Source organism: Zingiber officinale, chromosome 9B (assembly GCF_018446385.1).
Source record: "Zingiber officinale cultivar Zhangliang chromosome 9B, Zo_v1.1, whole genome shotgun sequence".
In the NCBI taxonomy this organism is placed as follows: domain Eukaryota; kingdom Viridiplantae; phylum Streptophyta; class Magnoliopsida; order Zingiberales; family Zingiberaceae; genus Zingiber; species Zingiber officinale.
Genome location: NC_056003.1, coordinates 48,663,945 through 48,736,033, shown reverse-complemented (window position 1 = coordinate 48,736,033; position 72,089 = coordinate 48,663,945). Strand labels below are relative to the sequence as shown.

General features: G+C 38.0%; 3 protein-coding genes and 1 pseudogene across 6 annotated transcripts; 1 reads left to right on the top strand and 3 right to left on the bottom strand.

Moving 5' to 3' along the window:
• Window positions 1–21,156: 21,156 nt before the first annotated feature.
• LOC122022996 lies at window positions 21,157–25,787 on the bottom strand (annotated as a pseudogene).
• A 13,629-nt stretch (window positions 25,788–39,416) lies between these two features.
• Window positions 39,417–44,050, top strand: LOC122024923 (uncharacterized CRM domain-containing protein At3g25440, chloroplastic-like). 4 transcript variants are annotated; one of them, XM_042583659.1, is made up of 5 exons: window positions 39,417–39,705; window positions 41,984–42,003; window positions 42,131–42,371; window positions 42,446–42,847; window positions 43,826–44,050. In XM_042583659.1, the coding sequence occupies exons 1-5, from the start codon at window positions 39,667–39,669 to the stop codon at window positions 43,997–43,999; spliced, it is 876 nt and encodes a 291-aa protein (XP_042439593.1). In that variant the 5' UTR covers window positions 39,417–39,666; the 3' UTR covers window positions 44,000–44,050. The 4 variants fall into 4 exon arrangements, with proteins under 4 accessions (XP_042439593.1, XP_042439595.1, XP_042439592.1 ...); XM_042583661.1 differs by having other exon boundaries at window positions 41,984–42,054; XM_042583658.1 differs by lacking the exon at window positions 41,984–42,003.
• Window positions 44,051–44,334: 284 nt separating this feature from the next.
• LOC122024922 (heat shock protein 81-1-like) lies at window positions 44,335–46,896 on the bottom strand. The gene is made up of 3 exons (XM_042583656.1): window positions 46,725–46,896; window positions 46,198–46,620; window positions 44,335–46,058 (listed from the first exon to the last, which is right to left on the bottom strand). Exons 1-3 carry the CDS (start codon window positions 46,848–46,850, stop codon window positions 44,508–44,510), a joined length of 2,100 nt encoding a protein of 699 aa, XP_042439590.1. The 5' UTR covers window positions 46,851–46,896; the 3' UTR covers window positions 44,335–44,507.
• Window positions 46,897–47,514: 618 nt separating this feature from the next.
• LOC122025029 (outer envelope pore protein 16-3, chloroplastic/mitochondrial-like) lies at window positions 47,515–54,616 on the bottom strand. Its single transcript, XM_042583786.1, has 3 exons — window positions 54,466–54,616; window positions 53,785–54,122; window positions 47,515–47,970 (listed from the first exon to the last, which is right to left on the bottom strand). Exons 2-3 carry the CDS (start codon window positions 54,113–54,115, stop codon window positions 47,825–47,827), a joined length of 477 nt encoding a protein of 158 aa, XP_042439720.1. The 5' UTR covers window positions 54,116–54,122; window positions 54,466–54,616; the 3' UTR covers window positions 47,515–47,824.
• Between the last annotated feature and the right edge of the window lie 17,473 nt (window positions 54,617–72,089).

Here is a 72,089-nt window from a genome sequence, read left to right as displayed (position 1 = left end):
TTATTTCAAAAATAAATGTTTACAAATGCTAGGCTTTTAGTATACACTCCAACACTGGGGTCCTATAAGGAGCCCCAAGCTTCATCGGAGGTATGGATAATCTACTGTAGCTACTGTTACTCCGCTACTTTCATTTCGCTAATTTGCTTTCTTGTTGCCATCACCGGATATCTGATGTAATCAATGTATTTTATATACTCCTACACCCTGTGAGTGCAGGGCTGAAATCGAAAGATTCTCGAAATTCGTGCAGAATGATGATCCTTCAACAAATCGTCGAGCGGCGACGTTAAACCCAGGTTTCCATCGACGGTCGAGCGGCGACCTTAAACCTGAGTCTTCAACAAATCGTCGAGCGGCGATGTTAAACCCATGTCTCCATCGACGGTCGAGCGGCAACCCTAAACCCGAGTTTGCATCAAATCGTCGAGCGACGACGTTAAACTCAGGTCTCCATCGATGGTCAAGTGGCAACCTTAAACTCGAGTCTTCAACAAATCGTCGAGCGATGACGTTAAATCCAGGTCTCCATCGACGGTTGAGTGATGACCTTAAACCCGAGTCTTCAACAAATCGTCGAGCGATGACGTTAAACCCAGGTCTCCATTGACGGTCGAACGACGACCTTAAACCCTAGTCTTCAACAAATCATCGAGTGGCGACGTTAAACCCAGGTCTCCACTGACGGTCGAGTGACGATTATAAACCCGAGAATCGAGCGGCAGTGTTAAACCCGAAAGCCCGCCTGACGAAAGGATCAAGAAAGCTCGACCTTCACTTATTATCGATCGGAAGTAGTTGATGCAAGCATACAAAACAAAGTTACCACAGGAAAGCTAATCCAAACGACAAGCATTCATCAAAGGATAAAGGGCACCGCTGATCGGCGGGCTTACATGCACACTTCAAAAATACTTTACATAACCCTCCGCTCACTCAATGAAGTCGAAAATGTCGTCAGGCATGGAGTCGTTCAGTTGACTCCTTTTGATGATGTCATCTGTTAGGGTGTCGGGAAGATGCCCGTTCGCCCTTAGCTGGTTGAACGTCCCAGTGGCAGCCAACACGAAAGTCCGGACGACCCGATGAATGACTTTGTCCATGAATTTTTCTGAGTGGAGGTATTCTTGTTTCATGGCTTCAAAATGATTCATCTCGTCCTCCTGGTAGGTCTTCATTGCAATGCGGGAAGCCTCTAGAGCATCTTCAAGGGTCTTCACTTACTCTCGAAGAGCGGCCTCCCCAGCCAAACGACCTTCCCGCTCGGTGACCTGTAGGTCTTTAGCCTCCTTCAGCTTCTGAACCAAATCCCGAGCCTCCTGGGTTTTCAGCTCCAAGTCAGCTATGGCTCGGTTCTTCCTAATGGTAGCCAGATTGATCTTCTTGTCATACGTTTTTACTTGAGTCTCGAGCTAGTCCAGCATTATGGCCTGGTCAGCGGATTTCTTCCGCTCGACCTACAGAAGTTTGTTGGCCTTGTCTAGATCAGCCTGCAGACTGGCGATTGAAGGCCCCTGAGAGGAGGATGCACCACCAGAGATTTTGAGCTTCTTCAGCTCGTCCTCCATGAAGGCAAGATGCTGACACATCGCCACGCTCTCCACCCAGTACTGCCGCAGAATCGAAGAATGTTAATGCCGAGCGGAGGTAAAATCATGAATGGATCATAGCATACATCCCTCGGTGGACATTTGCAAGTGGTCGTTGGCGAGCAGCCCTAGAGGCATGGTTGCGACACGTGCTCGGGCCTCCTCTCAAACCTTGGTGAGCGACCTGCGAATGAGTATTTGATGTTCCGGAGTTAGTGGTTGATCGCCGGTCGCCAAAAACTCCTTCGTTGGGAGGTGGAGGATGGCCATCACAGATCGACGCCCACTCGGAGCTGATTCGGAGGAAGCCGTTGTGCCAAAGGCTTGGGTAGTCGAGGCAGGAAGAATGCCAGATCGTAGAATCCTTTGCCGAGTCGGAGGAAGAGAGGCGAGTGGCGGGGTTGCGATGGGCTCGGGTGGCAGAGCAGACAAGGAAGGCGTCTGGTCGGAGGAAGTAGTCTCCACCGTCTTAGCGATGACCACGGGAGACACAGTGGCCCCTGCTCGGAGACGCGCACTATCGAAGAGGCAGAGCGGGAGGGGGTGGCCTTCCGGCGCCTCTTGCACCGGGAAATGGGAACATCACCTGAAGACCCTGAGCCTTCGGTTCGGGCGGCGTGATGCGCTTTGGAGGCCGGGAGGGGGTCGGTCGCCACATCTACGCTGGGCATCGGTTCGGCGGTGCCTTCGCCCACAGTCGGTGTTCCCCCGCTCTCCTCGAGGGTGCCTTCGTGAGAGTCGATCGGAGTCAAGTCGAGGCTCACCATTTCCTTGACTGCGGCCGCCTCGATCTTCATGTCCTTAAGCTTCATTAGACTGGCTGCCCGTGCACGCATCATGAGGCTAGCTGCAAAAGAAGGAAAGAATCAGTTAGACCCCAGAGAAAAGGGGCGGGAAGTTGTATACCTAAGCTGCTCGGGAGCCTCGTCCGGATCAGAATTAGCCCGAACATATACATGACATCCTTCGGCAGAAGTTTGTGGATGTCATATTTCTGGCTGGCTAGCATGTTCGCCACATGGAGGTAGTCCGGCTGGCTCTTGTATTTCTTCAGAACTAGTGGGGGTGGCAGTCCGACCTGCCACTTAGTGCGAAAGCTCGGCCGCTGGGGGAGGCGCAAGAAGAAGAAGTACTCCTTCCAATGCTTGTTTGAAGTGGACATTTTGTCAAAAAAGACAAGGCCGACCCGAGACTGAAAAAGATAAGTTCCCAGCTCAGATTGCTTGGGATAATAGAAGTAATGGAAAGCTTGCGGGGTCAGTGGGATGTCGTGCAGCCGGAACAGCACGACAACGCCGCATAGCAAACGAAAATAATTAGGGGCGAGCTACGGGAGAGGGATGCGGAAGTAATTGCAGACCTCAGTTATGAAAGAATGGATGGGGAATCGAAGACTGACCATGAATTGGTCTAAGAAAAAACAGACTGTGTCGGTCGGCGAGTCATTGGGTCGATCGGACAGGGTGGCCACAACGATTTCGTGGTCAGAAGGAAGGTCGAAGGCATTTACGAGGCTCGCAGCATCGCCTGCGTCGAACCTAGTCTCCATGGTGGTATACCAAAAGTCCGGGAGCAATGCCTGATAGCTGCGACGAACTAGCCATTGCCGGAGAAAGGGGAGGAAACGAGAAGTTTCACGGAAAGGTCGCCGGAGAAACACAAAATAGACGTCGGACGAGCATAGGACGAAAGGAACAAGATCGCTAAAGGTTAAACGACAGGGAAGGTCAAAGAGGCTTACAGAAAGAGAAGGTTGCCGAGGAAGAAGACGAACGGTCGTCGGAGCACTAGTCGCGCAAAGTCGTCGACAGTCGCTGGGAAGGAAGACACAAAGTGGAGACGAAGGCGATGCTGCAGCTTTATAAAGATCGACTCGGCCAACCAAAGCCGTCGGATCTAGGTCACGGGAACCGAAGCACAAATCCAGCCGTCGAATTCAAACCGCCAAACGTCACATCAGTAGCTGTCATCTCGGACGTGCGGCGACTGCGGCGGCGACACATGGCATACTCCTACAGGAACACTTAATGGGCGCTATTATTAGATGTGGGCACGTGCTCGGCCTTAATGGAGGGGATTTGCACGAATTTTGGGAAAATTCGGGCGACGTCAGCATTTGACCGTGCGGTCCGTGCCCATCCAAAGATGCCGAAGGAGAAACCTCCCAAGTACAAACCATTGGATCGCCGAGCGGCCTAGAAGATCAGTCCTGCACGGACCAGTTGGGGTCCAACTAGCATCATGGTCGATCGGTCAACCGATCTCCGGATTACTTGTCCAGTCAGTCGTACTAGTAGCCTCCTTCAACTAGACTTGAGGGGGAGGCACGTGATCTGGTGGTAGGGTGAGGCCCCGCCACGCAGGAGGTCAACGCCACGTGGAAGGTCAAAGTCAAGGCGATCAATGCCTCCAGGCTAGCGTCCGACCGGGCGACTCCATTAGCCGATCAGGCTATGAATGGTCGGTCCAACGTTATCACAGCTCAGTCTCGCGCCGAGCTTCCGACGCTCAAAGATCCCAGTATCACCAAAGTAGGCGTCGACTGACAGGTCATGTGCCGAGCGGCTGGGCATGCGCCAGGCAGACATCCGGATCAGCCAAAGATCAGATCACAGCCAGCGAAGCAAAAACACGATCCAACAAGCCTAGACAGTGGAAGTAGCTGAGCGACCACCCCGCTCGGCCCAGACAGCGGAAGTAGCTGAGCGGTCATCCACTCGACCCACTAGCAGATAAAAGCAGGATCGACTGATATCCTCCTCGAGACCCGGGCAGTCGATAGACAGCATGGTCGGCGGCATGATCAGACAGAGATCATGCAGAGAATCGTACGATAGAAGCTTTCACTGTCTTGTTAGGATATGCTCGGGTCATTGAGGTATGACGTCAAAGATACTTTTTCTGGCATGCCCTTTCAGGGAAGACTTTGAGAAGCGTGCACGCATCGAGAAACGTGCACACGCGCTCTCGAGGTCCTATATAATGAGCCCCAAGTTTCATCGGAGGTATGGATAATTTACTGTAGCTATTGTTAATCCGCTGCTTTCGTTTTGCTAATTTGCTTTCTTGTTGCTATCACTAGAGATCTGACTTGAGCGTCGGAGGGTCATCGCCGGGGAACCACTCCCTGGCTCGGCACTAACGCTTTGTGCTTACATACTTGTCTCGTTGGAGGTCCACGCATAGTCAACAGGAGCGTCACGTCCCCAGCATCCATCGCCTTGACTCTCAGACAGGATCATATATATATATATATATATATATATATATATATATATATATATATAATTTAAATTATAAGTTTTTAAATCATCTTAAAGTTCTTTTACCATTAAATTAAATTACATAGTGGTAATAAATAATTTATTTATTATTCTAATCTCAAGTAAATTGGAAATAGATTTTTGTTTCCCCAAGTATTTTTTTTATATTAAACGAGCACTTCTCGTCCCGGGTGAACAGTGCAATAGTTCAATAAATAATGAAGAAATTTAAGACTCAAATCTCACCTAGAATATATTAAAAGAGATTTTTCCTCTACTGAAAATCAGATCTAAAAATATTAATCATATAGATAAATCATTATAAGTATTTTTTAATTTATCTTAATGATAGATAGAAAGTTTTTATGGGATAAGACTGACCACTCCTAAGATTAATCAGTTCGATGTAAACTAAAATTTTTTGGAAAATGTACTTTTGTTAATTAAAAGAGTACCCTACCCATTATTAAATCATGTATAATTATACAATTATCCTCTAATGCATTGTTCCATTATTATCTATTGACACGTCCCCTCGGATGGGTCTAGTGGTTAGCGCATGAGTTGTTGTTACCATAAGGTCTAGGGTTCGAATCTCGGCAAAGTCAAGGTAAATGCCTCCCTTATGTGCTAGTCACTATTCCAAAGGCTAGTAGCCGTCCGTAATTTACCTCCTCCGTGTTGGTCCTAAGACGGGTTGGCGAGGACGCTGAGGACGAGCGTATTAACTTTTTGCCGCCATTATTATCTACTGACACATATATTATAACAGCTATGATTTCATAATTACTACACATGATTAATTACAATTTTATAAATACTACAATGTATATTTAACTTATTCAAAAATAATCATATTAGTAATTATGATTTTATAGTTATTATAATACTATTTAATCATATTCATCTATAATTCATATGGTAACAGATATGAAAATCATAATTACTAAAATAGTTGTAGCAGCTATTATTTTGTAACTACTATACAGTGCCCCGATCAAATTTAATGTAAGTGTCAGGGGCTTGAGTGTCATTTTGTCGGATCATCCTTTTCATAAAAAAATCAAAAAGGGGTATTTCTTTGTTAATTCCAAAAAATAGGAGTGATATTTTAATTTTCATCCAATAGTATTCATAAGCTTATAAATAAATTAAATATTCATGAGATTGTTTATTTTTTTTACCATCAATTAAATAAATAAACTTAAATAATTTATTAAATCAAATAACTAATTTTAAACATATATATACATACATGAGCAATATTAAAGCATTCAAATGTTGACCTGTGGTGGGATAGATCGATTCATCAAAATCTATCATCTTGAGAGTTAGGATGGGCTTGACAGCTTAGCGGGATAGGAAATTTCTAACCTAAGATGGGTTACGAATTAGGCGGGTCAAATTGAACCCACCAAAAAAAATATAAAAATATAAAAAATATTAGAATTTTTAAGTTTGAGTTGCATATTAGTCAGTCCATGTGCCCATTGAGTTTTCCACTTTAGTTCTATGTTTTGAATTTTTTTCTTCTTAACCCGTGAACCAACCCAAGCCTTATATGAGCCAGCTTGCCTGAATCTTCTCGCAACCTGTGTGGATTGGCTAGTTCAAGCCCACCAAATGATGGATTAATTAAAAATTAATTCAATCTGCTTAAATTATTTGAACCTAACACAAATTGACAGCTCTAAGAAATATTTATAAATTATGTTTATCACAAAATTCTTATTACAAATTAAGTCCAAGTTAAATCAAGTTGAAGTTAAGTTTGAATGAATGTTAAGTTTAAATAATAATAATAATAATAATAATAATAAAGCGCTCTTGATTATTTATACGACAAATTCCTAACTAGGTAGCTAAAATTTTCGAATGTCCAAAAGACACACCTAGGTTCCATATTTCATAAAAAAATACACTTAATTCTCATTTTACCCCTCCTGCCAACCACTAATTATTCTCTTTCCTCCTTTTTTTTTTAAATAGTAAAGAATGACATAATTAGACTCCGGAATACTACAAAAATTCACAGGAGTTGGAATGAGTTCAATCGGAGCTCTTTAGGCCCATCAATAAATTTTGACCGAAACTCATTGATGGACTTAGGAGATTTGAATTTCTAAAAAATTGACGTGTATTAGAAGATAGTAGTATAGTGAAGGTATTTATAATATTCATGTATGGTTTTGACATCCCTATAATAAGTTATATGTATGTGTTAATTGTCTTAAAGTTAGAAGCTTTGAAAACCTTATGATCACTATCGCTAATAACTTTAAGTTGATATCTTTGGCACATATAGACTCCAAGACACTTCAAAAACCTATAGCACTTGAATGGACCCGATTAGAGTTCGCTAGGTCTATCAATGCGTTTCAATCAAAATCAATTGATGAACCTAGAGGACTTAGATTTATGAAAAGTTGACATATAATGGAAGAGTGCAGTGCAATGAAGGTATTTATGATGTCCATTGATCCTGTCTGAAATCTGAGTTAGACGAAGGCCGGTGGAGATGACGTTGGTGTTGACGGAGAGACGACTTTGACTCACCCTGTGTATGTACGTCTCAAAAGCTAACTCCCATATGGAACTCCAAGGTCTATAGTGTGAGGACTGGTGGTACTTGAACTCTACACACACTCAGACAAGCACCCGGAGTGTTAGAGACCAGAAACCAAGGAAAATGTCCCTAGTGCGGGCCTTCCGACGCTCAAGGTTCTGACACTCAAGAATATGGACAAGAGACTATTGAGATCTTCAAAATCTCGGTCGACCAATGGGATAGGTTCTGATGCTTTTGACAAGAGAGGTAAGTGACCATCAACTGCGGGGCATACCTCTGTAAGGTGGGCCAAAAATACCCGACCAGTAATATTTTGCGAGCTAATGTCCTTCCTCCCACGTGATTACCACAACATCCATGGTGAATCTCTTGCAGAGCATACTCTGCTTCATCCTAGCCCAAGCATTTGAGTAATGGTCAAGAGAATGCCCGCTTGTACAATTATTCCCCGATCAGTGTGTAAGCATGAGCTCTCTTCTTAATTAGTCTTGTTGCTTCAGCATCAGCAGGTAGGACACCTTGCTGAAGATACAAGATCATTGGAGCTCTCCAGTCGATTGGTTCTTCTAAGTTATTCTGCAAGTCGATATGAGCTATAAGGAAACTCTGGGCTATCGATTTATCCAGGACCCAAGTGGTCAAAGATCTGACCATCTTGGCTAATTCATCTGCTCTCTGATTATCTGCCCTGGGAATTTTGGTTACTAGGACTTCCTCAAAGCCTTCCTTCATTTTTTTTCATATGCTTCTCTGTAAAGCTGTAGCTTCTTATTATTGATCTCAAGTTGTCGGCCACCAGCTGAGCCACAGTTGAGAATCTCAGTAGATGATTACCCGCGTGGCTCCTATGTGTCGAGCTGCCTGCAGTCCAACCAAGAGTACCTCATATTCTGCCTCGTTGTTGGTAGCTTTAAAGTTTAACCTAACAGCTAATTGCATGATATCTTCTCGAGGGGATATAAGAAGTATCCCCACTCCACTTCCTTGTTGAGTGGACGACCCATCTATGCATATCTTCCATGTCTCCTCGGAATCATGTTGATGGATCTCCATTAGAAAGTCGGCCAGGGCTTGTGCCTTAGTCGCTGCTCAAGGCTGGTACTGTATATCATACTCTCCCAGCTCGGTTTTCTTTTATCATTTTTCATAAAAAAAAATTTCGTTGTGATTACGTACTTTTTACAACGTTTTTAACCGTTGTCTTTAATATTCATGTTGCAACATGATAATAACAAACAACCAATCTTTTTTTAATATAAGCAAACCACCAATACAAAACTAAATATTTACTACATTCAATCCAAAATATGCCAGGTAAAATATACAAAATGAGTTGTACTCATCAAACTTAGTAGTACCAAACCATAAATCACATGTTTTCTATTACTATTCTTCATATGGCTTTTACACATTAGCAAGACAACTAGAACCTAACAAAGCTCACTCCTTGCATCAAAAATCTCAAGCCTCACGAATTGCTTGAGTTACGTACCTATAAGAGAAAAATTAAACAAAACTTGTTAATGAAAAATATAAAATATAAGAAAAAAGAGAATTGTAGTAAGTACTGCATGAACTGTAACCAGAGAATAAATATTTCGCATAGCTCTAATATCTGGACATGAGAGAAGGATTTCCAGAATTCCATGACAACACTCAATGTCTGCAAAACGGAAGAGAAAAAACTTATTCAACAGAAACTTATAGTCTCTAAGAAATAAAACTTATGCAATACAAGCAATTTAACCAACTTAGAGTTGTCTTGGTAACTTCCATTGGAAAACTTATGCACGTAGCTTTAAATTCACAGAATAAGTTTATATTCAATCAATGAATTTCATTGACATTGCCATTGAATTTATAAATAATCAGTCAAGAACATTCTTAAAAGATACTTGCGGCGACAATAAGAAATCATCAAAACCTACAAAAATACATCTAAACCTGGAGGCTGCATGAGGTTATAACAAACCAGCTATTCAAATATCGATTTAGGATGCGGACTTGCTGAGTTATAGGCAGGATTGACAAAATGACAAGAACTTGTCTAGACAAATGTTGAAAATAGACAAGGAAGTCGATATATGCTTTGTTCCTGGAAAAATGTCTTTATATACAAAACATGCTCATAATTCCAGTCAACATGCTACAGACTCCATCTACTAACTCAGCCGAATCACTATACGACGAACTTATTTCTCGGAGGCAAAGGTTAATAGACAAAACAAAAACAAAATTATAAGGACACCACAACTTTACTTATAACTAAATTTATAAAATGTTCAATCAGTAAGATAGCACATAGATGTATATTAGGTATTGACATATCAAAAGATGAGAACAAAGAGAGACAATAAATAAGGGAAATGTTAACCAATTCTGCTCATGATAGAAATGCAAGAATGAGGTATTGTGCAAAGGTATGTGTATAATTTATTTCATGGAACATCAAATGCAGAAACAAAGTTTTTTTTTCCTTCAACCAAACATTTAAAAAAAATAGAAATTTCCAAAGCATGAAATAACTGCCCCAATCTATGTTGGATATAGATACTTGGATAATGACACTCAAACAGTGACACTAAGAGTGAACAATCAGTAATCCTATTGAACACATGTACAATTTGTAAAAATAGTCATGTCAGAGATTGCGATCATACTCATGTTGGACACTATATCAAGTCCAACATAAACATGGAACAGTTGCAGCATTGACACCATATTCAACTACATAAGCATTATCATACTAGAGATTTGAATGAACATTAGTTATCAAATTTCGTAAACAATAAGCAGTAGAGTACTAGCCTTGTATGTTAAACTTGTTGAATGCACAATATCTCATAAGAAAGTTTACCTTTAATGCTATCACAATAATCACATCCAGAGAGAATACACAAATCAATGAACTGATCCATAGTGAGTCTTAGCTCTTCAAGAACCTGAAAAATAAGGATGAGAATAAATATAGTAATTCAATTAGCAATAAGAAGAATAAATATACCTTTGAAACTTCAAATTCCATCACAGAGAGCAGAAATAACATGTTACAATTTGTTGTAATATGTGAGACACATAAAGTTGGACATTTTGGAAAGCTTTGAAACAAAGTAACAATAATCGATAAGTAAGAGATGTCTCCAATCGAGCAATAAGTGGCGAGATGAGTTCTCACCGAAATTTAGGGGATTTGGCAAACAACAAGCTTTTTAGTAACACCATTATCCATTGGAGTGTGATCTCCTAACAAAGAGAAGGGGGCATGTTAGCTGAAGATGCTCTTTGGTTTAATTATCTTTCTTCTCCTTTTTTGCCTCCAATTTTTGGGATAAAACTATTTGGTTTAATATTGTGCCATTTATCACAATGTCGATGATCGAACCCATAATGACTTAGCATGAATTAAGGGCAACAAACTGAAGACGAGAAAATACTACAATGTGTCTGAGCTACAACTTAGTTGTTGCCCTTGTAATTTTTTTAACTACTCTTCTGATGTGGCTTGAGCCAAGAAGAAAAAAATGATCTAGAGTTTAAGAACTGGAGCTTCTCCACCTAAGTGACTAGTCACCAATGATAATTAGATTGTGCACAAAACAGAATTAATCCATATTAGAGTGTCATCGTGTTGATTGCAGGTATACCAGATAGATTGACTACTTAGGTAAGAAAACAAAAGGAGCATCTACATCCAAGCAACTAGCCACTAGGATTGATAATAAGCAGTAGTGAGAGACCACTAACTAGAGCATTTTCCTGAATGCTGGTGAAGACTCTCACTGCAAGATAAAGAAAAAGTATACTGTGTATAAAAGTTCCACAATAGAACATGAGCAATAGCACAAGAACTATCAAGATGTTGAGGATCTAGTAGTCCATGAGATTCTCAGTGAACATCATTTTCTAGACTGAACAAATATTTGTTGATCTTTAAATCTTCACACACACACTAGTTTGCAGTAAGATGCATTTGCCAAAAGGTTAACAAAATCACAGTTGCTAAGGAATTGCCCCATATGAATTAAATGAAAGATGACACAAAAGAATTAAATGGTTAAATCTCTTTTCAAGAATCACTTGGGAGAACATACCTATAGAGCTAGCAAAATTCATAAAACATGTCAAGAAGCTCAACTCTCCAGTACTTTTATTATGTACAAATTCACGTGAAATGTAATGGTCTTGAGAACTAAATGAAGCCCCATCAAATGTACATTAGACGTTATCATGAATTACTAAGTGAATTGCAACCTCAGTAGTTTTTCAGTCATTTTGTTATAAGCAATTGCATGCAGCTTTAGGAAATGTTTGCAAGAGAAAGCAAAATTGTGGCATGTTTACAATCATCATTATGTTGCTTGGTTACCTGTGAAAAAACTCTACAGTCAACTACTGGAATCAAATTCTTCAAGAAAGTAATTTGAAAGTTCAAAATATATTTAAAGAAACTCTATGTTACATATGAAGAAAACAGATAATCAGCATGCTAACTTCATGCTGATTGCATCATAATCAATAAGATCCTCATGGTAATTTCTAAAAAAAATAGCAATATCAAAGATTACCTTGACAGTCCTTTTGCTGTACTTTTCAATTCCCTCCAGATCACCAGTCTGCAAACAACAAATGTAACCAACTAAGACAGTAAAAGAAATTCTAGCACACTAAGGAGTCCCAATAAAGGTACTTGTTATGCACAAGCAATGACCTCAATTGCTATGTTCAGATCGTTAGTTGCATCTTCCCTCTTTGAATATCTAAAGAACAAAATAAGCTTAAAGGTTATCATTATCTTGCAACAAAAAAAAGGAGGGGGACAATGACAAAACTATAAAGATTAGCCTTTTGGCAAGTTCTTGTTTCTTCAGCTCTGGAGGTTGACCATCAAATACATATCTAGCATCAAAAAGATGATAATAAAATATGATGGCTGATAATCATGATTTTACTACATTATTTTGATTCATTTATGCATGGTTTTGATGTTGGTTTCATAGTTTAAATCATTGTTACATTACATTTTTGTGCATTGCATAGATTTTGGACTTAATTGCAAATTATATTATTTTTGGTGTTATTTGATGCTAATATTTGATTCTTATTTTGTAGGCATCAAAGGATCTTAGATTTGGATCTATTTGGACCGGAATTGGGCTCAAATCGGAGTTCAAAAGACAAGATCAAGCTTTGGGTCGATTTGGGCCGTTTATCAAGAATAGGACAGATCTGAACCATCCGTTGAAGATCTGGCCGATCCAACCTAATGGGGAGCAGATCTAAGCCATTGATGAAGAACCAGAAGTTTTGATCCAGATCTGAGTTCATCCAGCCATTGATCCAGCCGGATTAATCTGGGCCGTTCATTGAAGATCGGCAGATCTGGGCCATCCAGTGATGATCTGATCGATCTGACCTACGGGAGGGTAGATCCAGACCCTAGAGCAAGATCAATACCTTCAGATCGGATTTTGGGCAAACTCTCACCGTTGATTTAGCTCCAAATTGATCCCAGCCGTCCGTTCAGATCTGGAACAGATTCAAAACAGAAGCTACAGTGTTCTTTCTGCTTCGTCGATCTCCACAGCACCATTCTTCGCGTCCCGCGGTGTTCTCCGAGATTCCGACCACTATCTCCACTTCTAGATCAGTTTTCCGGCCAATTTCATCGGCGACGATGTCCTCAAATGCTTGCGACCAGCTTCCGGCGATCTGACCTCGCTCAAAGGTGGTCCTGCGGTGAGAATTGTATCCGCGAACTCTGCTTCTACTGCTGGCCATTTGGAGGTGTTCCTCCGATTGGTGGTTCCGTTTTCCATCCGAGAGCTTTGGCGGTGTTCCTCCACTGCTACTCAACCATTCCGACAACATTTCATCCATCATCGACTCTACATCATAACAGAGTTCGCAGATTTGCAGATTTCTGGAGTTGGCAGCTTCGATCTTCATTAGTTCCGTTTGGAGTGGTCTCCGATGGTGCTGGTGAATGCTGAGCTGAGTTCAGTTGCTGAGGTTGTCTTCCCCGATTACAATTGGAGTGTTCTCTGCTGTTTCCTTGTGTGACGGCAATGAGAAATTGCCGTGAGAAGAGATTTGGAGTTGAGATGGTTTAGGGTTTACTTTTTGCATTCTTTTTATTGTTGATTGATTTAGATTTCAGTTTTCGTTGTTGAATTCAGTAATCATAGTTCATTTTATGCTTAGTTGTTTTAATTCATGTGTTTTGAGTAATTTAGTTTCAATTGATTTTAAAGTTGTTGTTAATTTTGCTTTAGCTTAGGGTTAAGTATTAGTGAGTAATTTAGTTTTCTGTAGTTTAATTAGCATTTAATTTCAGCAGTAGTGTAGTTTCTTATTTGCTTGCATTTCATTTGCTTAATTTGGATTTAAAGCTTTAAAACCCCCAATTCCATTTTTATATCGAAAACCCCAAAAATAGAAAAAAAAAAAAGACAATCCTAAATTACATTCTACGTTGGTTCCTCGGATCGATCCTGGGCTCGTTACTACAACATTATTGTTTAATTAAGGGGTTCAGTGAAATATATATTTATATAATTTGATAAGCGGATGTGACAAGATTCTACGATTATCAAATTTTGGCGCCGTTGCCGGGGAAATTGTAATATGCAATGTTTAGTAATTTTAGGATTGTTGTTTTGATTGCTTTCATGATTATATATTCATGTGTTGATTTTATTTGTTCCTGAGTCTTATGATTTTATTTGCTAGTGTTTCAGTGTAAGAACAGGAAATTCATGTGACCATGGATCCATATCATCAGTATTTTGGAGATGGGATGGAGAATTATTATTTTCAGCCTCAGACTCAGTTTTATCAGCTTGGATATCAGTCCTACCTACCTATGGAGCAACGGAATAGGTATGAGGATGCACAAGAACAAATTGAAGAATCAATGTGGAAATGCAATGAAGTTATTCAACAAATGAGAGAGCATCAAGAGCAACAATTTGCAAGAATACAGAACATTCAGAGTCAATTAGATCAGATTGCATCATCCATTAATCAGTTACAAAAATAAAACGTCAGTGAAGAGGTGGATTGTGGAGATCTTGTCAGGCCTGACACTACTTCTATTTCTTCACAATAATTTTCTAATATTATTTGTGATGATGATGTAGTTGTTAAAATTTCTGATTCTACTGATAGTGTTGCTTTAGATGTTGTTGAAGATGCAAGTATTGTTTTTGAAGATAATTTAAGTGTAGGGGAATGCTTACCGGAAGCATTACCTCAAGAATCACCAAGAATGGAGGATGTAAGTGTAGGGACTTGTGCTATGGAGCCAAGCACCCAAGAATCACTACATGAAGTTGAACATTCACCAGAACTGGAGTCTGAGCATTTATTTGATGAGAAGGAGGTAATAATCACCACTCCAGATACCTCTCAAGATGACAAGGTGAGTATTTTGTGTAATTTTTCAGAAAATTTTATAGAGGTACCAATTATTGATTTTATTAGATGTGATGCATTTTTGGATATATCTTTTACCCACACTAATATTCTCCTATTTTCTTTTGACCCCACGTGTGTGTGGGAGGTATTTTCTTTGATTGATGTTGTAGGAGAAATTAAGCTTCCGGAGTGGGTGCTTAAACTGAACTGCCTCAGACCTCCAGAAAGAATTTTGAAAGGAAAAAGGATGAATAAAAAGAATTTAAGTAGAACCATGATTAATCCACTTCCGAGGTGGCTTCTTCTTTTGAACCTTCTTCAACCACCGGGAAATTAAAGGGGAGTTGGTTCTAATTTTGCTTTCTCTTGCATTTTGAGTCATGCTTTGTGTTTAGTTTTTCTTTAATAAATTCTTTATACGTTCTTTAGTTCCATACTTTGCAATTTGCATTTTATTTTCATACTTTGTATTTAGTTTGGTATACATAGCATGTCATTTGAATAAAAGTCTCCATGAATTGTTTAGTGATACTTTTAAGATGGTAAAAGTTGTTTTAAATTTGATCATCAATTTTAGGTCATTTAATATGATTGGATGCTTTTCTTGCATGATATTAGTTAATTTGGTAGTGGATTCCATTTTGATCAATTTAGCTTGATTGCATAAAAATACCTAGTGAGGTCCACTTTAAGCCTATACACTATTATATTTTCTTTTGTGTGGCATGTGCTCATAGCAATTGAACTCTAGAACTTGCTTAGTTTCTTTTCAAAGTCACAATAGCATTTGTGTGCATGGAAATTGAGGATTTTGTCAATTGTGTTTCCCTTCATACTTTCCAATTCCTTTCCTCACAATTTTCTTTATACATTCTCATCTAGCATTCTGATTCTTGATAAACTTTGCTTGTATTTCTTTTTCATTGAGGGTTTTGGTTACTATCTTGATGAGTTGGATTGACTTGATGAACAAAGATTTAAGTGTGGGGGAGGTGTTGAGTGTGAATTGAGCAAATGGATGAATTTTCAAATTTTGTCCTTGTTGAAGGAAACCTTTCAAGATCTAGACTTGCATTTTTGAATTCAATCATCTGTTTCAAGTTTTAGATTTGCAAAATCTGATTCGGCAGAATTTAATTTGATGTAAAGCTTAGCTTTTGTGTTAAAAGAATTCAAAGAATCAGAAATGGAATGCTGAATTGAGCCAAATCTTTGCGTGTTTCTGAAATTCTGAATTGGGCAGAGCTGAGTTCAATTAGATTCTGAAAATGAATCAGAGCAGTGTTTAGAAGATAATCCTTTGGGAGATTAAAAGGGAAGGCCGGAAGTTAAAAGAAAGATTTCAGCACATGCAAAGTCTTTACATAGTTTTGTTCACAAATGAAGTTTGATTTGGTTTTCTTTTAGTCCAATTGAGATGCATACCTTCAGTTGTGTGGTATTAAGTGCTAGTTACAATAACAAGAGAAGAAGAGGAGCTAAATTTTGAATTGCTTTTCTGGAATTCGAAGTTACTTTCTTAAAATGTGTTTCTGAATTCATTCTAATTGAAGGAGGCAGGGCTATCCAGAATTTATTAAAGGCAGTTTCACTCTAAGCTCTTTGGCTTGACAGCTGTGCCGAATCCTTGTGCCAAAAGGGTATCAAAAATTAGGAGTAAATTTAAACAAGTGAGAAGTTTAAGAGAATCTTTGGGATTTACAGTAACAAATGGTATTTCAGCCTTTGATGTCCTTTATATATTCTGTCCATTTTTTGCAGGGCTGAATTTGGCCCCTGAAATCAGTGATTTTAATCTGAAATGCACAGAAATTCAGAGATGCAATTTCATTTCATGGAGAAGTTTATTTCCGGAATGTTGCTACTGACATGGCACCCAACTTGTTCGGTTCTATATGTCCTTATCAGATTAGATCTGAAGTGAATAATACCATTTGAATAATACCTTTTAATTCTTCTTGTTTCAAGCAAAATTCCTTTAACTATGAGCATCAAATTTCCGGAACTGATATTCTAAATTGCATTTACTATGCTAAAGCTTTTCACTATGCTAATGGTTGCTTTTGTTCAAGTAAAGGAATTGATACAAATGCTGATTGTTAGAGCTGAAACTAATTGAGTTTAAGGCTTGGAGTGAGGAAGCAGTAGCATCATATCAAGTGTACAAATCTGAAATTAAGAATTCTGTGAGAATAGTGCAGAATTGAACAATCCTGAAAATTGAAGCTGATTTTTGCAAACGATCTGTTGGGTACAGAATCTACATGCTAGCTCTGTTTGGCCAATTTTCAGCATTCATAATCCAAGGAAATTTTGGCATTGAGTCATGAAGGATTCAGCTTCAAAAGGGCTTAGTAACACCAAATTTTGTTCTGGTGAAAATTCTTTCTGCTCTAACACAAAAGGGTTGAGGAAGGGCTGATTTTAGGAGGTGTTTAATCTGAAAAATTCTATTTTAAATGAATGTGTCTTAGTATTCTGTGCTAAACTTAACCATTATCTGAGCTTGATCATGTCAAGAGTAAGCTCCAATGACTTTGAATTTTGAGACTTGATACTTTGGTGATACACTCAAGCTATTTGAAGACATAGGGTGAAAAAGGTTTTGGAATGCTTGAATCTGAGCACTCGGTTGGCATTGTTACTCATGAGTTATGCTATAGCCTTTAAAAAATGTATATCAGAAATGCTCCATGACTTCTCATAACTCTGTATCAGAATTTGGAGCTAAGAATGACTGAAACAAGGCAGGGAAATCAGTAATAGAAATGATACAATGAGAATTTGTAGCTATTGGAATCTGATTATTGAGGCCAGAATTCGAAATTCAATTAGTGAGTATTATTCAATTCATGAAGCACTTCAGAATGTAACATAAACTCTGAAAATTTGAAGGAAATTGCAACTATTCGAAACTGGAAGCAGTAATGTTGATCTGCTGGAAATCTGAGCATTATGAATCCAGAATTTAGGAAGAGAATTGTGATGAGTAAAAGTTGCTGGGATATGGAAAGCTTTCAGATTTGCATTTTAAAGTGTTTGAAGAGGCAAGATAAAGAAGTATTGAAGTTTCTTGAGGCTAAGCAGTGGCAATTGGTACAAAGACCAGAATGTGCAGAAATAGGCTAAGCAGTGACTGTGCAGAATGGCAAAACTGAAGTTGAATCTGGATTCAGGAATTGTTCAGGTATGAAGGTTCATATTTAGAACCTATTGGAGATAAAGTGCTTTGTTTGAATTATACAAGTGTTGGTTATTGCTAATTGACCTTGCTGCTGGGAAAAGTTTCAAATAACAGGGGAGTTTCAGTGACTGTTGAAAACTGAAGAAGTTGCTGCATTCAAATCCTTATGAACAGAATTTCAAGGTTCTGAAAATTTTGTTTCTAATTTCATGATTTCAATGATATTCACATTATGGGCATGCTGATTTGGTTATAGTTAGTTAGATTAAGTGGTTGTAAACAGAATAGAAGTGCTGAATTGCAGAATTGTAGAAACATTCACCAAGTGCATGATTAGTGCAAAACCTATATGCTGTTAAATCCAGAATTCAATGCTAAATGGGATTTCTTAATCAGTGAAGAGCTTATTATGAATCTGAATGTTGTATCATGATATCTTTATAACTTGAGTTGGAAAATCTGAAGAATGAAGGAAGACGAAGAAAGTGACAAGGAAAGTATCAAATTTCTGAATGCAAGATTTGTTTTATTGTCCGAGACGGGCAATATTTTAAGTGTGGGGGAGGGAGCTATTTTCCATTAGCTAATGTGAGTTTGTTTTTGTTTCAAATTGCTGAAATTGAAGTGGAAAACAGTGTAAAGGAAAATTTTTGTTGGCAAATCAAGAGTATCAAGTGTGAAGGAAGAGTATCAAGATTTTCGGTTTGCTATCAAATTGAAGGGGAGGTTAGCTTGATACTTTGAATTGGTTAAAACAAATGGTATACAACTCTTTATACATCAAATTGGTCAACTCATCAAGTATATTCCTCCCATACTCTCATTCTCTCATTTTCTTCATTTAAGCCTTTTCCGTTGCCACTTCATTCACTTAAATTGTTCTTATTGCTCCATTTTCAATTATTCTTGTTGATAAAATCCTTTTGATTCATGTATGCTATGTTTATAGTGGTGGAGAATTAGAAAATAAGCAAGCTTATGGTAGTGAAATGTTGTGAGTTGCATTGAGTGAGCTCCACTTATACACATGTTTGAGTGTGAGAGTTAGAATAGGTAAATCCCTTGTGAGAGTGCAACTTGCTTAATTTGTCAATTGGATTGAAACTACCATACCTACTGATTATTGTTTGGATTGTATTCATGATTGTTTGTGATCTTTAGATGATCTTGCTTAAATTCCTTTTACTATCTTCTAGGTATTGCTAGAGAATTTTCTATGGAGATGATTTTTAGTTTTCTTTACTTGCACGGGACGTTCAAGGCTAAGTGTGGGGGATTTGATAACCATGATTTTACTGCATTATTTTGATTCATTTATGCATGGTTTTGATGTTGGTTTCATAGTTTAAATCATGGTTACATTACATTTTTGTGCATTGCATAGATTTTGGACTTAATTATAAATTATATTATTTTTGGTGTTATTTGATGCTAATATTTGATTCTTATTTTGTAGACATCAAAGGATCTTAGATTTGGATCTATTTGGACCGGAATTGGGCTCAAATCGGAGTTCAAAAGACAAGATCAAGCTTTGGGTCGATTTGGGCCGTTTATCAAGAATAGGACAGATCTGAACCATCCGTTGAAGATCTGGCCGATCCAACCTAATGGGGAGCAGATCTAAGCCATTGATGAAGATCCAGAAGTTTTGATCCAGATCTGAGTTCATCCAGCCATTGATCCAGACGGATTAATCTGGGCCGTTCATTGAAGATCGGCAGATCTAGGCCATCCAGTGATGATCTGATTGATCCGACCTACGGGAGGGTAGATCCAGACCCTAGAGCAAGATCAATACCTTCAGATCGGATTTTGGGCAAACTTTCACCGTTGATTTAGCTCCAAATTGATCCCAGCCGTCCGTTCAGATCTGGAACAGATTCAAAACAGAAGCTACAGTGTTCTTTCTGCTTCGTCGATCTCCACAGCGCCGTTCTTCGTGTCCCGCGGCGTTCTCCAAGATTTCGACCACTATCTCCACTTCTAGATCAGTTTTCCGACCAATTTCATCGGCGACGATGTCCTCAAATGCTTGCGACCAGCTTCCGGCGATCTGACCTCGCTCAAAGGTGGTCCTGCGGCGAGAATTGTATCCGCGAACTCTGCTTCTACTGCTGGCCATTTGGAGGTGTTCCTCCGATTGGTGGTTCCGTTTTCCATCCGAGAGCTTTGGCGGTGTTCCTCCACTGCTACTCAACCATTCCGACAACATTTCATCCATCATCGACTCTACATCAGAACAGAGTTCGCAGATTTGCAGATTTCTGGAGTTGGCAGCTTCGATCTTCATTAGTTCCGTTTGGAGTGGTCTCCGATGGTGCTGGTGAATGCTGAGCTGAGTTCAGTTGCTGAGGTTGTCTTCCCCGATTACAGTTGGAGTGTTCTCTGATGTTTCCTTGTGTGACGGCAATGAGAAATTGCCGTGAGAAGAGATTTGGAGTTGAGATGGTTTAGGGTTTACTTTTTGCATTCTTTTTATTGTTGATTGATTTAGATTTCAGTTTTCGTTGTTGAATTCAGTAATCATAGTTCATTTTATGCTTAGTTGTTTTAATTCATGTGTTTTGAGTAATTTAGTTTCAATTGATTTTAAAGTTGTTGTTAATTTTGCTTTAGCTTAGGGTTAAGTATTAGTGAGTAATTTAGTTTTCTGTAGTTTAATTAGCATTTAATTTCAGCAGTAGTGTAGTTTCTTATTTGCTTGCATTTCATTTGCTTAATTTGGATTTAAAGCTTTAAAACCCCCAATTCCATTTTTATATCGAAAACCCCAAAAATAGGAAAAAAAAGACAATCCTAAATTACATTCTACGTTGGTTCCTCGGATCGATCCTGGGCTCGTTACTACAACATTATTGTTTAATTAAGGGGTTCAGTGAAATATATATTTATATAATTTGATAAGCGGATGTGACAAGATTCTACGATTATCAATGGCTAAATGAGAAACAAAATAATATTTAGACATGCAAATGGACTTACATTGGCTCGATACCTACTTCTAATAATCTGATAGTTCAATTGAACATCCCTTCATGCCTTTTTTAAAAAAAACACTTGGATCTCAACTAAAATCTGACATCCCTATGTTAACAAAAAATTATCAATGAATAATGCACATTTAAATATTTTTTAATTAATCAAAGCATTCTGGTAATCCTTGTGCAGCGAATCGATCCACTTCCCCATTGATCTAATCGGGATGGCTACAGCTGCGACCACTGCTGCAGCAACAGGTGGGGCGGCTATGGCAGCGACAACTATCGAGCAGATCAAGAAGGTGGTCAATGTGGCCGCGAAGATGATGCTCGAGACTTTCCTCCAGGCCTTGATGGATTTGAGCTTTTTGTCAAGCTTGTTCTTTCTCATCTGCATTTTATCGAGCATCTGGAGCTGCTGGAGGTGGATGGACCGGAAAGCCTTGAAGAACTCTTCCGTGAAGGGATCGTCGACCGCCTTGAAGCGCCTCAGCTCCGTCAGAGTACGATAGTTCCTCGCATTGTCGCCTTTGTGGTCCTCCTCCTCCTCGACGAAGTGCTGCAGCGCAACTTAGAGGATGAGCTGGTTGTCGCGAGCTTTAGTGAGACACTTTTCGAGGGTAGTGCAGAAGTTGAGAGTTTGGAGGTTGTTCTGGAAGTAATCCTCGACGAGGTTGAAGAGCTCAGTGTTCTTCCACACATCACGCTTGCAGTCGAGGATGACCTTGACCACCTCCTGGTTCATCTCGAGGAGGCAGCCGATGATCTCCCTGAGGAAATCGAGGGAGAGGGAACAGACCTGGACACCGTCGGTGAGGGTGGAGATGGCGCGACCGATGCGCTGCTAGAGCGTGGAGTCGAAGGTCTCGAGCTCGGGATCGAGGCGGTAGGCCTCCTCGTAAGACATCAGCTCCGCCAGACACGGGAGGTGTGTGTGGCCATCTCCTCCACTAGGCTGTGCAGGCTCGTGCTGTGTTGAGCTCCCATCTAAGGATCTGGGAAAAAAAGATGTAAACAAGTTGAGATTTTTACCGCTGAAAATGATGAAAAATCCGAAGTCTAAAGGGGAAAAGCAAATAGATCGAAGAAATGAACAAGAACCAGATTAGCAACTTGACGAGAGGAGAGCACACCGTCGTGGAGGAAGATCCAACAAAGGCGGCACCCCTTACTGTCGTGCGGTCGACGGGATGGTGTGAAGAGATTGTATGAGGAGAGGGAAAGAAAAATGGCTAGGGTTCGAGAACACGAAGGGAAAAACATGGCACCGAAAAGACATTCGGAGAGAGGGAAAGCAAAACTACGAGGGAAAAATGACCAAAGTCAAATACAACGATTTTATCAAAACTGTTGTCGTAGCCCCTAAAAACGCGCTTAAAGACAACGGTTTTAGAAACCGTTATAAAAAGTGTTGCTGATTTTAAAAAAAAGTCGCTCAATGACAACAATTTTCACAAACCCATTGTCTTTTATATTTAATGGAGAGTTCAAAGACAACGGTTTTGTCAAAAACCGTTGTCTTTGAGAAAATTTGCAACGGTTTCTCTTAAAATCGTTGTCTTTAGGGTGTTATCTTTTAGCATTTTTGTTGTAGTGGAAGCAAGATCCTAGTGAATAAAGCTAGGTGGTGGAAGTTTTGGTAAGTGAAGCCAGATCCTAATAAATAAAGCTAGGTGGTGGAAATTCTAGTGAGTGAAATTAGACTCTAGTGAGTGAAGTTGCATGGTGCAAGTGTTAATGAGTGAAGTTAGGTAGTGAAAAATCCTAGAGGAAGGTAATCCTGGGTAATGAGAAGTCTTAGAGAAGTGAACTTCAAACATAATGGTTTCCGGTCAACTACGTGCGATTGACCGAACCAACGAATCTTGAAAATTGCTAACATTACTTTACTTGACTATTTCATATCTATTGTGCTAACTTAGTATTGTAGGAAAGTTTTAGTTGATCAGGTTCATCATACACTGAGCATGACCAAAGAAAGTCCAAGCATGTTTAGAGGACCAGATGTTTGGTAGGTAAGGTCGGATAAACAACTGGAGGAGAGAGATTCAGTGAGGATGAGTCCCAATGGGACTATAGGTATTGGTCCAATTTAAATCCATTTTAGAAGTCTAAGTTGGGACAAAAACTAGATTCTAGTCTTAGTAAGACAGGATCTAACTCATAAATCTTATTTTATTTTATGTTCTAAATCTATTTTGCAGGTTACTTGTTGCTATTTGGACTAACATGTTTTTTCAGGAGTTATGCGTAAAAAATTAATCTCGGATGAACAGTTCTCCAAATGCCTTGGAGCTAATAGGAGATGCCTTAGATGAGGCACTGGAGGTGCCCTCACACAAATAAATTTTGCAGATAGAGTTTCGGTCAATGGAGGCACCTTAGAGGTGATTGGAGGCGCCTCGAAACTGATGGAGGGACCTCGGAGCTATTAGAGGCAACTTCAAGCGGATAGAAGCCTAAGTTTACGAATCAGATCAGTGTCATTAGAGGCACCTCAGGGCACTGGAGGTGCCTCCAACAACTTATATAAGGCAGTCTCGGCCAAGAGCAAGTATACAAGTTTTCTACGTGCTTTATCGATCATCCTGCTGCTCCGCCTTGATGCTACTACTGTCTTGCAACACTACTACACTCGATTACTATAGACAGACCAACACCGACATCTGAGTTCAATCATTTCTCCATATTCGTGTTGGGTAACACTTTTTAAGTTAAGTTAACTATTACATAAGGAAGTGTAGGCTTGTTACACTTCCTTTCCTTTCTGTACTCGATTACTCTACCGAGAGTTTACCGGTAGAGAGTTTTATATATTACCCATCAGAAAAGATCCAAAAGGTCTAGTTCTTGAAGTAGGAATAGTCGAAAGCTCTGAACTAAGTAAATATCCATATGTTGTTTTCTTTCTTCTTTTTCTTACATAATTGTTTTTCCGTTATGCACTTGTTTAAAAAAAAAATTAAATACACGTGATTCACCTTCCCTCTCACATGCATCGATCGTATAGTGCTCACACATGAGAGAGAGTTTCTATCGATACATTTGTTCACATCATATATGCAAATTAAACAATATAAATCAACCAACTAGTTTGAAATTTTCAATGTGAGACTAAAGTTTTCATATACAATGGAGTTCTTTCCATCCACCCCTTAATTTTTCATTCACAATTTTAACATTTTATTGTTTTAAAAAATCAGTACCATAATAATACTAATGGTGTTGGTGTTTCTTCAAAAGAATATCTTTCTTTTAAAAATTATCGAGCAACTTTGATTAAAGTGGTCTTGAAACAACAACATTGAACTTCACTATCTTAGAATTTGATCAAAATCGCTCTAAGATGGAGTACATGGAGGTATTTTGAGCAACAAATTACGAGTGAATATTGTTTTGAGTCTTTTGACGATATAAATAATTAGAGGTGAAAAAATAAATTGATTTTGAATAATCCTTTGAATACTTTGAATAACCTCGTGAATAGTGAGTGGGTGTTATTTTGATTAACCCTTTGTCGAAAATCAAATGAGCGTCCATTATTTATGTTTTCATCATATAGACGTCACATTTCTAATTAAGGTCAAATGGACGTCTCGTTTAAATCGATCTACTCAAAGTACCTTTACATTATCTGATCATTTGACTGTGTAAAAACTAGCAACTAACTTCTATAATTGTAGAAGTTGACATCTAGTTTTTACAACGTGTATGAGCTAGCAACTAACTTTTACAATACATTATATGATCATTCAACCGTGTAGAAGCTAGCAATTGTAGAAGTTAGAAGCTTCTACAATGTGTAGAAGCTAGTTGTTACCTTCTATACGTTGTAGAAGCCAATTGTTAGCTTCTACAACAATAACTTTATATTATTTTGATTTTACTTATTTGAGTGATATTATGATTAAAATAACATTTCAACGAGCAAAATAAATGATTAGACTCCATGACACTTATTATATTTCAAATGAACATTATTTGATCAAGATCAAATGTGTAGAAACTAACATATAGCATCTATAAAATGCAAAAGCTAGTTGCTAGTTTTTATTATGGTAACTTTATTTCATTTTGATTTTACTTTCTTAAGTAATAACTGGATTAGAATAACATTTCAATTAATAAATTAAATGATGAGAACTTGATATTCATTACATTTTAAATAAATATAATTTGTTAGACACAAACAAACTAATGCCGGAGATTTATGGGTACTTAGTTGAATTTAAAACTTACACAGAATTTAAATTCAACTTACAGTCGAAATGACCTGAGCAGATAATCTCAGGCTGCCAGCAAGGGCTGGTTTCCGTAACGCAGTAGAGCTGAGCGACATGGCAGGTCTGCAGAGCGGTAGAGCAGGTCTACAGGGCGGCAGACCAGAGCGGAAGACTAAGTCTGCAGAGCGAAAGAGCAGGTCTGCAGAGCGGTAGACCAGAGTGGAAGACCAAGGCAGGTCTGCAGAGCAGCAGACCAGAGCGGCAGGGCAGGTATGCAAAGCGGTAGGGTAGAGCAGCAGACCAGCGCTGCAGTGCGGAAGACCAAAGTGGCAGAGTAGGTCTGTAGAGCAGCAGACCAGAGCAGTAGAATAGATCTGCAGAGCGGCAGACCAGAGCAGTAGAACAGATCTGCAGAGCGGCATACCAGAGCAGTAGAACAGATCTGCAGAGCGACAGACCAGAGCAGCAGATCTGCAGAAAGGAAGACCAGGTCTGTTTGAGCAGGTCTGTAGAAAAGGAAGACCAGGTCTGCAGAGCAGAATGACAAGGTCTGTTTGAGCATGTTAGTTAGAGCCCTAGAGCCAATCATTTGATGATTGTTGTATGGACTCATTGTATCATATTCTTGTATATAAATAAAGGTATTTGTTTTTGGTTATTATACTTACTTGTATTGGTGCCAAATAACTAAGTATAATAGTGTCCTTGAGTAGAAGGTTCTTACCTATATCAATCGATTGGTTGAATCGATAGTGAGATGATATAGGGAACACTACTCTTAATCATTCCTAGTCGAGTATTAACATTCAGGGACAATGTTAATACGACGAGACTAGCATGTAGGTCAACTCGATGACTTGCTCTCACAAGTCATGGATATAGAGATATCAAGTTGACACATGGGTATGCATTGGATAATGTATACTGAATGACCCGCCATGAGAAAGTATCATGGATCGTTATATGAGTGTCATATACTTTCTCATGTGGCTATTAGTATGACTACTAGTCCTTGGACCTGAAGTCACCATGGTTCCCTACATAAGGAGTTACATACTTTGGCTTCGTCAAACGTCACCCGTAACTGGGTGGACTATAAAGGCGATTACTGGGTATGTAAAAAATTATGCGGAGGGATGTGAGTGATGTAGATGGTGTTGGATCGTGAAACGTCGATAGAGGGAGGGGGTGAATATCGATTCGAAAAACAGTGTTAATAAGAGTTAAGCGCAGCGGAATAATAAAAAAACTTAGACAAACTGAACACGGTGTTTTTTACTTCGTTCGGAGCCTGTGACGACTCCTACTCGAAGGCTCATACTTCGTGAGTACTTTCGTTGGGCAATCACTAGCAGTTCGAAAATGATTACAATTTAAAGTACAGGAATGCTAGCAAAATAAAGAAAATACCGACAAGAATTAAAGAAAAGGAAAGGAGCGTATTGTCGGATCTTTGTTAGCGTCACTGGAGCGCAGAGCAGTAGAGCAAGCAGTAGAAGACTTTCTTTTCATTGTTGTTTTTAAGCTCCCCTCTGACCCTCCTTTTATATGAGGCTCGGGATGCCCTGAATCCCTTTCGGGCGCCCTGGTGGGACGTGGCAAGTCCAACCAGCAAGCTCCACGTGGAGACGCGCGAGTTTGGATAAAACTTACCTCCGGGCGCCCGGATCCCTTCCGGGCACCTGGACCTCCTATTTCCAGGAACTCCTTCTCCTGCAAAATAAAGTTAGTCTGAGGCAAATATATATCCTGTAAAACAGATTGTTAGCACAATTAAAGTTCAACAAAGTAATAGCAAAGAGTATGACTTAGATTCCGTCTTTCCGAGACCGGAATCTAGTCACGATCTCGACTTAGATATCCGAAATGGATCTAAGCCGGATCGACGCCTAATGTTCCCTTCCCAAGAACGCGTCCTCGCAGTCACTCCCCTCCAGTGACTTACCTCACTTACCTGCCAGACGTCCGGTCAGCCCGTCGACCCGTCTAAACTTCGTGCCAGCTATCTGGTCAGCCCGTCGACCTAGCTGGACTTCGTGCCTAAGCATCCGGTCAGCCCATCGACCCGCTTGGACTTCGTGCCAGCTATCCAGTCAGCCCGTCGACCTAGCTGGGCTTCGTGCCAGACATCCGGTCAGCCCGTCGACCTGTCTGGACTTCTCCTGCACACTTGATCAAAGTGTCAGACAACAACAAACTAACTTAACCTGATTTGTCATTCATCAAAACTCAGGTTAAATCGTTAGTGCTAACCGCACCAACAGATGGGATCTATCCCTCCTATATGACGGGAGAGACATCGATATTCTTGATAGAGTGAGACCACTAAGTGCATGGTCATGCCCAAATGAGTCAATATAAGATATTGAGCTCATTTGATCGAGTGAGTCTACTTGGAGTTCAAGATTTAGATTGATTAGAGAATGACACGGTCTATGCCTCATATTGATCAATCTAGATTGATCAATCTAGATGTCTAGGATAGAAGGACAATGTCATATATTGTGAGGAGTCACAATTAGTAGTCACAAGGTGATGTTGGATCTCAACATTCTTATAACTTGGGTAGTAATGATGTGTTGCTAGATACCGCTCATTACTTATGCTTCTAAATGGGTTTAGGAGCATTGCCAACGTTATAAGAACCTATAGGGTCACACACAAAGGGCAATTAGATGGAGATTAGGTTCATTTGATGAACCTAAAGAATTAAGTTCATGTGATGAACCAAATTGGATTAAGAGTAATCCAAATTAGGCTAATTGAGTTGGACTCAATTTGGTTCATGAGTTAAGTGAGTCTAATTTAGACTTAGACTCATTTAATTAATTTAATTCAATGAATATAGATTCATTAAATTAAAATTAACTTGAACCAATTGTTAGATTAGATCAACCAAGGGAGAGAAGTTGTCAAGTTTGACTTGACTTGAGAGGAAGATGAAGGGTCAAGTTTGACTTGACCATTTGCCACCTCATTGGTGAGTTGGCATTAAGTGGCTAATGGTGATGTGCCACATCATCAAGGCTAGCACATGTGTGTGCCACCTCATGAGGGAGATCAAGAGTTTTTGACTCTTGAAATTCCATGGAGTATATAAACCTTTTCCAAAGGTGGCCGGCCACTTAAGTGGAGTTACAACCTTGAATTGATTTTTCATTCAAGTCATCTTCTTCCTCAAGCTCTTCTCTTCTCTCCCTCTCCTCCCTTAGCCGAACCCTAAAAGGTGCTAGCACACCTTTTGTTTGGTCTCTCCATCTCTTGCTTGTGTGGATACACATAGAGGAGTATCTACTTTGATACTCTCGAGATCCGACGACGAACCTTGGATGAGCGGGATTGCGAAGGGCTTCGCATCAAGGGTAAAACTCTTATCTTGTAGATCTAAAGTAGATCTAGGCATAGAAAACTCGTACGTGAAAGTTTTACGTAATTTTATTTCTTCGCACGGATCCGTGGCATGGGGGTTTCGGGGTTTCTGCAATGCAAAAAGCGGTTTTTGCGGCCCGAAAAACCCAACAGAGCAGGTATACAGAAAAGGAAGACCAGGTATGCAGATCAGAATGAACAGGTTTGTTTGAGCAGGTCTGCAAAAAAGGTAGACCAGGTCTGCAGTAAGGGAGACCAGGTCAGACAGTAAGGTCGGGCGAAAATTCCGACCGGGCAAGCTGATCGAGGCCTGCGAGTAGCAGTTTCCTTGAAACAGATTCACCCACCTCCGGCTGTGCTTCGAGGTTTACTCGGGTCGTCTGTTTCCCAGGATACAACGATCGACCGTGAACTCCACCAAGCACTGGTGGTCACTGCGAATTGAGTGGCACCCGAATGCTACCACGGGCACTCTGACGAGCAAGAGTTACACGACAGAGGAGGGGAATGAGGAGGAGAGCTTCTTCCTTCTTCGCTGTGTTATCTGCGTAACCTTTTTCTTGTGGTCACAGCCTCCTTATATAGGAGCTCAAGACCAAAGGACAATAGTAATGATCAATTAATGATCATTACTCAACGCCAGCTTTTCACTTGGCCGTTTTGATTCTGCATTAATCTTTCTTTAATGCATCCGTTACACAAGCAACATTAGTGGTTCCACTTGGGCAAATTTTGCCCCGACCGGTCTGGCATTCGTGTGCGCAGGTCGCGCTCGCGAACGAGTCAATTTGGTTCAGTGCAATCCGGGCCCTGGATTTGCACCCCCCCTTGCGCACCCACGCGTGAGAGAGAGTCTCTCCCCATGCATTTGTTCACATCCTCAATGTATTTGAATCAATATAAACCAACAAAGATACCAAGAAACTCTCAATGTGGGACTAAAATCCCATGCACAATAGAGCTTCTTCTCTTCCTCCTCTTCTCCCTTCACACTTATTCAACAATCCCCCACATGAATGGAGATAGGGTATGTGATAGCATTCAACAGTCGAGTAAAGTATAGGATAGGTAGGTTTTACCCTTGTGAAGATCTGGTTGCTTACTGGCTGATAGTAGACATGATGTCCTTGAACTATACTGCCGTCTGTGTAAGCAATGACAAATCTCACCCAAGACTCTCCCTGATACAACTCAGTTCTCATGAGTGTGTTCGTTCTTGGCCATGAACACGTCTGGTTCTGTGAGAAGCTCTAAGAATTGTGCCTCCAATTCTCTTCGAAGCGGTCCCACTTCTTTCTCACATAGGTGATACCTCAATAGTTTCATCTACTCTTTTTTATCATTAAAAACTCATTGGCTTACCCTCGTCTAGTCACTATTTCATTGGGCTACCCCCCACAATGTGTCTAGTCAATGCAGATTAGTTGTCCCTTTGAACCTAGTTCTTGGGATCTCCAGTCAACATAGGTTGGGTGTCCTCTGCACTGATTGCTGATATCAGCATCAACCCCGGTCCTAACATTTAGGAGGCCCCGAGCAAAACGATAAAATAGGCCCTAATTTTTTTTAATAAAGTAAAATTTATTTACAATGTCTTCTAACTTTTATAAATGCAAAATCATCTATAATATTATTAATTTCAAGATTTTCTAAAATCTCTTTTTCAATAGATAAAATTGCTAATCCATTCAATCTCTCTTGCGACATCATTGATCTCATGTATGTTTTCAGTAATTTTAATTTTGAGAAACTTCTTTCAGCTGATCCTACGGTAATAAGCATAGTCAACAATATTCTATAAGCAATTACAACATTTGGATAACAATCTATATTTTTTATAAAATTAAGAATATCAATTGCCGACATTATCTCATTTGGTAAAGTTAATTGTAATATTACTAATTCTGTAAACAAATCATCTAACTCAACCTCTAATGAATTATCATGCGTAAAAGTGGATGTCAGATTAACATAACATTTTCTCAACTCATCATTATCCAATGATTTTAATGTTTTCGAATCAAACAAAAAACCAAATATATTTTCAAATGTTTTCATTTCATCAAATCTACTTTTCAAAGAAGAAATTGTCATGTCTACAATAATCACAAAATAATCAATTCTAAAAGATTCTTCAGGTGATAGTGAAATTTCATCAACTTCTTTCTCATCAAATTATTTTTTTCTAAAAATACTACGTTTCCTTGAAAATATTGGCTCTATATTCATATCAGATGTAAGACTTTTAGCAATAGACAAACTTGTTGCAAAACCATCATTCCTATATTTTTCAAAATATGATATTACACCATCTAATTGTTTCATAGCAGAATCAATGCACATAGATTTTGATTGTAACTTCTTACTTATCATGTTTATAGAAAATAAAATATCATACCAAGTAAAAATTCAAAACTTTCAATTGAGTTAATTATACTTTCAGCTTCACTCTTAGACTTTGCATCATCACAAATGTCATATAACTCTAATAAAGCACTTCACACTTCAAGAGCTTGAAACCTAATAGCTTGAACACTTTTAATACGACTTTCCCAACGTGTGTTTGAAAAAGATTTGACAGTTAATCCTTTCACATTATCAAGTAAAACTTTCCATCTTTTAGGAGAACTTGAAAACAATGTATATATGCGTTGAACTATTCTAAAAAAAGAAATGGCTTTAACACAAGAATGTGCCATATCACTAAGAGTCAAATTAAGACTATGACAAGCACATGACATGTATAACGCTCTTGGATTTATTTCAAGCAACCTCTTTTGAACTCCTTGGTGTTTTCCTTTCATATTAGAATCATTATCATAACCTTGACCTCTAATATTTTCAATACTAATATCAAGTGATTTTAATACATTTTTTAATTCATTAAAAAGTCCAAAACTAGATGTATCATTAACTTTTAGAAACTCTAAAAAATACTCTTCTATTTTCACATTGCTAGATGACATATTAATATATCGTACTATGAAAGTCATTTGTTCTTGTTGACTAATATCCGGAGTACAATCAAGAATTATTGAAAAATATTTTGCCTCCTTAATTTTCTTAATGATAATACTTCTAACATTATCGGCTAAAAGAGAAATCAACTCATTCTGAATTTTATGACCAAGATAATGATGATGAATTTCATTATTTTGAATGCGTCTAATATGATCTTGCATCACAACGTCAAATTCAGCAATCATTTCAATCAACCCTAAAAAGTTTCCATTACTTTCTTGATATAGTTTCTCATTAGATCCCCGAAAAGCCAAACAACGTTTAGAAATACATTTTACAACTACTAATATTCTGGTAAGAACTTGTCTCCAACGTTCTCTTTCTTTAGAGATTTCTCGTTGTAGATCTTTATCAATTGTTTCATTTTTATCTAATCTCGTTTTTAATTCCTTCCAAGAGTTCATATTAGTTATATGTTCCATAGAATTTTCATGTTCTTTAAGTCGTTCACTGATATGTTTCCAATCTCTAAACCCATCATTCGCTAAAGAACTTCTATTGTTTTCAGATTTAAATAACTTACAACAAAAGCAATAAACTTTATCTACATGTTTACTGTATACCAACCACTTTCGGTCTCTTTCCTCTCCATTGCTTAACTTTTTAAAATAATAAGTACTTGAAAAATGTCTAGAGTAGTGATCAAAAGGAAATATGAGATTTATTTCTCTTATAGGCCCCTTTTCAACTAAAATATCACGTGCATTGTTATCAAGATTATCCCAATTTCTTGGGTCATATATATCAAGTGGAGGAATAAATTGTTTATCAATATTAGTATTCTCATTATCTATTACATTAGTAATATTTTCATACTCTCTTAAATTATCTCTATCTTCATTAACATCATGAATTTCATTAGATTCATCATTAACATCATGAATTTCATTAGACTCCTCGCTAACATCATGTATTTCTTTAGACTCATCTATATTATCCCTATTTAAAATTTCTATTTTTCATTAGAACTTGTACTTTTAACAAAGAATTTATTAAGAGCACCTCTTTGTGATTCAGTTAATTGTTCTAGTCTTCTTTTTTTTTCCTTTTTTCACATCCAGAAATATGTTTTTTTAGGCAACATATTATAATTCATAAAATTACAATTAAAAAGCTATAATTTAAATCAACTTAGTCTGAGTATAAAAGGAATAATAGCACCTGGATTGAAATTATTTGTAGGCTTAGCACTTAGCAGCTTAAGCACCTCGCCTCAGATACGGTAGACTGTAGTAAAACACCAGTTTATTAATTTAACAATTAAGTCAACATTAAATTTCAAATTTACAATTAATTAATTAACAAAAAATTCCTATTCTATGAACAATTAACTAATTAACAATAAAAATCCTAGTACAACACCGTGTAGAGTCTGTAGACTTGCAATCTTGCACTTGCAGTTGCAGACAAAGAGTTGAAGATGAATAGATCAGTAGACAACAAAACTTATAAGACACTAAATCACTTACTTTCATTGTCAAGTCAATCTAGTAGTTAGCGAAAAGAAAAGAAATTTTCCTTTTGTATGCAATCCATAACAATCCAGAAACCTGACTCTAGAAACTCCTCATTAGGCTATTGATTGATCCCGAGCATAACAGAAAAATGCTCGAACCACATCCACTTGCATGATATTTAAATAAAGGTTATAAAAATAGGGTGAAAGAAAGTAAAACCCTTTCATCTTCTGAAGCTCAGATCTCAGATCTGCTTCTTGAACAAACTCAACATAGTTGAGAAAGAAAAAAAAACGAACTTTGGCAGGGATGCCTACCTCAGGAGCAAGCCTCTTACAGTGCCCACAGTCCACACCAGGGGGTATAAAAATCGACTAGGATATGGTCGATGGCGGTGCCAACCCTAGGGCCGCAGAGGTGAGAGAGGTGCAGAACGGGGCGATTTCGCTAAAGGTTCGTGGAGCAGCAGCCGGCGGATGAAAAGAAAGTAAAACTTAACCAAATTCCTAAATAAATTAATATATATACAAATACTTATCTATAAAATTTGGGCCCCCCAAAACATTGGGCCTTGGGCAGACGCCCAGGACCACCCGACCTCTGGGCCGGGCTTGATCGGCATCAAACTCATTCCTCTTGATGAGCTTGCAACTAACTCTCGATTTAACCCCTTGGTTAGCGAATTCGCTAGGTTATCCTTTGACTTCATATAGTCAACAGTGATAACTCCCATTGAGAGTAGTTGTCTAATGGTATTATGTCTATGACGTATATGCCTAGACTTACCATTATTCAGATGGCTTTGTTCCCGACCGATTGCTGATTGACTATCACAATGTATGCAAATCACCGGCACTGGTTTCGGCCATCGTGGAATATCTTCTAAGAATTACCGTAGTCATTCAACCTCTTCACCACATTTGTCAAGAGCTACAAACTCAGATTCCATCGTGGATCTGGTTATTACGGTTTGCTTAGAAGATTTTCAGGAAATGGCTGCACTTGCTAGAGTGAAGACATATCCACTCGTAGACTTAGAGTCTTTTATATCAGATATCCAACTCGCATCGATGTATCCTTCGATCACAGCAAGATATCTTATATAGTGCAGTCCATATTCACGAGTATACCTCAAGTACCTCAGTACTCTTGTTATCCCTTTCCAGTGCTCAACACCGGGATTACTTGTGTATCTACTCAGTTTGCTTACTGCGTAGGCCAAGTCTGGTCATGTACAACTCATCAAGTACATCAGACTTCCAATTACTCGAGAGTACTCTATCTAAGAGATACTTTCACCTCGATTTTTCGATAGATGTTGACTCGTATCTATCGGCGTTCGTGCCAATGCAGTATCGCCCTTGGTGATTTTCTCAAGAATCTTGTCCACGTAATGGGACTGACTAAGAACAAGTTCTTCTGTCGTTCTAAGAATTTTGATTCCTAGAATCATATTAGCTAGGCCCATGTCTTTCATGTCAAATCTTGAGTTCAACATATCTTTAGTGGATTTGATTATCTTATCATTGCTCCCAATGATAAGTATGTCATCTATATAGAGGCACAAGATGACATAGTCACTCTCTGTGGCTCTCATGTACACACATTTATCACATTAATTGATCTTGAATCCACATTCCTTCATGACATTATCGAATTTCTCATGTCACTGCTTTGGTGCTTGTTTCAAGCCATATAATGACTTCACAAATCTACAGACCTTGTTTTTCTATCCTGGCACAAAAAACCCCTCAGGTTGGTCCATCTAGATTTCCTCTTCTAAATCCCCGTTTAGAAATGTTGTCCTTACATCCATTTGATATATTTTGAGATTCCATAGAGTTGCAATAGCCAACAATACTCTAATGGAAGTTATTCTTAATACCGAAGAGTATGTATCGAAGTAATCAAGGCCTTCTCGTTGTCGGTATCCTTTGATTACCAATTTGACCTTGTATTTATCGATTGTGCCATCTGATTTCATTTCCTTCTTGAAGATCCACTTGCAACCTAGTGGTTTACTTCCCGGAGGAAGATCCACAGTTCCCAAGTGTGATTTTGCAAGATAGATTCTATCTCAGATGCAATTGCCTCTTTCCAGTGAGGTCCATCAGAAAAGCCTACAACTTCTGAGTAACTTCGGGGCTCACTTTCCAACATGAAAGTGATAAAATTCGATCCATAGGATTTTTCTACCCAAGCTCTTTTGCTCTGTCTAGGCTCAACCTCTACGGGTTCCTTGTCATCATCTTCTTCTTCGCCTTGTGTTTCGGTTGCCCGTTTTGAGGAGCTAGCATCCTCACGGGTCTTATACGGAAACACATGCTCGAAGAACGAGGCATTTCTCGATTCAATTATCGAGTTCTTGTGTATCTTCGGTATGTGTGACTCATACACACAAAATCGATAGGCACTGCTGTTATGTGCTTATCCAATAAATATGCAATCAACAGTCTTTGGTCCTATCTTAATCCTTTTCGGATCATGTACCAACACTTTGGCAAGACACCCCCACATTCGTAAGTATTTGTAGGACGGTTGTCTTCCATTCCACAACTCATAAGGGCTCTTATCTATTTTCTTTCGGGGTACCTTATTTAAAAGGTAATTAGCTATTAACACAGCTTCCCCCCACATGTACTCTGGCAATCCATAGCTCAATAGAAGAGCATTCATCATCTCCTTTAGAGTTCGATTCTTTCGCTCAGTAACTCCATTTTGCTGAGGAGTATAATGAGCTGTTGTTTCGTATCTGATCCCATGTTCAGCACACAACTCAGTGAATGGTGACACATATTCACCGCCTCGGTCACTTCAAACCACCTTAATTTTCCTATTAAGTTGGTTTTCAACCTCATTCTTATAGAGAGCAAATTTCTCTATAGCTTCATCCTTACTTTAGAGAAGATACACATAATAATATTTTGTGTTATCATCTACAAAAGTGATGAAGTATTTATTAACACCACGTGTTGGTGTACCTTTTAGGTCGCACACATCAGTGTGGATTAGGTCAAGTGGTTCATTACTTTTTTCAATATGTTGAAAGGATGACCTTGTCATTTTCACTTCAACACAAATCTCACACTTATGTTTTGGGTCAAGATGGAATGTAGGTATGCTTTGCATATTAATTAATCTATGCAATACATCGTAGTTAACATGTCCTAGTCTACTATGCCACAAACACGAAGACTCAAGCATATAAGTGGAAGAGCTTTCAGTTTTACTTATCTTAGGCCTAATCTCCATTACATTGAGCTTAAATAGCCCATCAGATACATAACCCCTTCCTACAAACACTTCATTCTTGGACAATACAACTCTGTTCGACTCAAAGACAATGCAAAAGTCATGCTTGCTTAACAGAGATCCGAACACTAGATTCTTTCGAATCTCCGGAACATACAACACATTGTTCAGATTGAGATCCTTGCCCGAGGTCATCTTCAGCACCACTTTTCCTTGGCCCACGATGCACGAGGTTGCTGAGTTCCCCATGAACAGTTTGTCTCTAGTGACTTCCTCGAAGTTGTGGAGTAGCTCCTTGTTGCAGCACACATGTCTGGTGGCTCCAGTATCGATCCACCATTGCCGTGGGTTTGAACCGATCAAGTTCAACTTAGAGACCACAGCGCAGAGGTCGTCCATTTCTGGTCCCTCGTTCAGGTTGGCCTCTTGCTTCTTCTTCGACTTTCTGCACTCCGAAGATTTGTGACCCACTTTGTCACAGTTGAAGCATTTCCCAGAGAACTTCTTCTTGCTGATGCCTCCTCTGGGTCCCATCTTGGAAGACTTGGGGTTCTTCCGTTTTGAGCTTTGACCGTGCTCGACCACGTTGGCTTTCACAGTAGCCGGAGAGAACAGTTTCCTCTCTGAACTCTTGTTGTCTTCTTCGATGCGAAGTCGAACAATGAGTTCCTCCACATTCATCTCCTTCCGCTTGTGCTTCAGGTAGTTATTGAAGTCCTTCCAGCCGGGAGGCAGTTTATAAATGATAGCAGCCACCTGGAAGGTTTCACTCAGAACCATCCCTTCTGAGTGGATCTCGTGCAAGATCACCTGAAGCTCCTGGACTTGGCTAATCACTGTCTTGGAGTCAACCATCTTGTAGTCCAGGAATCGACCCACGATAAACTTCTTTGCCCCTGCATCCTCCGTCTTGTATTTCTTGTCCAGGGACTCTCATAGCTCCTTAGTCGTTCTCTTCATGCTATACACAGTGTCCATCGAGTCGGCAAGGCAGTTGAGGATGTAGTTTCGGCAAAGGAACTTAGAATGAGTCCATGCCTCCACTGTACTGATGGTCTGCGCATCAGCATCCTCAGCTCTCTTGGGAGGGTTTTCGATCAAGAACCGAGCCAGATTGAGCGTGGTCAAATAGAAGAGCATCTTCTGCTGCCACCTCTTGAAGTTCAGTCCGCTGAACTTCTCTGGCTTTTCCCTATGACTGATTGACACATTTCTAATCGGAGCGGAGGGGGCCTGCACGTGTTGAGTCTATTGCACCTCAACATTTTGTTCCGTGGCCATCTCAACAGAAACGAGTCTATTTCAAGATTGTTAGACACAAACAATCTAATGCCGGAGATTTATGGGTACTTAGTTGAATTTAAAACTTATACAGAATTTAAATTCAACTTACAGTCGAAATGACCTGAGCAGATAATCTCAGGCTGCCAGCAGGGGTTGATTTCCGTAACGCAGCAGAGCTGAGCGATAGGGCAGGTCTACGGAGCGGTAGAGCAGATCTGCAGGGCGATAGACCATAGCAGAAGACTAAGTCTGCAGAGCGGAAGAGCAGGTCTGCAGAGCGGCAGACCAGAGCGAAAGACCAAGGTAGGTCTGCAGAGCAGCAGACCAGAGCGGCAAGGCAGAGCGGCAGACCAGAGCAGTAGAACAGATCTGCAGAGCGGCAGACCAAAGCAGCATGTCTGCAGAAAGGAAGACCAGGTCTGCAGAGCAGAATGACCAGGTCTGTTTGAGCAGGTCTGTAGAAAAGGAAGACTAGATCTGTAGAGCAGAATGACCATGTCTGTTTGAGCAGGTCTGCAGAAAAGGAAGACCAGGTCTGTAGAGCAGAATGACCATGTCTGTTTGAGCAGGTCTACAGAAAAGGAAGACCAGGTCTGTTTGAGCAGGTCTGCAGAAAAGGAAGACCAGGTCTGTAGAGCAGAATGACCATGTCTGTTTGAGCATGTCTGCAGAAAAGGAAGACCAGGTCTGTTTGAGCAGGTCTGCAGAAAAGGAAGACCAGGTTTGCAGAGCAGAATGACCATGTCTGTTTGAGCAGGTCTGCAAAAAGGGAGACCAGGTCAGATAGTAAGGTCGGGCGAAAATTCCGATCGGGCAAGCTGATCGAGGCCTGCGAGTAACAGTTTCCTTGAAACAGATTCGCCCACCTCCGGCTGTGCTTCGAGGTTTACTCGGGTCGTCCGTTTCCCAGGATACAACGATCGACCGACGAATTGAGTGGCACCTGAATGCTACCACGGGCACTCTAGCGGGCAAGAGTTGCACGACAGAGGAGGGGAATGAGGAGGAGAGCTTCTGCCTTCTTCGCTGTATTATCTGCGTAACCTTTTGCCTGTGGTCGCAGCCTCCTTATATAGGAGCTCAAGACCAAAGAACAGCAGTAATGATCAATACTCAACGCCAACTTTTCACTTGGCCGTTTTGATTCAGCATTAATCTTTCTTTAATGCATCCGTTACACAAGCAACGTTGGTTGTTTCGCTTGGGCAAATTTTGCCCCGACCAGTCCGACATTCGTGTGCGTAGGTCGCGCTCGCGCATAAGTCAACTTGGTTCAGTGCAATCCGGGTCCTGGATTTGCACCTCTTGCGTATCCATACGTGAGAAAGAATCTCTCCCCATGTATTTATTCACATCCTCAATGTATGTGAATCAATATAAATCAATAAAGATGCTAAGAAACTCTAATGTGAGACTAAAATCACATACACAATAGAGCTTTTTCTCTTCTTCCTCTTCTCCATTCACACTTATTCAATATAATTTAATCATAATCAAGCATGTAGCAGTTATCTGTTTACTTTTATATGTTGTAGAAATTAATTGGTAGTTGTAACATATTATATTATAGATGTTATATGCTAATTTTTATAATAGTACTAAATTTAGGAGTATTTTTAAGATAAAATCATAATATGGGCGCCCATTTATTTATTTTTTTAATAAAATAGTAATTTAATATTTTTATTAATTTGGAACGATTTTTGTCCGGATTGACTTAATTCGATTACTTACCGAATAATTTATAGTTATAGTTTTGACTAAAAGACGCCAATTAATATGAAACTAACCCAAAATTGTATCTCATCTGTGATCGGTTCGGTCAATGGGCGCACTGTGTAAGTCGCGTGCGGGTGCACGACTAACTCGACCAGCAAACCCTAACAAACCTGCTTTGGTTGTCGCCGGAGACGGTGGCTGTGTACGTTCTCCACCGCCGCTCTGCTCTTTCGTCGGCCGCGATCGCTAGGCGACGTGGCGACGTCTTCCCATGATTTCCGCGTTTCGTCGTCTCGCAAAGAGCGAGAGGATCGGGTGCTTCCATGGGCTGATTTCTCCATGCGGGCGTTCAAGGATTCCTCTTTTCGATCGGACAAGGTGTCGACTTTCTGCCTTTGCTTTGCATGCTCTATCTTTTCTACAAGGCGATCGATTTCCTACTCGAAGCGTCTTTACTGAATTCCTCATGTGATATGTTCTCTGCCCTCAAGTTGTGCTTTGCCATTAATTTCTACTTAGAAATGTAGAATTTTTCGAGCACATATCTGGTGTTTCTCGAAATTCTTGTATAATGCTTGCATTATAGTTGAATTTTTTTATAGGAATTCAAGTCTTTATGTACTGGAGAAAAGGGAAGATGAAGGGAGATGTCAGAACTCCATAATACCATAATTTTGATAGATTCAAGAGAGTTTTTAGGCTATTCATTTATAGGCATTCAAAAGATGTCGCCATGACCGCCTCTTGCAAAGTAGGGTAAGGTTGTGTACAATAGACTTTTCCCTAGGATCTCGCATCGGCGGTAGTTTCGTGTACCGGGCAACCCCTTTTTATTTATAGGCATTCAAAAGATGTTTGTCTATTGATTTGGTTGAGATCGGGGGATGAACTGACTCCTTAGTGTGTCGAAGAAGAGCACATCTGATAGGTCGGCTATGAGTCGGGTTGACTCCCGTCATATTGGCTCCTATCGGGTCGGTTTTTTCAGGCCGCGCAACGAAAGGGCTTCGGGTAAGAACACGTCTGTTTCTGACAAAGGTCTCAGGCGAGGAGGAACACACTAGAAAAGCTGAGAACAATGAAAATTGTTAGAACTTAGAAGGGAGGTTAAGGTGGACTTTGACGAAACCCCTTTGACAAAACCCCTTTGACGCTCAAGTCAGGCCCCGTCAAAAAAAAGAGAAGAAAATGAAAGAGAAGGTGGTAGAATAATATTGTGTGTGTCTACCTGTACTCACCTCTACAAGCATCTTTTTATATCAGTTTGGGAGAGTGAGGGTAATCCTCACCGGGCACACTGCATACTTCCTGCACATCAGCCCACTTTCTTGGAACGTGTCCATGCCACATTTTGCACATCCGCTCACATCCTTAGAACATGTCTGCACCAGATCTCCCACTCTCCTGCCCATTTGTCTGAGTCCCATTGAGCTCAGTTCAAGTGGGACTGTGATTGCACGGTTCTATTTTTAGGTCGGCCGGTTGGACCCGAACTCAATCTTGGGTTGGGTTGATCTGACTCTGTGTTGACCGAGTCCTGGGGCTGCCATCTCTGCCACATCATCTACAATAAAATGACTAATTCTAAAAATAAATTCAAGATGAAACAAAGGGTATAGCTAATAATTCTAGTTTGAAGTTTTTTTTTCCTTCTATTAGTCGCCTTTTCGAGGATCCTGTCGAATTGTTGTTCACATTAGAGTTTCATTTTTCAACACTAGGTGCTTATTTCCTTGAAGGAATAAGTTGAAGAATGGAATTTAAGCATCTACTCTTCATAACTCATCCATCTGAAATTGGAAAAGTGCAATCCATCTTCTTCGTTTATGTTCATTCAATGGTAAGTTCTTTGTCATCCTCCCATCGACCTTTGTCCCTCCCATCGACCTTCTATCTTTTCTATATATCCATCCTTTCAGTAATCATTTATCTGCAGGAATCAGTGTGCAATTTTGTGAACTTCTCACTCTTTCTTCCCCTGTCGTGCCTATCTTTCCACCCAAGTAGACGCAACCTTGCTGCTGAGATTACCATCTTTGCATTCGAGGAGATAGTACTAGGGGCAAATGTTTAAAGTTTAATTGTTGTGAAGTTATATGCCATAATTGCCTAAGCTCTATATTGGTTGTTACTCTAGGAGTCCTTGAAGATTGACGCTTCCTTCGTTCATCACTAATGAAACCTCATTACCATCTTCATATTGTTGCCTGTTGTCTAGATATGTGTTTATGAACTACTATGCTCAAAAGAAGAAATTAATAAAAAAACATTCAGATCAGTCTGGAGACTCTTCTGGTCAGCTTTTGTCACTCCGCTACTTGATTAACACATTGAAAGTTGGAGGCTACTATTAACTGATTTATTTCAAGGAATGACTTGACAAATGTAAGTGTGAATATATTGTGAAAATTTGGTTGGATGCATCTACCGAATTAGCAAATGTAAAACAATAGAAGTGGAGGTTCTCACTATTTAGATACATTAGCAGTCTATTTTTGACATTTCTATATTCAACTTGTAAGTTTGCTCGAGCATCTATTTCTATCGATTTACATCTGAAAATTGAAACACATTAGTGTGCAATCTCTATTATGTTCTAGCATGATGATTCTTAGGAAGGCATTCGGAACTGTTATATATTTCTTTTTTCTTGCAGTTATTCGTTGAAGAGATTTGGTAATGGAAATTACTTGAAAGATGGGACATCGTATATATGGAAGGACATATGTATTTCACATTTTTCTTCGTGTGCATTTTCGTCTCAGTGGTCAGTAACTTCTTTGGTTTATCATAACACAATTAGGTGGCAATCAGTCAGATTTAGGAGCGATTCGCTGGTGACTCTTAATACTGAGGACCATGTGGCTAGATTTTCCATTGGCAGACCAAATGCCAACCATGGAGCTAACTCAAAGGCAATGAAAAAGCCATTGAAGAAGTCGAGAAAAGCAAAATTGAATGAGCTAAAGTGGTTCCGCTTGAAGGCAAAAAAGAAGATGAAATCACCAAATCCTGAAGTTAGGATTCGGTACAAACTTGAGAAGGTTTGAATGCTCGATGCTCGTTTTTTTGTTTCCTCTTGTTTTTCGTTGTGTAAACTGATTTGTGTTATGTCCAGGCAAAGAGAAAAGAGGTGTGGCTGATTGAGAAGCTGAGGAAATATGAGATTCCAAAAGGTCCACTGCCAGTTCATGATCCTGAAATCCTCACCAAAGAAGAAAAATTCTATCTAAAACGCACAGGCGAAAAGAAGAACAATTATGTGCCCGTCGGGCGGCGAGGTTTATTCGGTGGCGTGGTTCTAAATATGCATATGCATTGGAAGAAACATGAAACAGTAAAAGTAGTCTGCAAGCCTTGTAGACCTGGCCAGATTCATGAATATGCCGAAGAACTAGCAAGGCTCAGCAAAGGGATGGTGATCGATATAAAGGCAAAGAACACTATCATCTTTTACAGGGGGAAGAACTATGTCCAGCCTGACATAATGTCGCCTCCCGATACACTTTCAAAACAGAAGGTACCGATCTCATATTCAATTTATTACTGCAAGTGATCCTCTTCTTTCATTTACATCGATTATCCCATATAAGTGAGAAAACCTCAAAGCTCTTCTTTCTTGCTAGTAGAAGATTAAAAGAGTAAAACCATGTGGATCGAGAACTAGTAGTTGTTGCTGAAATTTGGGACTGTGTTGCTTCTTATACCCTACATGCTCCAATATAGAATTCCTCACACACAGATTGTTTAATTAGTTATTCCTCACACATGATGTTTTTTGGGTAATAATTAAAATGGCGCCCTTTTTTTTTTATTGAAATCATCAAAAGGGGTCCCTTTTTTATTTTTTTATCAAAAGGGTGCCTCGCCACACCAACCCTCCTTGTAAAATGACACTACCTTCAAAATATTACTATCGTCTATCATACGTATGAAATCCTGAATCAATTGAATGAGTTGTAGCAGCTATGAATGTTGTTGTAATTTCAGTTTTGTAATTTATATAACTGAATTCAACCTGTTCACATAGCATTCACGTTACAGCAGTTACGAAATCGTAGTTATTACAACTTAGACTTGTTCTGTTCAATAATATTCACGTTATAGTAATTACGATTTTATAATTGTTACAACGCGCTCAACCAGTTTAGAATTTAATACTTGTGACAACCCATAATAATGTCAAATAATGTATGTGAGGACAGCTGGATCATTTTACAAGGGAGACCGATGGGTGAGGTGTCATAGAGAGTGAGGAGTGCTTATATGATGATTTTTGCCCCTTGTTTTTGATAGACAAATGTAAGTATTAATCTTAAAAAACAAGGATGTGCAACTTTTTGGGGCATGCCCAGTCACAACTACAAGTATTCGATACCCTAAACACCAATTTGGATTTTGATGAACATCCCCTAGGTGTCTACTCTATCGTTATCAAAAATACATCTATTCCTCACACATGCTTTTTTGTTCGTTCGTTTGTTTTAATGTTGCGCAGGCATTGGAGAAGTATAAGTTTGAGCAATCTCTTGAGCACACTAGTCAGTTTATTGAAAAGCTAGAGAGGCAGCTAGAAGAGTACCACAAGCATGTTGAATTGTACCAGAAGAATAAAGATATCGCTACTGAAAGAGCAACAGCCAACGGAGATTGTAGCGTGGACAGACAGTAAACAGACTCTAAATTATTTCTTCTTAATAAAATTTAAATTCTCATCCTCTTATTCACTCATTCCAATCAATCCTTTATTCCTGGGATAAATAGCATTTTTGTGAGTATTTCAAGTGCTTTCGTTTAATTAATTGATAAATGACCTTCTCCCTTTTTTTATCTATTGAATAAATTTGAAATACAATATAAACATAATCCCGATTTATCCTAATGATGATAAAATTTTCTTATAATTCTACAAATTATCAAACATATTCAAAATCAACCCGAATTTGATGATTTTAAATACTAACAAAATAGTTTTCATATGAACCTGAAAAACTCACAGACTCGAGATAAGTAATATTTTCGATACTTAATAGAGATTGTCAATCTGATAAGAATAACATCAAAGTTTTAACAGCATTTTAAACGAAAATTACTTTTAACTCGACCTCTTGGAGTTTAAATCTAGTTCGACGATTCCAAAAGTTGTCAGGCAACCCAAAAAACCCATCACAGAGCAAAGCTTAGTCGACTTCCTCCATCTTGCTCTCCTCATCGCCACCTTCCTCGAGCGCAGGCATGTCGGAGTCTTCTCCCCCCTTGTCATCCTCGTCGATGCTCAGGCCCAACTTGAGCATGCGGTGGATCCGGCTGCCGAACGTGTTGGGGTCGTCGAGGCTGAAGCCCGAGGTGAGCAGCGCCGTCTCGTACAGCAACAGCGTCAGATCTTTCACCGACTTGTCGTTCTTGTCGGCGTCCGCCCTCTTCCTCAGCTCCTCCATGATCGGATTCTCCGGGTTGATCTCCATCGTCTTCTTGCTCGACATGTACCCCGACATGCTCGAATCTTTGAGGGCCTGCGCCTTCATGATCCTCTCCATGTTCGCCGTCCACCCGTACTCGCCGGTGACTAAGCAGCAGGGCGAGTCGACCACACGCTCCGACACGACCACCTTCTCCACCTTGTCGCCCAGCACCTCCTTGATGACCTTGCACAGCCCCTCGAACTTCTCCTTCAGGGTTTCCTTCTTCTTCTTCTCCTCCTCGCTCTCCTCCAGCTTCAGCCCTTCCTTGGTGGCGGACACCAGCTTCTTCCCCTCGAATTCCTTCAGCTGACCGACGGCGTATTCGTCGATCGCATCCACCATGAAGAGCACCTCGTAGCCCTTCTTCTTTAGCTTCTCGAGGAAGGGAGAGTTCTCCACTGCCTTTTTGCTCTCGCCGGTGATGTAGTAGATGTCGTTCTGGCCTTCTTTCATTCTCGTAACGTAGTCCTTGAGGCTCGTCATCTCGTCCCCGCTCTTGGTGGAGTGGAACCTCAGTAGTTCGGCGATCTTAGACCTATTTTGCGAGTCCTCATGGATTCCGAGCTTGAGGTTCTTCGAGAATGCCTCGTAGAACTTGTCGTAGTCCTCCTTGTTATCGGCGATCTCGAAGAAGAGCTCGATGCATTTCTTGACCAGGTTCTTGCGGATGACCTTGAGGATCTTGTTCTGCTGGAGCGTCTCTCTGGAGATGTTGAGTGGGAGGTCTTCGGAATCCACGATCCCCTTGACGAAGCTCAGGTAGTCGGGGATCAGTTCTTCGCAGTTATCCATGATGAAGACGCGGCGAACGTAGAGCTTGATGTTGTTGTGCTTCTTCTTCGTGTCGAATAGATCGAAAGGAGCCTTCTTTGGCAGGAACAGGACGGCCTTGAACTCAAGCTGGCCTTCCACGGAGAAGTGTTTCACGGCGAGATGCTCTTCCCAGTCGTTGGTGAGACTCTTGTAGAAGGCAGCGTACTCTTCCTTTGTGATCTCTTCGGGCTTCCTCATCCAAATCGGCTTCTGCTTGTTGACCAAGGACCATTCATGGGACACCTCCTTGATCTTCTTTTTCTTCTTCTCTTGCTCTTCCTTCTCGTCGACTTCCTCCACCTTACCTTCCTCGGTGTCTTTCTTGTCTTCTTCATCCTCGTCGTCTGAGATTTCCTTCTCTGTGGTCTTCTCGGTCCACAGGGAGATGGGATAGCTGATGAACTCGGAGTGCTTCTTGACCAAATCTTTCAGGCGCCGTTCCTCGAGATACTCCAACTGCAAACACAAATTCAAAAGGAATCATGAAGCACTCAATTATACATCAGAAAGCTTTGACATTCAGAAGTATCATTCAACAGTCTCATGATTTTAAGCAAACTAATTCATTAAGAATATGAAAAGTAATTGTGTTTACCTGGTCCTCCTTGAGGAAAAGAGTCATCTTTGTGCCTCTTCCGAGGCTCTCCCCTGAGGTATCCCGTCTAACCGTAAACGAACCACCAGCCTGCGACTCCCAAACGTACTGCTCGTCGTCGTTGTGCTTGGTGGTGACCACCACGCGCTCAGCCACCAGATACGCCGAATAGAACCCAACACCGAATTGGCCTATCATGCTGACGTCAGCCCCAGCAGTGAGAGCCTCCATGAACTCCTTGGTGCCAGACCGAGCAATGGTACCGAGATTGTTGACGAGATCAGACTTCGTCATGCCGATACCGCTGTCGATGATGGACAAGGTGTTCGTGGCCTTGTCGGGCACGATATGGATGAAGAGCTCCGGCTGAGCGTCGAGCTTGCTCTTATCCGTCAGGCTCTCGAACCGGATCTTGTCCAGTGCCTGTATTGCGATCCATCACACCAACAAAAAACCATGCTTAAAGGTGAGAAAATTCACAAAAAAAAAAAAAGGGATAAACATGAACACCGGGATCGAGATCTCACATCAGAGGAGTTGCTGATGAGCTCGCGAAGAAAGATCTCCTTGTTGGAGTAGAAAGTGTTGATGATGAGGCTGAGAAGCTGGTTGATCTCCGCCTGGAAAGAGAAGGTCTCCGTCTCGGCCGCCATGGTTGAATCCGATGAGATGAGAAAGAGATCAGCGAGCAAATGTGAGAAAAGCATCAAGAGAGGCGAAATATATAGAACAGGGGAAGCCACGACAGGTTCTAGATCCTTCCTTAGGTCAACGAAAATGGTTGGAACGGGCCAGTGGATAGAGGCAGGATCCGGATCCGATAAGGGTTCTAGAACTTTCTTTGGTCGAGGGTTCGTGGAAGTCTCGCACGTTTAATTTGAAAATTTATGCATTTTGGTCCTTTATTTTTATTTTTACTTAAATGGAAGATCAAAATGATGATTTATTTAAATACTCACATTAATAAACTAAAAAATTTATTAATCCATATGCACATTAATAAAAAAAATTGAGAATTAATTAAAAATAATGAAATTTATTTAATAATAAAATATCAAATTTAATAAAGGAAAGTTTGGTCTTACCCTATATGACAAATTATTTCTATGACTCTGAACTGATGATTATAAAGTGTGTTATGATTGTCCTGAGACTCTCAAAAACTCAAATTTAATAATATATATATAAAAATCTATACAATCCATATCACAATAGGATAAAATCTTAATTTTTGCTATTGTTTTAGTATATAGTTTGATCTATTCGCAAAGGCAAAACAAAGTGTTTGACAGTGCAATTCGTGAACAATTTTTAACATATGGCAAAGCCAAGCAAAGGGTTGATCTTTCATACGGTGAACTACATAACATGTAGATTCACAAAGTTTTTCAAAATGTTTTTATTCGATCCATAATTTGGACACTCAATAAGGTAAAGATGGACTACAAAATGACTGAGCCAACGGCGGCCGGAAGAAAGAAACATGTGCAAATGGAAGTCATATGAGATCATAACAAACTTTGATCTTATTTAGCACTTTCATCTACTTTGATGTCTCGTGCACATTTGAAATGCATATTCTTACTGAGTTGAGGTGGTTATAAGTCGCCGAGATCCTTAAAAGAAGCTATCTAACATTAGGCCTTTTGATGGTAGTCACCGGATCATACACCTTTCCGGTGTCCTGTCTCATTGTCCGGCCGCCAAGGTCCAGTATGGCTGAAGTGAATCCAAGAATCGATCCTGCAGAGACTCCACTTTGAATGCTCCGACCTGACACCAGTACACAAGAAAGAAGAGTTAGTTGACAATAAGATCTCAGGCAAAGTAGCATAAAAGAGAACCCAATTTATCGAAGTTGACCTAGTAAATTCTTTGACAAGAAAGAAATCAATATGCATGGTTATGATCAAATTTTTTACCATGAACACATAATATACACTGAATGTGGCTAGGCCATCGTCCACTTTTATCGGTTTATTTTCTCATTAGTCCCTGAATTTTGAACTAAATAGATCCTCTCAATCAGAAGGAGAAACCCCTTCAGATATATTTTAGAGTCTACCTACCAGGGAGAAGCAATTGTTTTATGATTAGAACATCGGAGCCAACTTGGAAACCTCTGAAGGAAAGGCGAAAAACACTCTGGTATTTGAACATTGGTCGATCATATAACTTGAACAAGGTGTAGGTGACATTTCACATGCAATAGCTGCTTGCTTGGTAATGCAAAAATAAACTTGTCTAACGGTTTAATAGAGACTTTCAGAGTGTTATGAAATGAAAATCGAGAAGTTCAATCACGTTGAAATTGAACAAAGAATTAAGGCATTGATAGACACAGTGTATAAAAAAACCCCGAGGTTGGAACTCAAGCAAAAACCTGATCCTGCCAAGAAAGTCACCGAAATGAAGTTTTAGTAAATGCACTCTAAAAGGAAATATAGTCCTATTTCCATTCGTCCGTGAATTCACCGTAACATATGACAGCGATCTATTTTTCAAGGGTGTATTTGTCATTATGCAAGCTATATAGTTTTTTAGTACACATTCATCAAATCCATATTGTATTTGATTTTTCAACATCTTTTGCAAATTATGTTCCCAACTTATTCCGGCAACAACTTCATCCACTTTGCTTTCAAAGCTATTTTATTCTGGTCCATGGTACAATGCACTTCATGTTTAATAAAGGCAGGTGTGTGATATTTTATAGGTAATATTCCACCTAATACCTGTAGTTTTTTTGTAATCTAGGTGTGCCTACTAGGTAAATCCAGAGTGCAACTTATGTACACTCACAAGCCGATATCCAGGATATTAATATCATTTGGGATTCGAATCCTGGTCCCCTTATTATTCCTCCGAGTGTTTTACCACTGCACCACATTGGTGAGGGCATTTCTGTAGCTTTTTTATAAGGTGTTGAGATGGTTTAAGCTTACTAGTTGCTTCTTGGTGCAAACTTTACTATGGAATTGTTCTTACACTTATGACTAACTGGTCGTGTGCAAAATATATTACCAAATATTTTATATTGTAATGGTTATAATGTCATAGCCAATCCCTTTCATCCTGGTAGTGTTTTTATCCATCTCTGATTTTACTTATTTTTTTATCTTCAACAATTACGAGAAAATTCATAAAGAGGACAAGAAACTATGAATCAACTTTCAGCTTAGCTACATAGTTCTTACCCTCCAATGTTCTCTCTATGTAGAGATCACATTGTTTTCTTTGATTAAATTAAGTACTTTTGTCTGTCCCCCTTTATCACTCGCAGTTGTACCCCATGTATAAAACTTGTGCAGTTATAAATCTGGATCATTCTAGAAAATAAAATAAAATAAAATAAACTTTGCGGTTCATTTCAACTAGTTATGCTCCATATCCTAGTCCATTTTTTAGAGGTTTAGACTGAAGATGACAAAGCACTGGAAAAATCAATTAATGAATATCAATGCTTAATTTGCTAGTTATTCCTATAAATAAAAGATAAGTAACTCTAAATGTTATTAGAGCCCTAAATTCGTACAACATGAGAAAGTTGTTCTTAGATTACTCAGAGAACAAAACAGACTTTACCAAATTTTCATAACTGAAATCGTGCGAACAATGTTGGCATTGACTACGAAGCAAAATATTATATACATTTAAAAACGTGTCCATACATACACTAGTGTTTGGACATGTATGATGGGAAAAACTAGAACATCCATGAACTACAAAAGATCAGTATTTTTCTGTCTAACAAATAGAAAATGTAGTACAATTTTTCTCTAATTACTTTCCACTACAAAGGAGGAGAGTTACGTTAGATTGTCCGTCAGCATTAAAACTATGATAAATTTTCAATAAATAAATCCATTAAACTATTGTGTTAATGCTAGGTTGTTCCCCGGAAGAAATGTGTTGCAAGATCCGCCTGTAATGTCTCATCCGACTGTAACGTATCGGTAAAGACCGCTACATCTCCATGATAATTTGGATATAGTGTTAAATAGAGTTTTCATACCATAAATTAGATAATAACAAATATCATAGGAAAACAAATAGTCTAAAATTTGGAACATGGAATATAGGAACCTTTACTAGTAAATCAATGGAGCTAATAGATACGATAATTAGGAGAACAATTAGTATTTTGTGTGTACAAGAGACACAATGGGTAAGCGAGAAGGCAAAGATAATAGAGAACTCATGTTTTAAGTTATGGTATACAAGAAAGAGTAAAGTAAAAAATGGAGTGGGTATTATTGTAGATAGTTTATTAAAAGATGAAATTGTTGGAATAATTAGAAAAGGGGATCGAATTATAGCTCTTAAGATAATAGTGGCGAAAGAATCTATGAATATACTTAGTATTTATGCACCGCAAGTAGGATTAGATGAAGCTACCAAATCAAGATTTTAGAATGACTTAAACAAAGTATTACAAAACATTCCACCAAATAAAATAATTTTAATAAGAGGTGACTTAAATGGACATGCCAAAGTGAAAAATGAGGAATATGAGAGGGTATACATAGGGGTTATGGGTTTGGAACAAGAAATGAAGAAGAAAAAACTATATTTTGTGATAGCATATGATTTTATATTAGCTAATATATTTTTTAAGGTCACATTCAAAAGTAGGAATAATAAGTCGCAAATTCACTTTCTTATGGTTAGGAAGAAGGATAAAAAGATTTGTAAAGATTGCAAGGTCATCCAGCTTAACCACTCAACATAGGTTAAGAGTGTTGGATATACGCCTCAAGCATAATATCAATAAAAAGAAAATATATATAACTCCTATAATTAAGTCATGGAAATTAAAGGATGGGAAGCAAAATATATCTAAGGAAAAGGTAGGAGTACAAGTATTAGGTGAAATATATGGTGACTCAATACGATATGGGATAAGATGATATCAAAGTTGAAAATAATAACTCGGTGAGTCAAAAGGACATACACCACTGAATAAAAAATCTTAGTGGTTTAATGAGAAAGTACAAGAGAAAGTGAAGAAAAACGAATAGTTTATAAGAAATTATATATTAGTAAGAACGAGAAATTTAATAAAGTAGTGAATGAAGTAAAGAATGAAACTTTTGAACGATTATATCAAAAATTGAATACAAAAGAAGAAGAAAGAGACATTTATAGAATAGTTAAAGTGAGAGAAAGGATGACAAAAGATTTTATCTAAATAAAATGCATTAAAAATGAATGTAATAGAGTACTAGTAAACGATAGAGAAATAAAAGGGTGATGGAAGAGGTATTTTTATCAACTTTTTAATAAAAGTTTAGTTGACCTTAAATTTTTATTGTAGAATTCAAGCTTGTAGAACAAGTTTTAAATGAGATGCACAATGGAAAAGTCGTTGGACTAGATGATATTCCGATAGAGACATGAAAGTGCCTAAAGAAATAAGGTATTGAACGACTTACAAAATTATTTAATATATGATATTGAAAATGAAAAAAATATCTGATCAATGGAGGGTAAGTACACGAGTTCCCTCATATAAGAATAAAGAAGACGTATAAAATTATGCAAACTATAAGAGTATTAAACTAATGAGTCATACAATGAAACTTTAAGGAAAAGTAATAGAAAAAAGATTAAAAAAGAGACCATAGTGATCGAAAATCAATTTGGGTTAATGCCTAGAAGGTCGACAATAAAAGCTATACATCTTCTTAGACAACTAATTGAAAAATATCGGGGGCAAAAACAAGATCTACACATAGTGTTCATTAGTTTAGAAAAAGCTTATGATAGAATCTTAAAAGAAATTATATGAAGAATTCTAGAAAAGAGAAGTGTTAACGTAACATATATTGAAATAAATAAGGATATATACGAGGATGTAACAATCAGGGTAAAGATTCCAGGCAGAATAACTGAAACATTTCCAATAAAGATAAGGTTACATCAAGGATCAACTCTAAATCCCTATCTTTTTACAACTACACACATTCAAGACACAATACCATAGTGCATGTTGTTTGCGGATAATATTGTTTTGATAGATGAAACACGTGAAGGAGTAAATGTTAAACTAAAATCTTGGCGGGAAACACTAGAAGGGAATGATTTTAGGCTTACTAGAATAAAGACAGAATATATAAAATTTAAGTTTAGCAATATTAGACATAATGAGATAATTGTTAAAAGATAGGAGATGATGAGTTGCCCAGAACCGAGAGCTTTAAATATTTAGGATCATTTTTACAAAAAGATGGAGGGATTGAGAGAGATATCTTATATAGAATACAAATAGGATGGTTGAAATGGAGGAGAGGTTGGGTGTTTTATTATGTGACTGTAAAATACTTCTACAATTTAAAAGAAAGTTCTACAAAACTACATTTAGACCTGCTATATTATATGAAGCTAAATTTAGGCTATGACTCGAGCACATGAGCAGAAGATGAGAGTTGCAAAGATGAGGATGTTAAGATGGATGTGTAGATAAACGAAGACGGGCAGAATAAGAAATAAGAGCATTAGAGAGAAAATCGGAGTTACATTTATTGAGGGAAAACTCCGAGAGGCACGTTTAAGATGGTACGTGCATGCATTTAGATGACCAATATATGCTCCAATTAAGCGATATGAAACTATGACAAACACAAATATCAAACGAGAAAGAGAAAAAACAAAAAAACCTTGGTTAACAACAATAAAACAAGATAAAATTTATTTAAATATAAATGATGATATAGTAGGAGATGAGCTCAATGGTGTAAAAGGATTCATATAGCCGACCTCATCTAGTGGGATAAGGTTTGGTGGTTGTTGTTATTGTACTTTCAGCTATAAGTTAAATTGAAAAAAAAAAGACTCAATTATTCAAAGATTTATATTGAAGCAAGTGGAGTTTGCAAGTTGAGAGAAGATTATTCAAAGGGTTATGTTGAATTCTTACATGGTCCAAGCTACCGAAAAAGACATTGTAATTTTGAAAAATAAAATAAAAGATTAAAAAGGTGATCAAGGAACCAAATCATCCACATGGCAAGATGTTCATCTCAAGTTAAAGCTTTTTAATATAAAAACTAAAAAAAAAGTGATCAAGGAATCAGAAAACATCCACATGATAAGATGTTCAGCTCCAGTCTGACTAGAGAACAATATAGTATTTGAGTGAAATGCATACAGTCCCAATTAGATTAAAAAAAATTGGCAAGAACTTTGGAAGACAGATCAGTAAATGACCACTTTCTCACAATAAAAGATGAAATAATGCAACCTTTAAGTTTATGTTATAGTGGCAAATAACACATATAGACCCAATTAGATAAAAAAAATGAATTTAATTGGCAAGAATTTTTGAAGACAGAACAGTGAATGACCACTTTCTCACAATAAAAGATGAAATAATACAAACTTGAAGTTTATGTTATAGTGGCTAATAACACACATTGACCCAATTAGATCAAAGGAAAAAAATTGAATTTAATTGGCAAGAACTTTTGAAGACAGAGCAGTAAATGACCACTTTCTCACAATAAAAGATGAAATAATGCAAACTTGAACTTCATGATATAGTGGCAATTAACACATATGATGTATATTTAGAGAGGGGGAGAATACCTTTGAAACCATAAACAGCTGCTCCGGCAACAAAGGCACCCACAGCGCCATTAACGAAATCCATCTTTTTCCTCTGATGCTGCACCAACTGTTCCACACCAATGTACAGTCCTCCAACTGCAGCAAAAGTAAGCCCATGACTCCCACACATCTTCAATGTTCTAATCAGCCCGGGGAGAGCAACGTGCCTCTCAACGCGAGGGACATCGTGCCAAGTAGCAAGAACGGTGCCCCAGATGATCCCTGCTGCTAAACCCGTTGTCGCGCCCTTGATTGTCTTCAGGATTGGGGAATCTTCGTCATCCAGGTATAGCTTGTTAGTCAGATCCATCCTTCTCCTTCAGGCAAAACAGGAGATCGAAGGTAAACACACGAAAGAACAAAGGAAGATTCTTGCGCTTCACAAAGAAGAATAAGATCATAGTAAAGGATGATCGAGATCAAGATTCAAGTTTGAGCAAAAATTTAGAAGCGATATCGGCGGATCAACAAGGAGATACTAAATAGGTTGAGATATGAAGAAAATTTATGCCCTAAAAAACTCTGAAACGTGGACATGGCGATTACTGGATCGGATTGAAGACCACAAAACCGTGACTGATTAATGGGGACGCGCGGTGGGAAAAAACCGAGATCAACAGGGAAATAAGAATCACTTCACGGAAAAATCAAAGGAACTACCTTGGATTTGGAGTTCACCGGCGCTGCGCGAGGGTGAGAGATCGAGAACCCTAGAAATCGCTCTGCCGAGTGCTATAGCGAGAAATATCAAATATAAGCCATGTGTAATTACCAAAACGCCCCTCGATCTATAACATCTCAATCTGACGGCTGTCTTTCGATCGAGAAATCACGATACATCACCGTGACCGCCTAAATCCTAATGTGAGTCATTTCGCACTCCCTCGTAGGTTCCTGAAAACCTGCGTAGCCGTGTTGGCCTGGGATAAATTGGTGGGAACGTTAGGTTGGAGATGGTTGCCCAGCTACATCTCAAATTGAAGGAGTTTATCATTCGACTCATAAATCTCAGAGAAATGATAATGAATAGAGACTCCTTAAGGTATGCTCTTAATGTTTTCCGAGGATCTCAGATTGGACATCGATAATTGACTCCTACTACATCTCTAACCCTCTATTTGGGAGGAGGTGAGTAAAGGGGAGGGAAAGGTAAACATGGGTAAAATGAATTTTTACCCTTGTTTGGGAGAGAGTGAGCTATGAAGGGGAAGGGAAGAGAAGGGTAAAGCATCCCCTTGCATGCTCGGGAATAAGCGAAATTCCTTACACCCCAAATTGGGGTGTAAGTAAGGGTAAGGAGAAATTATTACAATTATATCCTTATTTATTTTTTCACATGCAGATTTATTAAAAAAATAAGAGGATATTTTTGTAAATTTGTATATTTAACCTTCATTCCATCACTTTCCTCTCACATAAACTTTCCCTCCCTTCCAAACAAGGGTAAGATAAATATATTACTTTCCTTTCCCTCCCTTCCCCTTCCATCCCCTTCCATTAATGAACTTTACCTCACCCCATCCAAACAGAGGCTAAGGATCTAGAGGTAAGTATGTTAAAAAGTTTATTTTCCAGCCCAGATCCTCTGGACCGCTTTTTGCGGTCTAGGGGATGGTCCCTTGACATGGATTGGTGAAATGAATGATCCCCATTCATAAAATAGGTGGGGCCCATTCATCCCTACCAATCCATATCAAATGACCATCCCCTGGACCGTAAAAAGCGATCCAGAGGATCTGCCCTCTTTATTTTCTACATTAGAACTTCACAAATCTAAATGTGCATGACTAAGAAAGGAGCCAAATTAGAACATCACCCTAAAGATAAAAAAGGGGCAACCCAAACTCTGATACTTCTCTAGACGAAAATGAAGAAGCTTTTCCAGTGAAAAAGTTTTCAAAAATTTCAAATCTAACAATTTTGACAAGATATAGGTAACAAAATCCTTTCGGAGCAAGAGGAAGGTGCGGTGCTACAACTTTCAAGAAGAAGAACGTATCAAAGATAACTGCCTAAAGTTGAAAAGTAAAGAAAAGGGCAAAGGGTCAACCAGATCGAAGTACAAGAACCTAAAAGTAACATGGGAGGAGTCCTCATCTTAGTCTGAGCTAGAAGAATACATTGGATTAGGACTAATGGTGGATCACCAAGAAGACATTAAAAGCTCGTCTGAAATGAGTATCGATGAAAGGAGAGATACATCGGAAGAAAGTAGCAATAAAGGGGAAAGCAACGGACTATAAGAACAATACGATAAGTAAGGTACATTCCTTACCTTCTGAAAAGTTGTACGAATTAATTTTTATTCTTTCTAGAAGTATGTATAAATTAAAAACAAAGCATGAACTATTAAAAATAGAAAATAAAGAATTAAAAGTTACCTTAGCAAAATCATATTTATTAGGAGATTATGATAAACTGAAAATTAAAAATGATGAATTAAAAGTGTTAGAATGTATATTAAAAGTCTAGCTTTTGTATAAACATTTATTTAGAAATAAAAGAATCACATTGGTCAATATCTACATTTATTTGTAGTTGTTCAATTAATTTATATTGTAGATAACATGGTGTGTGGTGTCACACACAGAAGATCGTGTTATCAGTTCTTTATAAATTAAAAATAGTTGCTCACGACTAAGATGGAAAGGAACAAACCGTTGGAATAGTCGTAGTGTAATTAGGTATTAGTTTATCTTGACTGATAAATTACACTAGTACACTCTGAGTGTATTGAGCAGGACCATTTAAGGTAAGTTCTTTTTATACTGACTTAATAAAAGAACAAGACCTTAGTTATTATGGAAGTGTGTGCTCTTAATCCTAATATAAAAACAAGCACATATATTTAGTATTTATTTCTTTGATTTATCAAAGGGTGAGATTTAGTTCAATAAATCAATATGCCCGATAAGTTGGGAAATGATTTTACTTATAGTGTGTGTTGTTGATTATAGAAGTTTAGTAATCTAAGTTGATAATATCCCCAAGAGGAGCTCATAAGGATTGTCATGTTAAACCCTGCAGGTGGACTTAGTCCGACACGACAATGAGGTTGAGTGGTACTATTCTTGGACTAAGATATTAATTAAAGTGAGTTGTCAGTAACTCAATTAATTAGTGGACATCCGATATCTTAAACACAAGGAGATTAACACACTCATGATAAGAAGGAGCCCAAAATGTAATTTGGGATTGATACGGTAATTCAATAATAATTCTTTAGTGGAATGAATTATTATTGATGAAATTAAGTTGGGTGTTCGAGGCGAACACGGGAAGCTTAATTTCATCGGGAGGCCAAAATCAATTCCTCCTCTCGGTCCCTATCGTAGCCTCTTGTATATAGAGAATTATACCCACCTATACCCATCCTAAAGGGGTCGGCCAAGCTAGCTTGGAACCCAAGCTAGGGGCCGGCCAAAACCAATATGATGAGCCAAGTAGGTGGTCGGCCAATGCTTGGAGCCCAAGCATGGTGTGGCCGACCCTAAGAAAATTAAAAGAATTTTTATTTTTAAAAATTTTCTTATGTGGATTCCATGGTTTTAAAAGAGAGTTTAAAATTTAAATCTTTCCTTTTATAACTTTCTATAAAAGATTGAGAAAAGATTTGATATCATTTCTTATTTGTAGATTGAAAGAAAGAATTTAATTTTGATAAAACTTTCTTTTTTTGTAACCATGTTCATGATTTAAAAAGAGAGTTTAAAATTAAATATTTTCTTTTATAAGTTTCTGATAGATCAGATAAGTACGATAGAAGGGGGATGAATATTGTACTCTTTTAAAACTTTTCTTTTACTTTGTAAATCAGAATCGTGCAACAGAAAATAAGAAAAGAGACAAGTTCTTTTACTTCGTTCGGAGCTTAGCTCGACTCCTACTCGAAGGCCCGCGATCCTTGATCGCACCGATGGGCAATCCACTATAACCCTTCTTTCCGAGATCCTCGGAAAGAAGCAGATCGTATAAATGAGTAAGATAGTAACAACCCTACTATCTTACTAAAGCAATAATACAATGCAAGTTTAATAAATAATATACCGACAAGATGTAGAAATGGACGCTCGGTCGGTACTTCAGAAGTAGCTTGAAGAGTTGTAGTGAATCTTGCAGTACGAGCAGCTTGTGCGGAGAAGAGCCTTTTGATAATCAGTAGTGTTTTGTTAAGCCTCAAATCTCGAGCTCCTTTTTATAAGTGCCACTGTCGTTCGGTCGACCGATCCCTTTGTTCGGTCGACCAAACCCGCTCCCTTCCTTCCTGGCTGGAGTCTGACGCTGGCTCGATCTTCTGCATTTACTGTTCTTTAAGGGTTCGGTCGACCGAACCTCTTTTTCGGTCGACCAAACAGCTTCCTTCCCTGTTCGTCGAAATCTGCTGAGATCTTCATTTAATTCTCCATTAATACTGATTGGATCGATCGACCGATCCCTGGTTCGGTCGACCGATCAAGCTTCAATCGAATTGTGCTTCGCTGTGGTCTGAACTGATCTCTGGTCTGAGTCAAGCTGGTTCGGTCGACCGATCCTCCTGTTCGGTCGACCGATCAGGCCGAATATGTAAAACAGAGTTAAACAATATTCCTGCAAAACAAAGGTTAGCACAGTAATATAATGCATGAGTAATATAGACAGTAGAACTATCTTGATCTCAACTTGGAAACCTTCCCGGTTTCTTCAGTTGGATCAGCGACCTAAGGTTGTTCCCTTTAGGAACCCGACCTCACTGTTACTCTTCCAGTTGCATACCTCAACTTACCTGCCAAACATTGGTCCTCCAGACCTACTTGGACTTTTGTCAGCTCAGTGTCTGATCGCCTGATCCACTAAGACTTTTCCTGCAATACTACATTAGCCAACAACAATAATAGTAATATGTTAGTGCAGCGAAGGCCGCCAAGAGGGGGGGTGAATTGCCTGAAAAATAAAAATAGCCCTCCTCGGATCTTTCAACTCAAAAGTGCAATAGAAAAATAATAACAATTAAATCAATAGAAATGAAAAGAGACCCAGCAGTTAACCTGGTTACAACCAAGGAGGTTGTTAATCCAGGGCGATGAAAAGCACACTAGAAAAGATCTCCTTCACTGAAGGCGGAGAAGTCTTTTACACTCTAACAGCTTAGAACTATTGCTAGGAATTGCTTACAGAGTTGAATACTCAATTGATGTTGAATTCCTAGTTCCAGGGGCCTTTAAATAGCCTCTAGAAATCTGATCTCGAGGGTCCGAGGCGCCTCCAACAGGGGTCCAAGGTGCCTCCATCGAGTGGGCGGATAAAACTTTATCTGCAGCGCAAACAATCACTTTTGGCCAGTTGAAGGTGCCTTCATCAAGACTGAAGGCGTCTTCAAGCTTGAGGCACCTCCAAGGTAGATGGAGGCGCCTCCAAGGTGGAGGCGCCTCCCGTACTGGCTTGAGGCGCCTTAAGCTCTATTTCCAGCATCCTTTCGCCTTGCTTTGACTTCCGTAGCTCCATGCGATTGGGTGATTTCGGCCAACCAAAATAGGGCTCACCCGAACCCAATTTCCGGCCTTCCTCGAGCAGCCTTCCTCCCCGGCTTAACGTCCCTCGAACGCCGCGCATGTTCTTCTCGCCCACCGGTGTACTCTTCCGCAATTCTCTCGTCCTTCAGACGCACCGAGTCCGTTGGCTCCTTTCCCGTGCCGTCCTTCTCGCTAGCTGCGTCTTCCGCTCGACTTCCTGTGCTCCTAAGCTCCTGCACACTCAGACACATGGATCAAACACAAAACAGGACCTAACCAACTTGGTTGATCACATCAAAACTACCACGGGGTTCAACAATCTCCCCATTTTTGATGTGCATCAACCAATGTTCAAGTTAGGGTAAAAATAGACAAATAATAATTTTAAAGAAAATTGCTAAACTAACATATTTTAGCATAAATTTATAATAAATAAAATTACAACTACTTAATAAAGATTTAACCAGAATTTTTCAAAAAAATATTTTTTTTAAAAAAATTCTCTCTCCCCCTAAATTTGTACTTCTCTCTCCCCCTTTAATCACAGCAAAAACGGGGTAAGAATAAGAGAATATGTTTTTTTAAAAAAATATTAAGTAAAAAAAAATTATAAGTAAACTGAATTTTAAGTCAAACTTAATTGTTAGAATTTTCCAACAAAATTTCTAAGTAAACTGAATTTTTAGAATTTTTCAAAATAATTTCTAAGTCAAAATTAATTTTTAGAATTTTTTAAAATAATTTCTAAGTCAAAATTAATTTTTATAATTTTTTTAAAAAATTCTAAGTAAAACTTTCGAGAGATATTTTTCTAGATAATTAATATATATATATATATATTTTGTTCTTAAATTTTTTTTTTAAGGAATTTCTAAGGAAATGTTTAAAAAATTTTCAAAGCATTATTTAATTCTATTTTTAATGCTTTTATCAGAAAGTTAATTAAACATTTTTATTTCGATATTTCGGCTTCCAGGTCGTGACGAGGCACTAGGCCTTCTTGGTTATTGGAGCAACAACCACTTCCTTAGACAAAGCTTCCATAAAGAAACTCAATGTTTAATTTTCTCACTGTAAGCTTTTAACTAAAAGAGAAGTTTAGACTAGGAAGGATTTTGGAACCCAATAAAGGTTCCTTCCTACAGGGTTGGTCAAAAACTTAGGGGGGTACATATTCTTTAGGTATTCTTCTAAGTTGGCCATGATGTTTTCTTATATACCAGTTCAATTTTCCATAAATTCTTATTTTTGATCTTGGAAATTTATTTAAACATGCATTATTTTTTAATTTTTCAATTTCAACTTTTAATTTTTCATTTTCTAATTTTAGCTGATCATACATCTCAAGTGGACATGCTTTTGCTAATTTTATTTTCAATTCAATATTTTCTTTCTCTAATTTAAACAGATCTTTAGAAAGAGATTTGATAAACTTAAACGACTGAGTAGGGGTTAGAGCACGTACCTTACTTACCTGACTTGGTGATGCTCCCCCTTCACTGCAGCTTTCCTCTTCCGATGTTCCTCCCCCTTCATCTATACTCATTTTTGAGGTTGACTCTTCTTCTAGCTGATGGCTTGCCATTAGCGCTAATCCCGAGAATTCTTTGAGGTCTGACTCGAAGGATGACGAATCTGACCAAGTGGCCTTCAGGTTCTTGTGCTTGGAGGATTCTGGTTTCTTGTACTTTGTCTTTACCTTCTCTTTCTCCTTTTTCTTTAACTTTGGGTAGTCATCCTTGATGTGCCCTTCTTCGTTGCAATTGTAGCAACGGACTGTCCTTGTCTTTTGATGACGTTTACTCGATTGCAATCTAAATTTGTTAGATTTGAAAAACTTATTAAAACGTCTTACTATTAACGCAGCTTCATTTTCGTCAATCGATGCGTCAGAGTCAGAAGCATTTGTTTTTGCCTTTAAGGCAATCTTCTGACTAGTCTTCTCTACTCCATTGGGCTCTGCAACTCGAGATTCGTGAAGTTTAAAAGTAGAAAATAGATTTTATAAAGTAATTACCTCGAAGTCCTTAGAGATGTAAAATGCATCTACTAAGGACGCCCATTCTGGAGTTCTGGGGAAGGCGTTGAGCGCGTACCGGATCGAGTCCCGGTTCGTTACTTCTTCTCCAAGATTGGTTAGTTGCGTGATCAGCTCTTTGATTCTTGCTTGGAGTTGCGTTACCTTCTCGCCTTAGTTCATCCAGAGGTTCGTAAGTTGAGTCTGGAGGATGTCGCGTCTCGCTAGCTTTGCTTCCGAGGTACCTTCGTGAAGCTCCAGGAGTTTTTCCTAGAGGTCTTTCACGGAGTCGTAGCTTCCGATTCGACTTACCTCTTGTGGTGGCAGTACGCTAAGCAGGTGGAACTCTGCCTTTCCATTGGCGACAAATTCGGCTTGCTCTTTCTTGCTCCACTGATGCTCTTCTTTGTCTTTCGAAACTTCAAAACCATATTTCATAGTTAGTAAAATATCGAAGTTGGTTTTAAAGAATACCTCCATCTGGCGTTTCCACGTCGTGAAGTCTCCGTCAAACTTCGGGGGATGAATATTCGCTCCTACCATCATCTTGATCGTTGTGCTTCAGTCGACGGTTAGTCCTTCTGAGGCAATCTGGCTCTGATACCACTTGTTGGTACAGCGGAGGCCGACAAGAGTGGGGTGAATTGCCTGAAAAATAAAAATAGCCCTCCTCGGATCTTTCAACTCAAAAGTGAAATAGAAAAATAATAACAATTAAATCAACAGAAATGAAAAGAGACTCAGCAGTTAACCTGGTTACAACCAAGGAGGTTGTTAATCCAGGGCGATAAAAAGCACACTAGAAAAGATCTCCTTCACTGAAGGCGGAGAAGCCTTTTACACTCTAACAGCTTAGAACTATTGCTAGGAATTGCTTACAGAATTGAATACTCAATTGATGTTAAATTCCTAGTTCCAGGGGCCTTTAAATAGCCTTTGGAAATCTGATCTCGAGGGTCCGAGGCGCTTCCAACAGGGGTCCAAGGTGCCTCCATCGAGTGGGCAGATAAAACTTTATCCGCAGCGTAAACGGTCACTTTTGACCAGTTGAAGGCGCCTTCATCAAGACTGAAGGCGCCTTCAAGCTTGAGGTGCCTTCGAGGCAGATGGAGGCGCCTCCACCTTGGAGGCGCCTCTAGTACTGGCTTGAGGTGCCTTAAGCTCTATTTCCAGCATCTTTTCGCCTTGCTTTGACTTCCGTAGCTCCATGCGATTGGGTGATTTCAGCCAACCAAAATAGGGCTCACCCGAACTCAATTTCCGGCCTTCCTCGAGAAGTCTTCCTCCCCGGCTTAACGTCCCTCGAACGCCGCGCAAATTCTTCTCGCCCACCGGTGTACTCTTCCGCAGCTCTCTCGTCCTTCAGACGCACCGAGCCCGTCGGCTCCTTTCCCGTGCCGTCCTTCTCGCTAGCTGCGTCTTGCGCTCGACTTCCTACGCTCCTAAGCTCCTGCACACTCAAACACAAGGATCAAACACAAAACATAACCTAACCAACTTGGTTGATCACATCAAAACTACCACGGGGTTCAACATAATACAGAATACAATGGTAAACCTAAACCTAAATTTACCGAGATCCGCTGGTCCGCTGACCGGAAACTATCCAAATAAGTTTGTAAAAGTAATTTTCAAAAAGTATTTGATTAAGAGATTTTAAAGATAATTTCAAAAAGATTTGTAAATAAGTATTATCAAGTATTTTTCAAAGAGTGTTTTGAAATATTTTTCAAAATATGTTTTCAAAAGCATGATTTTGAATAATATAATAAGAAAATATCTCTTTCAATCAAGTCGCTCCCCCTTAACCAGACACTATTTTTAGATATCCTTGTTACCCACAAGGAAGATTTTTCTATGTGTGTCTAAGGGCCACGATTGACTTAAAGTTCTAAAGAATTAGCCGGTGAATAACAATAATTTATATATATAATACACCCAATCAATCATCAATCATGATTTGAAAAATATTTCATTAGAAAATAGAATTATAAGTTTTCAAAAACAATTTTTTTTTAAAAAAAATTAAATTTAAATTTTCTTAGCATCTCACCCATTCCAAATTTTCAAGTATGGTAATCCTATAATTGAGTGAGATGACTTTATTGATTGTGAGTTTCGTTGTAATTAAGTTAAAATTTAGTTATAATTGAACTTTGATTAAATCAATTTTAGGTTAAAATGGATTAGTAATTAAGTTGATGCTAACGTTTAGTTTAGGAATTGTAAAGTTATTTGTTAAAGATAATTATCTAATTAATAAAGGATTACTTAAGTTGACTTGGTTAAGAATTTGTTTTTTTTTAAAAAAATATTTTGGTTATAGGTTGATTTGTTTGATTATTAATTAATTTAAACTTAATTTAAAAGTTAGTTTTATTTATTTTTAATTAATTAAGGATTAAAAAGTTGATTTATAATTAATTATAACTTATTTCAAATAAGGTTGATTATAAGTGTCATAATTAATAGTTATAGATTAATTGACTATGAATTTAATTAGTTTCTTAGGAATTAATTAGGGAAAGATTTTAGAATTAGTTTTGAAAATTTAATTTTGTTTAATGTTAAATTACTTTATTTGTTGATTTAAGATTTCAAATTGAGATTAAGAATTAATTAAGTGTATTAAGTTAATTAAGTTAAACTAGTTAATGATTAGGGTTAATTAATTAATTTAGTTTATTAAGATCCTAAAATAATTTTAATAGAATTAATTAATAAATTATTTTAAAACAATTTTACTTAAGTTTTAAAATAAGTTTAATTAAGTTTTAAAATAAGTTTAATTAAGTTTTAAAATAATTTTGATTAATTTTTAAAATAAGTTTAATTAAGTTTTAAAATAAATTTAATTAAGTTTTAAAATAAATTTAATTAAGTTTTAAAATAATTTTGATTAAGTTTTAAAATAATTTTAATTAAGTTTTAAAATAATTTTAATTAAGTTTTTAAAATAATTTTAATTAAGTTTTTAAATTAAGTTTTAAAATAATTTTAATTAAGTTTTAAATTAAGTTTCAAAATAATTTTAATTAAGTTTTAAAATAATTTTAATTAAGTTTTAAAATAATTTTAATTAAGTTTTTAAATAATTTTAATTAATTTTTTTATTAAGTTTTAATTAAGTTTTTAAAATAATATTAATTAAGTTTTAAAAATAATTTTAATTAAGTTTTTAATTAAGTTTTTAAAATAATTTTAAGTAAGTTTTTAATTAAGTTTTAAAATAATTTTAATTAACTTTTTAAAATAATTTTAATTAAGTTTTTAAAATAAGTTTTAAAATAATTTTAATTAAGTTTTAATTAGGTTTTTAAAATAATTTTGATTAAGTTTTTAAAATAAGTTTTAAAATAATTTTAATAAAGTTTTAATTAAGTTTTTAAAATAATTGTAATTAAGTTTTTAAAATAAGTTTTAAAATAATTTTAAAATAATTTTAATTAAGTTTTAAAATAATTAAGTTTTAAAATAATTTTAATTAAGTTTTTAAAATAATTTTAATTAAATTTTTAAAATAAGTTTTAAAATAATTTTAATTAAGTTTTTAAATTAAGTTTTAAAATAATTTTAATTAAGTTTTTAAAATAATTTTAATTAAGTTTTTATAATAATTTTAATTAAGTTTTTTAAAATATGTTTTAAAATAATTTTAATTATGCTTTTAATTAAGATTTTAAAATAATTTTAATTAAGTTTTTAATATAAGTTTTAAAATAATTTTAATTAATTTTTTAAAATAATTTAATTATGTTTTAAAAATAATTTTAATTAAGTTTTAAAAATAATTTTAATTAAGTTTTTAAAATAATTTTAATTAAATTTTTAAATTAAGTTTTAATATAATTTTAATTAAGTTTTTAAAATAATTTTAATTAAGTTTTAAAAATATTTTTAATTAATTGATTATTTAATTTATTTAAGATTAAATTTGAAAAAGGTTATTGAACCCACGTTAGATTTAAACTTAGCTTTGGGTTAATCAAGCAGGCGTCCTAAGGATAAGCTTTCAGTTCAGTGGCGAGGCATATGACCTTCTTGTGTATCAATGGTGGACCACTTGCTGAAGACTTTCCAAACTGTTCCCGCCCAAAAAACTTAATACTAAATTTTGGTCTAACTAGCTCATGTTTGACTGGGGTAGCTTCGGTTAGATCCACTAAGTCTAGTGCACCAGGTAGAATTCCATATTCAGCCTAGACATGTCTTCGACAAAATTTCCTTGACGTACTATCATCCCAATCCATTCCGATACTATGTTATTAGGGTTTGAGAAACCTTTTTAACTAACCGTTCTAGATTAAGAAAAGATGCATGACATGGTATATAACAGATAAGTATGCATGACAATTCAAACAAGTCATGCATGATACAAATTATTTATTAATATTATTATTTTATTGTTATTGTTGTTATTTTTATTATTATTATTTTTGTTGTTTTATTATTATTATTGTTATTGTTGTTATTTTATTATTATTATTATTATTGTTGTTGTTGTTTTATTATTATTATTGTTATTGTTATAATTTAGTTTCATAATTAAAAGATACATGATTATAATTAAGTTTACAAAAGTTTTGTTTTAGATTTGATTTTGATTTATAATTTAAATCTTGATTATGTGAGTTGATAAAATTATTAATAATGTTTTCTAATTTATTAATTTTATTTTTCAAAACATTATTTTATTTTTCTAGTTTTTTAAAGTTTGATTTATAGTTTAATTTCTTATTTTTACTTTCTAAATTTTTAATTAAGTTCTGTTTACCGTTAGTTAATTTTAGATAATTATTATTTTGATTTAAATTCAAATTATCTTGAATAAATAAACTTTTATTAACTAGATCTAGGCCTTGATTAAGATTTTGATTGATTTGATCAATTTTAATTGTATTTAAATTATTTAAATTTTTATTAATTAAATTAGTTTTGTTAAGTAAGGTAGGATTTTCATGCTTTTTTTTTTGATTTATAGTACAATTCAAATAGGAAGAATCTAAATCATACAATTTTTCATGTAACATAAATTGTTTTACCTTAATTGCTCCCCCTGAATCCTTGGGTCTTCTCTCCGGACATTGAGATTTGTAGTGTCTCATCTTTTTGCACTTAAAACATTTGATGTGGTCCTTCCTTTTCCGGACTCTAGGCATCAGTTCCTCTTTTGCCTCAGGTTGTGCGGATCGGTTTATTGGGCATTTATTTTTGTAGTGTCCCTTTTCACTGCAATTAAAACATGTTATGTGTTCTTTAAATTTTGTATTTAAAATATTACCTTTTGAATCCTCATTAGGATTCTCCCCCTTGACCAATGCCGTTTCGAATTCAGGCTCGATTGTTTGGTCGGACTCAGGTTCAGATCCATCAGCCTCCTCCTCAGCCACTAGTGTGATGAAGCTGATTTGGTCTTGTTCTTCTAGATCTGGTTCTGAGGATAGCTCTTCATATTCGGATTCGAATTCACTTTCGCCTTGATCTTCTAGCCTCGATGGAGTCTTGTGAGGCTCGATCAATTTGGTCCACATCTCACATGCATTCTTGTAATCTTCTAATTGACATAAAACATTATTAGGTAAAACACTAATTAAAATATCAATTACCCTTGTGTTTGCTTCTGAGTTTTGAGAAGATTGTCTCAGTGCGATCCAGTTGTCAAAATTGTTGCTTCCAATGAAGCATTCCATCATTTGTCTCTAGGAATTGAAGTAGACTTGATCATACGGAGGAGGGTCGTAGATACTTCGTCCTTCTTGATATGATATCGACATTCTTGCAAGAAAAGATTTTAAAAAAATATTTCCAAGACTTTTGTCTTGGGATTAGTAGTGCTTGAAAGATAAGCAAAAAATATTCTAAAAGAGAATAAATTAAAGAAAAGAGAAAGTTTTAAAAATGCTTTGAAAAACGGTTAAGTTATTTCAGAGCTAACGAGGCTTTGATACCAATTGATAGATCAGATGAGTACGATAGGGGGGGGGGGGTGAATATCGTACTCTTTTAAAACTTTTCTTTTACTTTGTAAATCAGAATCGTGCAGCGAAAAATAAGAAAAGAGACAAGTTCTTTTACTTCGTTCGGAGTCTAGCTCAACTTCTACTCGAAAGCCCGCGATCCTTGATCACACCGATGGGCAATCCACTATAACCCTTCTTTCCGAGATCCTCGGAAAGAAGCAGATCGTACAAATGAGTAAGATAGTAACAACCCTACTATCTTACTGAAGCAATAATACAATGCAAGTTTAATAAATAATATACCAACAAGATGTAGAAATGGACGCTCGGTCGATACTTCCGAAGTAGCTTGAAGAGTTGTAGTGAATCTTGCAGTACAAGCAGCTTGTGTGGAGAAGAGCCTTTTGATAATCAGTAGTGTTCTGTTAAGCCTCAGATCTCGAGCTCCTTTTTATAAGTGCCACTGTCGTTTGGTCGACCGATCCCTCTGTTCGGTCGACCGAACCCGCTCCCTTCCTTCTTGGCTAGAGTCTGACGCTGGCTCGATCTTCTGCATTTACTGTTCTTTAAGGGTTTAGTCGATCGAACCTCTTTTTCGGTCGACCGAACAGCTTCCTTCCCTGTTCGTCGAAATCTGCTGAGATCTTCATTTTGTTGGTTGGTCCTAGGAAGATCGTACCGGTTCCACTCTATAAAAATTTTGTACAAGTGTCGAACCTTTCCTAAACAACCTATTGTGTTCTTTAGAAGTTAAATTAGGAATCGCAAACGGAACTTAACATTATTGATTCCAAATTTAACTTATCTGTTTTAATGGTTTAGATTTGGATCACAAGCGAAACTTAACACTATTGATCCGAATCAACCTATGTTATAAATTTAATTAAATATTAATTTCCAAAATTGGCTTCCAGGACTGCTTGGCGAGGTACATGACCTTCTTGGGTATGGGAGCATCCACCACCGCCTAGACAAAGCCTTTTAAGGAAAGCTAATATTTAATTTCCTTATATAACTCTAGGTTTAACCAAAAGGAACAATCGAATCACAAATTCGAAAAATAAAAAAAAACACAAACTCAAATAGCAAATTCGAAAAACTAATCTAATGCCTCTTGTGTTTTGGAATTCATACAAAGAAAAATAACTAGCATGATGCGAAAAACAATAACTAGTTATACCTTTTCTTTGTATGCTAATAACCTTAAGATCTTTTGCCGTATTCCTCGCCTCGCCTTGGACATCGTGTGGGCGATGATCCTCCAAGATGAACACCACCCAAAAGCCTTCTTTCTCCTTCTCTAAAATCTGGCCACCACCACAAGAGAACAAAAGAGAGCAAGGGGAAAGAAAGAGGGAGAGGGCCGACCACAAGAGGGAGCACCAACTTGAGAATAAGAATTGATAATGCATGAGGCCTCTTCTCCCCTTCTTTTATATTACTTGCCCAAGGCAAATAAGGAAAGACTTTTTACAAAAATTAAAATCTTCCTCTTTTTTTTCTTTTCCCATTTTATTTTTCCTTTTCTTTCCTCTTGATTGATTCAATCATCAATCATTGATTCAATTGATTGGATCATGGATGATTGGATGCTTTTAATGGCTGACCCCTTGCTTGGACACCAAGCAAGGGTGGCCGATCACACCATCATCAAGAGGAATAATTTTTAATAAAATTTTTTAAAAGAAGAAATCCTCTTATAAAATTTTACAAACTCTCTTTCCTTATGTGAATGTTAAAAAAGGAAAGTTTTAAAAAATTAAAACCAAGTTTTAAAATTTAAAACTTCTCTTCTAAAATTTCCTTTTTTAACATGGTTACAAAAAAGGAAAGTTTTAAATTTAAAACTCCCTTTTAAAAAACCATGAGGATGGTTAAATAAGGAAAGTTTTAAAACTTTTAAAACTCTCTTTTAAATCATGTGACCTAATTCAAATAAGGAAAGCTTTAAATTTTAAAATCTCTCTTTTAAACTTGTAGTTATCTACAAAGAGAAGATTTTAAAAATTCAAAACACCCCTCCTAATTTGAAATATAGTGGTCGACCCCTCCTTTGCTTGAGCACCAAGCATAGGGCCAACCCTCTTGAGGAGATGGTGGCCGACCCTTGGCTTGGTCACCAAGCCTTGGGCCGACCCCTTTCTTGGACACCAAGATGGACTTTTATTTGGATGGACTTGAGACTTTAATGATGCTACGACAGGGACCTAGAGGAGAAATTGGTTTTGGCCTTCCGACGAGCTTGAGTATCCCGTGTTCGCCCCGAACACACAACTCAAGTTCATCAACAATAACTCATTCCACTAGAGAGTTATTATTGCACTATCGCACCAATCCCAAATTACATTATGGGCTCCTTCTCATCATGAGTGTGTTAGTCTCCCTATGTTTAAGATATCGAATGTCCACTAATTAATTGAGTTACTGACAACTTATTTTAATTAATGTCTTAGTCCAAGAGTAGTACCACTCAACCTCATTGTCATGTTGGACTAAGTCCACCTACAGGGTTTAACATGACAATCCTTATGAGCTCCTCTTATGGACATTCTCAACATAGATGACTAGGACACAGTTACCTTCTATAATCAACAACACACACTATAAGTAATATCATTTCCCAACTTATCGGGCCTATTGATTTATCGAGCTAAATCTCACCCTTTGATAAGTTAAAGAAATAAATACTAAATATATATGCTTGTTATTATATTAGGATTAAGAGCACACACCTCCATAATAACTAAGGTCTAGTTCTTTTATTAAGTCAGTATAAAAAGAATTTACCTAAAATGGTCCTACTCAATACACTTAGAGTGTACTAGTGTAATTTATTAGTCAAGATAAACTAATACCTAATTACACTACGACTATTCCAATGGTTTGTTCCTTTCCATCTTAATCGTGAGTAACTGTTTATAATTTATAAAGAACTGATAACATGATCTTCTGTGTGTGACACCACACACCATGTTATCTACAATATAAATTAATTGAACAACTACATTTAACAAATAAATGTAGACATTTGACCAATGTGATTCTTTTATTTCAAAAATAAATGTTTATAAAAGCTAGGTTTTTAGTATACACTCTAACAATCTCTCACTTATACTAAAAGACTACGCTGCCATACATCTGATTCTCATCCCCTCCACATGTCAATCAAAAGCTTTCGCCAGAAGGGCCTTAGTGAAAGGATCTGCCAGGTTATCTGCTGATGCAATCTTGGCGACGACAACTTCTCCTCGCTTGATGATGTCTCGTATCAGGTGGTACTTGCGCTCTATATGTTACTTGTCTTATAGGCTCGTGGATCCTTCGAGTTTGCAACTGCACCGCTATTATCACAATAAATTATGATGATTTTGGGCAAAGCAGGAATCACATCTAAGTCCATTAGGAAGTTCCTGAGCCATACAGCTTCTTTGGCTGTCTCAGAGGCTGACACAGAGGCTGCCACATACTCAGCTTCCATGGTTGAGTCTGAAATACATTTTTGCTTAACACTCCTCCATGCAATGGCTCCACCTCCTAAAGTATACACATAGTCTAACGTAGACTTACTGTTGTCCCTATCTGATTGGAAGTCTGAATCCGTGTAACCCACAGGGAGCAAATCGTCTGCTTGGTAAACTAGGATATAATCTCTAGTCCTTCTCATGTACTTCAATATATGCTTTACAGCAGTCCAATGTCCTTGTCCAGGGTTACTCTGATATCTGCTAACCATGCCCATGACAAAACAGATATCAGGTCTCGTACACAACATTGCATACATTAGACTTCCCACAGTCGAAGCATAAGGAATTGCCTTCATGTCCTCTATCTCCTTTGATGTCTTTGGAGACATCTCTTTAGATAAAGCTACTCCATGCCTAAAAGGTAAGAAACCTTTCTTGGAGTTTTGCATGCTGAAACGAGCAAGGATTGTATCTATATATGAAGCTTGAGACAGACACAACATTCTTTTCTTGCGATCCCTTATAACTTTGATCCCAAGAATGTGTGCACATTCTCCTAAGTCCTTCATATCGAATTGTTTGGACAACCATACCCTTACGTCCGATAACACTTTGACATTGTTGCCAATTAACAAAATGTCATCTACATATAGTATAAGAAATACCACCACGTTTTCGTTACACTTCTTGTATACACAAGACTCATTCAGACACTGAATAAATCCATATGACTGGATTACTTCATTAAACCGGATGTTCCAAGATCTTGAAGCCTGCTTCAGTCCATAAATGGACCAATTGAGCTTGCACACTAGATGCTCTTTGCCTTTTTCAATGAACCCTTCTGGTTGCTTCATATGGATGTTTTCTTCAAGACTTCCGTTAAGAAAAACTGTCTTGACATCCATTTGCCAAATCTCATAATCCAAATGAGTGGCTATGGATAAGAGTATCCGGATAGACTTTAGCATGGCTACCGGCGAAAAAGTCTCCTCATAATCAATTCCCTCTTTTTGAGTATACCCTTTCGCAACAAGCCTTGCTTTGAAGGTTTCTACCTTCCCATCTGTCCCTCTTTTCCTTTTGTAGATCCACTTGCATCCAACGACTTTTACACCATCTGGTGGTTCTACAAGCTCCCAGACCTTATTAGAATACATAGACTCTATTTCAGAATTCATTGCCTTTTACCAAGATACTACATCTATATCTTGGAGTGCTTCGTCATATGTCCGAGGATCGGGTTCATGTTTACCCGGGATCAAGTCCGAAGACTCTCCCAAAAACATGAATCTCTCTAGTTGCCTCACAACCCTCCCACTACGACGAGACACTATCTCTGGTTATGTATCAT

Bases quoted from the DNA above. Each gene is read 5' to 3' on its own strand.
- LOC122024923 (XM_042583657.1), top strand. From the start codon at position 39,599: ATGATTTCCGCGTTTCGTCGTCTCGCAAAGAGCGAGAGGATCGGGTGC. The intron at 42,372-42,445 runs GTTTGAATGCTC...TGTTATGTCCAG, and splicing joins TTCGGTACAAACTTGAGAAG to GCAAAGAGAAAAGAGGTGTG. The intron at 42,848-43,825 runs GTACCGATCTCA...AATGTTGCGCAG, and splicing joins ATACACTTTCAAAACAGAAG to GCATTGGAGAAGTATAAGTT.
- LOC122024922 (XM_042583656.1), bottom strand. From the start codon at position 46,850: ATGGCGGCCGAGACGGAGACCTTCTCTTTCCAGGCGGAGATCAACCAG. The intron at 46,621-46,724 runs GTGAGATCTCGA...ATCGCAATACAG, and splicing joins TCATCAGCAACTCCTCTGAT to GCACTGGACAAGATCCGGTT. The intron at 46,059-46,197 runs GTAAACACAATT...TTGTGTTTGCAG, and splicing joins TTTTCCTCAAGGAGGACCAG to TTGGAGTATCTCGAGGAACG.
- LOC122025029 (XM_042583786.1), bottom strand. From the start codon at position 54,115: ATGGATCTGACTAACAAGCTATACCTGGATGACGAAGATTCCCCAATC. The intron at 47,971-53,784 runs GTATTCTCCCCC...TACTGGTGTCAG, and splicing joins AGCTGTTTATGGTTTCAAAG to GTCGGAGCATTCAAAGTGGA.